Source organism: Ranitomeya imitator, chromosome 3 (genome assembly GCF_032444005.1).
Source record: "Ranitomeya imitator isolate aRanImi1 chromosome 3, aRanImi1.pri, whole genome shotgun sequence".
NCBI lineage: Eukaryota > Metazoa > Chordata > Amphibia > Anura > Dendrobatidae > Ranitomeya > Ranitomeya imitator.
Window position 1 is genome coordinate 129,592,913 of NC_091284.1, and position 72,089 is coordinate 129,665,001.

General features: G+C 48.5%; 1 protein-coding gene across 1 annotated transcript; it reads left to right on the plus strand.

Moving 5' to 3' along the window:
* The first annotated feature begins 16,799 nt into the window (after positions 1 to 16,799).
* ABHD11 (abhydrolase domain containing 11) lies at positions 16,800 to 52,908 on the plus strand. The gene is made up of 6 exons (XM_069761438.1): positions 16,800 to 17,061; positions 43,556 to 43,691; positions 45,491 to 45,664; positions 48,057 to 48,227; positions 51,241 to 51,422; positions 52,429 to 52,908. Exons 1-6 carry the CDS (start codon positions 16,946 to 16,948, stop codon positions 52,565 to 52,567), a joined length of 918 nt encoding a protein of 305 aa, XP_069617539.1. The 5' UTR covers positions 16,800 to 16,945; the 3' UTR covers positions 52,568 to 52,908.
* Positions 52,909 to 72,089: the final 19,181 nt, after the last annotated feature.

Consider the following 72,089-nt stretch of genomic DNA (forward strand, 5'->3'; position numbering starts at 1 on the left):
AACTGTGACAAACATGCAAAATATTAGGAAATCATGAAGGAGGCAAACAGTTTTCCACACAACTGTACATTCCGTATCATTATGTTTTTGGATTGAGGCAGGAAACCACAGAACCTGGAGGAAACCCACACAAACACAGGGAGAATATACAAACTCCTTACAGATGTCCTTGGAACCCAGGACCCAAGCTTTGCAAAGCAACAGTGCTAACCACTGAGCCACCCTACTGCCCTAAAACTTATATTATAATCCCATCTGCTTATTGATAGAAACTCTTACTATCGCCCACCCCTGGTGACCGGCATCTTTGCACTGTATGCATTCCTTGTTGTTTGGAGGAAACTGGAAAGTGAAGGAAAAAGAGCCAAATAGCACATCATGTCCTCCTTATCCTGCCTTGAGTCCAGATGCAAGTGCTTTATCGTTTCATGATGTAGGCGAGGCTGCATGAGTCACATTCTCTAAATGAGGGATTCCAGCTACTGCGTTGTTTCTTCTATCAACAGAATGAAAACCAAAATATGGCTGATGCTACATGTACCACCGTCAGTGTCTATATTACTAAAATACCAGACAATCACATTTTATAGGGGTGCAATTAATACACTTTTCTCATCCTGGTTGTTTTCTCAACATGCTTTAATATGATACTGCCATCCAGGAACTGCTTTATGACTGTCAGCTATGAGATCACATCGCTTTACGCTTAGGTTTTGCCTTCCAGCTGATACTTTCTTTCAGCACTGATGAGGTGATGTGGAATTACCAGGATGGTACATCATACAAGGTTAGATAACAGGTCCCGTAGGATGACACTCTCCATAATGTATACTTACCGATAGATTATGTGCTGTAATTCTCTAAGTGCATGTCAGATAGGCTTTTCCAGAGGTATCACCTTCGGTCTATGATGTTAGTTTGTGTCACAAAAAACCTTTTGGCTGTCTAAAACTCATACGTCTGGCCAGCTTTGATAGGAGCCGCTACTTCAGAGAGATCATAAAATACGAGGTGGTACCCAAAAAAAGAGAATTATTTTCTGTGGTCAAGTGGATTGGAGTGCTGCCCTCTCCTGCTAGGTACACTTACTACACACTCTCCCTGCTCAGTAGGCCAAGTAGCGTTCATGAGAAACCTTCGCAGCGGACAGAGTGACTGTTTCCTCATGTCCCACCCATGATCATGTCCCACTCTTGGCTAGTTTGCAATAACAACTTTAAGGAGCAATGCGCCAAATCAAATTCCGTTTCCTATTAAATGACCAGAGGGAGAACCGTCTGAATTTGTTCCTCAGGGCACCACAGAGAGCCAACATTAGTATCTGCAAGTGCTGAAGCGATTTCCTGAGGCAGTGAGAAAAAGACAATCTGAATTGTGCTGACTCGGGGACTGGCTGCTTCATCGTGACAACGCGCCTGCCCACACACACCATTGAAAATCAAACAGTTTGTGACGAAAAACGGCATGACAACGGTTTCTTACCCCCCTTAGGCTACTTTCACACTAGCGTTGGATTCCGACGCTAGCATTTGATGCGCCGCACAACGGGTGCAGCGGATGCATTTCTCCAGCGCATCCGCTGCCCCATTGTGAGGTGCGGGGAGGTGGGGGTGGAGTTCCGGCCGCGCATGCGCGGTCGGAAAAAGCGGTCCGTCGGCAGCAAAAAACGTTACATTTAACGTTTTTTGCTCCCGGCGGTCCGCTACAACACGGCGCAACCGTCGCACGACGGTTGCGACGTGTATCAATACGTCGCAATGCGTCGGTAATGTTACTCTATGGGGCAAAAACGCATCCTGCAAACAACTTTGCAGGATGCGTTTTTTCCCCTAAACGACGCATTGCGACGTATTAAAAAAAACGCCAGTGTGAAAGTAGCCTACCCGACCTAGCCCCCGGTGCTTGCTTCTTATTCCCAGGAATGAAGAAAAACCTGAAGGAAAAGCGTTTTCAGGACGTAGAAGAGGTTAAGAAAAAACTGCTGGAGACTCTTAACAGCAATAGTTCAGAAGAATATAAAAAATGTTTTGAACAGTGGAAAATATGTTGGGACAAGTGCATATCATTTAATGGACAGTATTTTGACAGGGAGTAATGTTTTCAAGATGTTATCTTGAATAAAAAAGTTGAATTTTTGGGTGCCCCCTCATACATCAGGTACAGCTCTATTACAGAAAAGTACTCAAGGATACAAGGTTGCATCTCCAGAGATAAAAAAAAAAAGTACTTTAGGCTACGTTGGCATGGGTCACTGAATCAGCCATGTCCACAAGCTGTAGCTATGACTGGCCCAAGTACAGCAACGTGTGCCCGGCCACATGGGGGGCTGCCTGATATCTACATGGAATAGCCAGGTCCATGAATCTGACTAAAGTTTGCTGCAATTTATTTTTCACCTGAAGTACCCAAATAACCCAATCAATCATGTGACCCCCAGCGATCAGTATTTCCCTATCCCATGAAAAGGGGACAACATGTTATTTTGGGAGTAGCGCTTTATAAAAAATAGTGCATGCATGGGAGCTCTCAGTGGAGGTTGGGCATATACCAAGTTTGGCTACGGTCCCTTTTTATTTCTGTGTACACCCCAGCCCGTGGCTGCACATTGCGCTGTCTGATAAGAAGGTGACGCTGTGTGGGTGGCTCTTTGCCCAATTCCTCACATTCTTGGCAAAGCAGCATTCACAAATCTCATCTCTACATTGCTCAATTGCTGAGAATAAAGAGATAGGTGAAGACTCTCCCACCTCACCAGTTATGGGAGTGGGTGAAAGCAGGATGCACAGTGTATGTTATTTACTGAGTACATGTACCACCCTTTGTTTTAAAGTGGACCTGTCACTAGTTTGAGCTTGTTAAACTGGGCACATCATGGAATAGTGGCTGCGGAGCTGAATAAAACATCGCTTTTATTTTCTCCTTTCTGTTTCAGAGATAATAGGTTGTAAAGTTTAGTCTATAATGTTAAAGTTCACATGGGCGTAGCCAGAGTTTTGTCTGTGGGGGCGTGTACTTCTTCCCATGCATGAGGTTGACCAATCTTAAGCGGGCAGCCTCATGCAGAGGAGAAAACAACACGCCCCTCTCCTCTTCTCATTGATCTCTGCAGCTGCAGATTCGTGTGCGGATTTTGATGCGCCGCTTTTGAAAAATCGGCAGGTAAAACGCACTGCGAGAAAAACACGCAGTACGGATGCCATACGGATTACATACGGAGGATGCCATGCGCAAAATACGCTGACACACCCTGCCTACGGAGGAGCTACGGACCACTATTTTGGGGAGTTTTCAGCGTATTACGGCCGTAATATACGGACCGTATTGTCTTATGCCGAGTGTGACACCGGCCTTATTCAGATGTTCACAATGTGGATGCATTTTACCATGTGAATTATGGCTGCAAGTCAGCTCCAATGAGAGGTATATAATGTGATCTCTAGTCTGCTGTGAAAATTGGTCATTTGACTCACGACCAGGCTAGGGCTTGACCCCCTGACGAAGGTAATTAACCGAAACACGCATTGGGGTGCGCCATTGCAGGACGAGGAGACCATTAAAGGTATATACCAGGATTTTTCTGAGTCCCTTTCCGCACATGCACTTTTGGAACATACAAACATATGGTTTGTGTGTTCATCTCATTGCACTGGATATGATTTGATTTTTGCTGTGGATATATATATTTTTTAAGCACACTGCACTTTATATATCTAATTGTTTGGTGTGATTTTAGGTATCTTTATGCACAGCACTTTGCACTTTATAGATTTGCTGCTGAGAAGATATGTATTTTTTGTGCACAGCACATTGACTTATATGGATTTTTTTGGTATATTGTTATCACTTTGTTTTGTAAGGGACTTTTTTGCTATCAGGTCTGCCATTAGGATGTTATGAAATGTCCTGTTATGCGCACATATTTATATTTTTTTATATATTTTTTTTTTAATTGGTGCCACAAGGATTATAGAATAAAGGCATTCTCTAATACAAATTCCTGGCTTTGGCTTCTTTCTGGCTGTCCATAGTTAGGTTGTTTGGGCCTTTCCCTCTGTCTGGTGGTGGCAGCCACCAATTCACATAGAGCACCGTGAAAAGTTGAGAAATATTGACTATATATATATATATATAAATATATATATATATATATATATATATACACACATATATATATATATATATATATATATATATATATATATATATATATATATATAAAGATTCTTTCTAGTGATTTGTGGTGTTTCTGTGTTTTAATAATATATAAAATGAATGATAAAATGTGCTTACATTACACTGAGCCATCTGAACGAGGCATGATATTTATATGTAGAATTTCCATTAATAATTTGTTTATTTATATCATATGGCTTTGGAGGTATTAGAAGCTGTGTATATACACACATTCTAAATTTTTAAATCTGCACATTGTAATCAAAACGAGGGTTTTTTTCTGTAAATGTTCCCTATTGTTTATTATAAATAAGAGCTCCCTGGTGGTGAAAAACTGAATTACAAGACAATTACATATATGCTAGCCACCTTAGGGAGAGACCCAAGTTGGGCTAAATGTAGCGGGACGAAAGAGACCGAAAAGCCCTCTACTTAAAGGAAATACATAGTGGATGCTTTCCTGAAACGGAAAGTACTTGCAAGCAGCATAATACAAAGAATAGCAGGTTTACCCAGAATCCTTTGCAGTAGGCGGAGCTATGCAAATCATCTCTTTCCACCCCAGTCTAATCCACAGCGCTTGGAACCGCCAAGCGTGCAATGCTGCGGATTCTGGGTAAACCTGCTATTCTTTGTATTATGCTGCTTGCAAGTACTTTCCGTTTCAGGAAAGCATCCACTATGTATTTCCTTTAAGTAGAGGGCTTTTCGGTCTCTTTCGTCCCGCTACATTTAGCCCAACTTGGGTCTCTCCCTAAGGTGGCTAGCATATATGTATCGCTTGCTCACCGAGCCCCACTCCATACAGCCAACCAATTCCAGCCCTGTGCTGATGAGGGCCTAAAGCCCGAAACACGTGTCCACAGGTAGGAATTGGTTGGCTGTGTAAATTTAGAAACTAATCCGCAGCATTGCACGCTTGGCGGTTCCAAGCGCTGTGGATTAGACACGGGTGGAAAGAGATGATTTGCATAGCTCTGCCTACTGCAAAGGATTCTGGGTAAACCTGCTATTCTTTGTATTATGCTGCTTGCAAGTACTTTCCGCTTCAGGAAAGCATCCACTATGTAAGACAATTACAGTTACATTTTCATACGAATTATCAGAAGTACCAGTGACATCTAGTGGTAAGGCTGTAAACTTGCACATACGTACAGCTTTGGGGAACACTATGGACACGTGACAGCCTACATTTCTAAGCATCTGAAGTGCAATATCGCTATTACACCAGGTTGAGCTACAACCCTTGTGCAACACAGGGGAGATTCGGAAAGGCTGCAACCTAGGGGAACTCATGACAAATATTGTACCAAAAATTACAAAAATGTGTTGGTTTAATATTAAAAAGGAAAGAAAATAAATAAGGAAATACCAATATCACCCTATGTACTTTTTTTCTGAATTCAACAACAAAATCCAATGGTTCTACTGTGCGACTTTAGAAAAAGGCACATTGATGTTTTTTAAAGGGGCTGTCCACTACTCAGACAAGCCCTTCTCAGTCAGCATGTTTGCAGCAGTAAAATAACACCACTTATACTCACCTCTTTTGGATGCAGGGACTGCATGACATAACAATGTTACACAATCCCCGGGAGAGCCAGTGACGACACTGCTGAAACACAAGGAAGGGGAGTATAAAGGTACCGTCACATTAAGCGACGCTGCAGCGATATAGACAACGATGCCGATCGCTGCAGTGTCGCTATTTAGTCGTTGTGTGGTCGCTGGAGAGCTGTCACACAGACAGCTCTCCAGCGACCAACAATGCCGAAGTCCCCGAGTAACCAGGGTAAACATCGGGTTACTAAGCGCAGGGCCGCGCTTAGTAACCCGATGTTTACCCTGGTTACCATTGTAAATGTAAAAAAAAACAAACACTACATACTTACATTCCGGTGTCTGTCCCCCGGCGTTCAGCTTCCCTGCACTGTGTAAGCGCCGGCCGTAAAGCAGAGCACAGCGGTGACGTCACCGCTGTGCTCTGCTTTACGGCCGGCGCTGACGCAGTGCAGGGAAGCTGAACGCCGGGGGACGCAACAGACACCGGAATGTAAGTATGTAGTTTTTTTTTTTTACATTTACAATGGTAACCAGGGTAAACATCGGGTTACTAAGCGCGGCCCTGCGCTTAGTAACCCGATGTTTACCCTGGTTACAAGTGAAGACATCGCTGGATCGGCGTCACACACGCCGATTCAGCGATGTCTGCGGGAGATCCAGCGACCAAATAAAGTTCTGGCCTTCTAGCTCCGACCAGCGATGTCACAGCAGGATCCAGATCGCTGCTGCGTGTCAAACACAACAATATCGCTATCCAGGACGCTGCAACGTCACGGATCGCTATCGTTATCGTTGTTAAGTTGCTCAGTGTGAAGGTACCTTTAGTGTTGTTATTTTACTGGTGGCAAACATGGTGATTGAGAAGGGCTTGTCCGAATAGTGGACAACCCTTTTAGCATTTGTTTGGTGTTGTACCACAATATATTCTTATAGGAGTGAATTTGTTATGAACCTTTGCTGCCCCTTTTAAGGTCAATAAATCCCTCAGGGCTCACGTGACCCAACAGCACCAGAGCGACCTATGGGGCATGTATTAAACTATATAGAGGCCTATGGGGAGTGCATTATACTATATAGAGGCATATGGATAGTGCATTACACTATATAGAGGCCTATGGGGAGTGCATTACAATATATGGAGGTCTATGGGGAATGTATTATACTGTATGGAGGCCTATGGCGAGTGTATTATACTATATGAAGGCCTATGGGAGTGTATTATACTATATGAAGGCCTACGGGAGTGTATTATACTGTATAGTGCCAATGGAGAGTACAATATACTATTTGGAGACCTATGGGGAGTGCAATATACCATATGGAGGTCTATGAGGTTTTACTATATAGAGGCCTATATATGGAGTGCATTATACAATATGGAGGCCTATAGGGAGTGCATTATACTATATGGAGGCCTATGGGTAGTACATTATACTACGGTATATAGAGGCCTATGGATAGTGCATTAAACTATATAGAGGCCTATGGGAAGTGCATTATACTATATGGAGGGCCTATGGGGAGTGCATTATGTTATAAAAAGGCCTATGGGGAGTGCAGAGAGCAGTGGGGGAATGAGAAGAGGTGAGAATTGTATTTTTTATGGGGAAAGCATTATACTGTATGGAGACCTATGGGGAGTGCAATATACTATATGGAAGCATTTGGGGAGTGCATTATACTATATAGAGGCCTATTAAGAGTGCATAATACTATATGCAGGCCTATGGGGAGTGCATTATACTATAGATGCCCCTGGGGAGTGCATTATACTATATATAGGTCTATGGGGAGTGCATTATACTAGAGTATATGGACGCCTATGGGGAGTGCATTATACTATATGGAAACCTATGAGGAGTGCATTACACTATATGGAGGCCTATGGGAGTGCATTACACTATATGGAGGCCTATGGGGAGTGCATTATACTATATGGAGGCATATGGATAGTGTATTATATTATAGAGAAGCCTATGGGGAGTGCATTATGCTATATGCATGCCTATGGGGTGTGCATTATACTGTATATAGGCCTATGGGGAATGCATTATAATGTATGGAGGCCTATGGGGAGTGCATAGTACTATAAGGCTTATGGGGAGTGCTGAGATGAGTGGGTGCTCGGAGCAGTGGAGGAATCATAGAATGGGTCATCTGGTCCATACCCCCTGCTCAAAGCAGGATTCACTAAAGCATCCCAGACAGATGTCCATCCAGCCTATGTTTGAAGACTTCTATTGAAGGAGAACTCACCACCTCTCGTGGCAGCCTGTTCCACTCATTGATCTCCCTCACCGTCAAAAAGTTTTTTTTTTAATATCTAATCTGTGTCTCCTCCCATTTAGTTTCATCCCATTGCTTCTAGTCTTTCTTTGTGCAAATGAGAATAAAGATGATCCTTCTACAATGTGACAGCCCTTGTGATATTTGTAGACAGCTATTAAGTCTCCTCTCAGTCTTCTTTTTTGCAAGCTAAACATTCCCAAATCCTGTAACTGTTCCTCCTAGGACATGGTTTGCAGACCGGTCACCATTCTGATCGCTCTTCTCTGAACTTGCTCCAGTTTGTTGATGTCATTTTTAAAATGTGGTGCCCAAAACTGGACACAGTATTCCAGATGAGGCCTGACCAAAGAGGAGTAGAGGGCAATAATGACTTCACGTGATCTAGACTGATGCAGGGATGTATTAACAGAAGCATACACACTGTTGACTCATGTTCAGTTTATGGTCTATTAGTATACCCAAGTCTTTTTCACATGTGCTGTTGCTTAGCCCTATTCCTCCCATTCTGTATATGCTTTTTCATTTTTATTGCCCAGATGTAGTACTTTGCATTTTTCCGTTAGCTGCTGCCCAGTGCTCCAGTTTATTTAAATCATTTTGAATCCTCTCTTCTCTAGTATTAGCTATCCCTCCCAGCTTTGTGTCATCAGCAAATTTAATCAGTGTATCAGTGAACAAGGAGGAAAGGTGAGAATTGTATTTTTTATGGGAAATGCATCATAATTAGTGATGAGCGAATATACTCGTTACTCGAGATTTCCCAAGCACGCTCGGGTATCCTCCGAGTATTTTTTAGTGCTCGGAGTTTTGTTTTTTAGCGCTGCAGCTGAATGATTTACATCTGTTAGCAAGCATAAGTACATGTAGGGGTTGCCTGGTTGCTAGGGAATCCCCACATCCCTACATGTACTTATGCTGGCTAACAAATGTAAATCATTCAGCTGCGGCGCTAAAAACTAAGACTCCGAGCACTAAAAAAATAATCGGAGGACACCCGAGCGTGCTCGGGAAATCTCGAGTAATGAGTATATTCGCTCATCACTATGGGGAGTGCATTAAACTATATGCAGGAATATGGGGAGTGCATTATACCAGTGTTTTTCAACCAGTGTGCCGCGGCATGGTCGGGTGTGCCGCGGGGAACGGGAGTCAGCTGTTCTCTGTGCCGACTGTCAAGCTGACAGCCGGCACAGAGAAGTTGCAGCGCGCCGGCTCCCGGAGATCAATTGTACTCGCAGACATCTACCAGCTGCGAGTACAAATAAGGCTGCTCTGACCGCTGGGTCAGAGCGACGCCAGCAGCGTGATCAAGTCATGTGATCACGCTGCTGACGTCACTGTCCGGCGCGCAGGAGACAGAAGACACTTGGTGGTAAGTGCTCCTGTGCTGTGGAGCTGAAGACACCGAAGATTCAGCGTGGGGTGGGTTTATGGGGAGTATGTGGGGGGATTTATTAAGTGTGTGGGGGGATTTATTAAGTGTGTGGGGGGATTTATTAAGTGTGTGTGGGGATTTATTCAGTGTGTGGGGGGATTTATTCAGTGTGCGGGGGATTTATTCAGTGTGTGGGGGGGATTTATTCAGTGTGTGGGGGGATTTATTCAGTGTGCGGGGGATTTATTCAGTGTGTGGGGGGGATTTATTCAGTGTGGGGGGGGATTTATTCAGTGTGTGTGGGGGATTTATTCTGTGGGGGGGGATTTATTCAGTGTGTGGGGGGATTTATTCAGTGAGTGGGGGGGATTTATTCAGTGTGTGGGGGGATTTATTCAGTGTGTGGGGGGATTTATTCAGTGTGTGGGGGGATTTATTCAGTGTGTGTGGGGGATTTATTCTGTGGGGGGGGATTTATTCAGTGTGTGGGGGAATTTATTCAGTGAGTGGGGGGGATTTATTCAGTGTGTGGGGGGATTTATTCAGTGTGTGGGGGGATTTATTCAGTGTGTGTGGGGGATTTATTCTGTGGGGGGGGATTTATTCAGTGTGTGGGGGGGATTTATTCAGTGAGTGGGGGGATTTATTCAGTGTGGGGGGGGATTTATTCAGTGTGGGGGGGATTTATTCAGTGTGTGGGGGGATTTATTCAGTGTGGGGGGGGATTTATTCAGTGTGGGGGGGATTTATTCAGTGTGTGGGGGGATTTATTCAGTGTGTGGGGGGGATTTATTCAGTGAGTGGGGGGATTTATTCAGTGAGTGGGGGGGATTTATTCAGTGTGTGGGGGGATTTATTCAGTGTGTGGGGGGATTTATTCAGTGTGTGTGGGGGATTTATTCTGTGGGGGGGGATTTATTCAGTGTGTGGGGGGGATTTATTCAGTGAGTGGGGGGATTTATTCAGTGTGTGGGGGGATTTATTCAGTGTGTGGGGGGGATTTATTCAGTGTGTGGGGGGGATTTATTCAGTGTGTGGGGGGATTTATTCAGTGTGTGTGGGGGATTTATTCAGTGTGTACGTGGGGGGGGGCTGGAATTTATTTAGCATGTGTGGGGCAGGGTGCATTTATTCTGTGTGGAAGGGGATGGATTTATTCTATCGGAAGGGGAGTGGATATATTCTGTGGGGGTGAGTGGGGAGATGGGGGTGGACACAGTAGTGAGGGGAAAAATGTGTGCTGACAGTACTGGGAGCAACGGTGATGGGATGTGTGAGGACAGTATGGGGAGTCGGGGGAATGTGTGAGGGGGGAATGTGTGAGGAGGAAATATGGAGAGAGCAAAGGGATATGTTAGCAGGGGGGGGATGTACAGGAGGAGGCTATTAGAAATGTGTGCAGACAGTATGGGGGGATGAAAGTGTGAGTGGACACATAATAGATACTGAGTAGTGTGAGGGTAACAGCCAGGAGGAGACAGTATGCCAAGTAGGAGGAGTGTAATGAAGGGGCACAGTAGAGAGACTGGGCTCTCTATGAGGGACACCGTATGAGAAGGCAGTGTGAAGTATGGAAAAGAGAGAGAGGGTAGTGTGGATGGCATGTACCATAAGAGGGACAGTGAGGGTCATATTATGTGCTGGGAATAAAGTGAGGGGCAATTATTTACTCAGGGGCTCAGCCTAGGGCAGATATTGTTATTCCGGAGCATTATAATAACACTGCTATCTTTAAGGGTGTTGTGTCGGGATGTGCTGCAGAAGACAGGAGAAGATGGAAGTCTGCAGAAACGAGCTCTGCCGGTGGATGAGAAGAGTCATCATGGCATCTGGACAAGGTGAAGATGAAAAGAAAGAGGCGACTCCACAAACAACGTCATCTATCAGGTACCTGGATGTAAATGTGTTTTTTTGTGATACTAATTCTCATTTTTATTTGTTAGGAACATTAAAGGGGATGTCCAAGGTTGTGATGAGTCTGCAGTCATACTATGTGACTGCAGACTTCTGAATTCTCACAGTGCACACTGCTATCATAATTCTCTGATGTTGGTGATTTACATACATGCGGTCACGTGCTGACTAGACATGTGTGGCCTCATTCAATGAAAATGAATTGACTGAGGCCGGACACGTCTAGTTAGAATGTGGCCAGAAGTATCCAAATCACATACTTGTGCTGTCATGACCGTCCACTCTGGCCACTGGCAAGGGAGAATCCTGAAAGTGTGCAGTGCTTGCGCTGTGAGAATTCAGAAGCCTGCAGTCACATAGAATGACTGCAGACTTTCATCTCAAACCTGGACGCACCATTTTGTGCCATTTTGGTTGGTGGTGTGCCTCGGGATTTTTTAAGTATAAAAAGTGTGCCGCGGCTCAAAAAAGGTTGAAAATCACTGCATTATACTATATGGCGGCCTATGGGGAGTGCATTATACTGTATGAAGGCCTATGGGGAGTGCATTACACTATATGGAGTGTCTATTGGGAGTGCATTATATTATAAAAAGGGCTATGGGGAGTGCTGAGATGAGCAGGTGCTCAAAGCAGTGGGGGAATGAGGAGAGGTGAGAATTTTATTTTTTATGGGAAATGCATTATACTGTGTGGAGACCTATGGGGAGTGCGATATACTATATGGAGGGTTTTGGGGTGTGCATACTTTATAGAGGCCTATGAAGAGTGCATTATACTATATGCAGGCCTATGGGGAGTGCATTATACTATAGATGCCCCTGGGAAGTGCATTACACTATATAAAGGTCTATGGGGAGTGCATTATATATGGATGCCTATGGGGAGTGCATTAAACTATATGGAGGCCTATGGGGAGTGCATTACACTATATGGAGGCCTATGGAAGTGCATTACACTATATAGAAGTATATGGATTGTGCATTATACTATATGGAGGCCTATGGGGAGTGCATTGTACTATATGCAGGCATATGGGGAGTGCAATATACTATATAGACGCCTCTGGGGAGTGTTTTGTACTATATAGAGGTCTATGGGGAGTCATTATACTATGTGGAGGCCTTTGGATAGTGAATTATACTATATGGAGGGCTATGAGGAGTGCATTATACTATATAGAGGCCTATGGGGAGTGCATTATACTATATAGAGGCCTATGGATAGTGCATTATACTACAGTTAGGTCCATATATATTTGGACAGAGACATTTTTCTAATTTTGGTTATAGACATTACCACAATGAATTTTAAACAAAACAATTCAGCTGCAGTTGAAGTTTAGACTTTCAGCTTTCATTTGAGGGTATCCACATTAAAATTGGATGAAGGGTTTAGTAGTTTCAGCTCCTTAACATGTGCCACCCTGTTTTTAAAGGGACCAAAAGTAATTGGACAGATTCAATAATTTTAAATAAAATGTTCATTTTTAGTACTTGGTTGAAAACCCTTTGTTGGCAATGACTGCCTGACGTCTTGAACTCATGGACATCACCAGACGCTGTGTTTCCTCCTTTTTGATGCTCTGCCAGGCCTTCACTGCGGTGGTTTTCAGTTGCTGTTTGTTTGTGGGCCTTTCTGTCTGAAGTTTAGTCTTGAACAAGTGAAATGCATGCTCAATTGGGTTGAGATCAGGTGACTGATTTGGCCATTCAAGAATATTCCACTTCTTTGCTTTAATAAACTCCTGGGTTGCTTTGGCTTTATGTTTTGGGTCATTGTACATCTGTAGTATGAAACGGCGACCAATCAGTTTGGCAGCATTTGGCTGGCTCTGAGCACACAGTATGGCGGCTCTGAATACCTCAGAATTCATTCGGCTGCTTCTGTCCTGTGTCACATCATCAATAAACACTAGTGACCCAGTGCCACTGGCAGCCTTGCATGCCCAAGCCATCACACTGCCTCCGCCGGGTGTTACAGATGATGTGGCATGCTTTGGATCATGAGCTGTACCACGCCTTCACCATACTTTTCTCTTTCCATCATTCTGGTAGAGGTTGAGCTTGGTTTCATCTGTCCAAAGAATGTTCTTCCAGAACTGTGCTGACTTTTTTAGATGTTTTTTTTAGCAAAGTCCAGTCTAGCCTTTTTATTCTTGATGCTTATGAGTGGCTTGCACCGTGCAGTGAACCCTCTGTATTTACTTTCATGCAATCTTCTCTTTATCGTAGATTTGGCTATTGATACGCCGACCTCCTGGAGAGTGTTGTTCACTTGGTTGGCTGTTGTGAAGGGGTTTCTCTTCACACGGAGATTATTCTGCGATCATCCACCACTGTTGTCTTCCGTGGGCACCCAGGTCTTTTTGCATTGATGAGTTCACCAGTGCTTTCTTTCTTTCTCAGGATGTACCAAACTGTAGATTTTGCCACTCCTAATATTGTAGCAATTTCTCGGATGGGTTTTTTCTGTTTTCGCAGCTTAAGGATGGCTTGTTTCACCTGCATGGAGAGCTCCTTTGACCGCATGTTTACTTCACGCCCCACACCTCAAATCAACTTCAGGCCTTTTATCTGCTTAATTGAGAATGACATAAAGAAGGGATTGCCCACACCTGTCCATGAAATAGCCTTGGAGTCAATTGTCCAATTACTTTTGGTCCCTTTAAAAACAGGGTGGCACATGTTAAGGAGCTGAAACTCCTAAACCCTTCATCCAATTTTAATGTAGATACCCTCAAATGAAAGCTGAAAGTCTGAACTTCAACTGCATCTGAATTGTTTTGTTTAAAATTCATTGTGGTAATGTCTATAACCAAAATTAGAAAAATGTTGTCTCTGTCCAAATATTTATGGACCTAACTGTATATGGAGGCCTATGGGTAGTACATTATACTATATAGATGCCTATGGATAGTGCATTAAACTATATACAGGCCTATGGGGAGTGCATTATACTATATGGAGGCCTATGGGGAGTGCATTATACCGTATAGAGGTCAATGGAGAGTGCATTTTACTATATAGAGACCTATGGGGAGTGCAATATACCATATGGAGGCCTATGAGGTTTGCGTTATACTATATGAAGGCCTATATATGGAGTGCATTATACAATATTGAGGCCTATAGGGAGTGCATTATACTATATGGAGGCTTATGGGTAGTACATTATACTATATAGAGGCCTATGGATAGTGCATTAAACTATATAGAGGCCTATGGGGAGTGCATTATACTATATGAAGGACTATAGGATGCATACTATATGGAGGAGTATGGGGAGTGCATTATACTACATGTAAGCCTATGGGGAATTCATTATACTATATGGAGGACTATGGTATGCATTATACTATATTGAGGCCTCTGGGGAGTGCATTATACAGAGGCCTATGATGAGTAGCATGGAGGTCTATGGGTTGCATCATACTATTTGGAGGTAATTTAGGGGGCCATCATACAGTGTAGGCATTACAGTGAGGGAGCAATCACACATAGTGGGAGCTAATGTGGGGTATTTGTATAGCGTGGGGACCATCAATCTTGCCTTGCGCAGGCGTGTACTATGGAGGACAGAGAATGAACTTCAATCCCATATTGCAGCCAGCATGCAGCCAGCGGGTAAGGAAAGGGTGAATCAAACACCCGAAAACCCCGCCCCTATGGCTGAAAATTGTTCCCTCCAAATTCAGGTGACAGAGTCCCTTTAATAAAAGAATCTTCATTTATAAACTGCATTTTGTGTTTACTAGTGTAGTCTTTGTATAATATTTTAAATTGTTTGGTGATCTGAAACATTTACGTTTGAAAAACATGCAAAAGTACAGGAAATCAGGAAGGGGGCAAAAAATAATTTCACACAACTGCAGTTTTCTTTGAAGCAATTGTTCCTGCTGATTCCAGGTCTTTCTGTATGCCTCCACAGGTGGTTCTTGGCTCTTGGACAACTCTTCTAATAATTATTTTCATTCCTCTGCAAGAAATCTTGTGTGGAGCACCTGGCCGTGTCTGTTTTATGGATAAATTATGTTTTTTCCACTTCTGGATAATGACTCCAACAGCGCTAACTGAAACCTTCAGTAGTTTAGACATTCTTCTGTCAATGCCATCATATGTTTTGCAACATTAAGGCTGTGAAGGTCTTGAAACAGCTCACTGATTTTACCCATCATGAGATGTTTGTTGTGTAGAACCTTGGTAATGAGACAGCCTTTTATGGCCATCAGCTGATATTTTTTCCTAATCGGCAGGACTGCTTAATAATATGTGATAGATTTCAGCTGGTGTCATGACTTCCCATGGCTTTTTGCACCTCTCTTGCTTCATGTGTTCAATATTTTTTTCCATGTGTTTTCTCATTATTACACAACTTAATTTATGGACATCAATGGATTGATTTCTTTCCTGTGTGGATTTGATGGGTTGTTGCTAACATCTGGTGAGTTCATGTCAAGAGCACCTTTAGAAATAAATTTACTTAGAAAATTGGTGATGTGCTCAAAACTTATTTCACCCGCTGTATGAGGTATGTGAATTTTAATTTCCACAATCAATGCCAGCCAAAAATTGAACTCCATAAGTCAAGAGGTGCTCCTTCCTTTTGAGCCTTTCCATGCGCCCAAACTGTAATTTTTGACCACATGTGAGCTATCGGTCTACGCAGGAAACTGCTTTACAAATTGTGCAGTTTATTGTCTCTTGTTATCCTTGTGCAAAGGAAATTGTAGCGCTTAAACAACTTTTTTTGGAGAGAAACACAAGTTTTCATTTTCACATTCAAATGCTAGAAACTTATGTGAAGCACCAGCAGGTCCAAAAAGGCCACTACACCCCTGGTTGAATTCCTTGAGGGGTGTAATTTAAAAAAATGGGGTCAATGGTATATCGCTATTTTGGAAAACGGAGCTGTCAGAAAGATGAAACTAGGCTTTGGTGGTAAGGGGTTAGAGCTAAAAGCCGGCTTTTAATTTTTTTTTTTTAAGCTTTTTCTCCAGACAGCTCTGACAAGAATTCTGGACTTCTTCACCGAATCCCCCCTATACCAGGCGTCCTGGAGACAGAATTAGTTTTAGGGGCGACACATCGGTCACAAACCTATCCTTACCTAAGAGCAGGTTATGAAGCACAGCGAACCCTCAGTGCCAGAATAGGAGTGGTGGGAGTCAGCAGGAAGGTGTGCATGTACAGGTTATATGTTATGGGATGCCATGAGAAAGAAAAAAAAGCACAAGACAATCCCTTTAAGATGCGCCCTCACTTTATCACCAATTGCCAGTACACTCGGTCATTCAGGGTCAGGCTAGCTACCGCCTGTCAGTAATACTAGACTATGGTGTGTCATGTACTGCAGCCATAGAGAGAGCTGTGCTCAGCTCCTTTCTTTCCATGACACCATTGCGCTGAGCTATGGATATTACTGCCTTACATCCCTGCGCATGCGCGCAGTCCTAGATTCCCCTCGCACATGCGCTAAGTTGCCTCTGGTTTCGCCAGTAGTAAACATGGCTCGGTACTGGCAAGATCATGTGACACGAGCGAAGCCCCGCCTACTCCGTCTGTTACCGCTGTAGAGATTCCGCCCACCCTTTGGTGCCTGAGCTGTCACCGGCCGCAATAGACGCACAGAATGCCGGCGCTGGTGTGTCACGTGTCCTTCAGGAGCTGCCGGACCTGGGGACTCCTAACAAGAATCGCACTAGGCGCCAGACCTTCTATCCCAACACAACGTAAAAGCCATGGCGGGTGAGTACGTGATGACGTCATTACGTAGAGCAGGCGTGCAGTAATCCCATGTCACTTGCATCTATGACAGAAAATGTTTTATGTGCGGACGTGTGGCGCCCCCTGCTGGCCTCAGGCTTGTGTCCGTGGCGTGTTCTTTAGTTTGGACTGAGCGGTAGCGGTTATAACTTATTAGTACAGGGACAGAGCTGAGAACACGTGTACAGTAGTGACCCCCGGCAAGGGCGCAGACCCTGGCGGCCACCGCTGTGGTTGTGGGGCGTAGTGACCCCGGCAAGGGCGCAGACCCTGGCGGCCACCGCTGTGGTTGTGGGGCGTAGTGACCCCGGCAAGGGCGCAGACCCTGGCGGCCACCGCTGTGGTTGTGGGGCGTAGTGACCCCGGCAAGGGCGCAGACCCTGACGGCCACCGCTGTGGTTGTGGGGCGTAGTGACCCCGGCAAGGGCGCAGACCCTGACGGCCACCGCTGTGGTTGTGGGGCGTAGTGACCCCGGCAAGGGCGCAGACCCTGGCGGCCACCGCTGTGGTTGTGGGGCGTAGTGACCCCGGCAAGGGCGCGGACCCTGGCGGCCACCGCTGTGGTTGTGGGGCGTAGTGACCCCGGCAAGGGCGCAGACCCTGACGGCCACCGCTGTGGTTGTGGGGCGTAGTGACCCCGGCAAGGGCACAGACCCTGGCGGCCACCGCTGTGGTTGTGGGGCGTAGTGACCCCGGCAAGGGCGCAGACCCTGGCGGCCACCGCTGTGGTTGTGGGGCGTAGTGACCCCGGCAAGGGCGCAGACCCTGGTGGCCACCGCTGTGGTTGTGAGGCGTAGTGACCCCGGCAAGGGCGCAGACCCTGACGGCCACCGCTGTGGTTGTGGGGCGTAGTGACCCCGGCAAGGGCGCAGACCCTGGTGGCCACCGCTGTGGTTGTGGGGCGTAGTGACCCCGGCAAGGGCGCAGACCCTGACGGCCACCGCTGTGGTTGTGGGGCGTAGTGACCCCGGCAAGGGCACAGACCCTGGCGGCCACCGCTGTGGTTGTGGGGCGTAGTGACCCCGGCAAGGGCGCAGACCCTGGCGGCCACCGCTGTGGTTGTGGGGCGTAGTGACCCCGGCAAGGGCGCAGACCCTGGTGGCCACCGCTGTGGTTGTGAGGCGTAGTGACCCCGGCAAGGGCGCAGACCCTGACGGCCACCGCTGTGGTTGTGGGGCGTAGTGACCCCGGCAAGGGCGCAGACCCTGGTGGCCACCGCTGTGGTTGTGGGGCGTAGTGACCCCGGCAAGGGCGCAGACCCTGGCGGCCACCGCTGTGGTTGTGGGGCGTAGTGACCCCGGCAAGGGCGCAGACCCTGGCGGCCACCGCTGTGGTTGTGGGGCGTAGTGACCCCGGCAAGGGCGTAGACCCTGGTGGCCACCGCTGTGGTTGTGGGGCGTAGTGACCCCGGCAAGGGCGCAGACCCTGGCGGCCACCGCTGTGGTTGTGGGGCGTAGTGACCCCGGCAAGGGCGCAGACCCTGGCGGCCACCGCTGTGGTTGTGGGGCGTAGTGACCCCGGCAAGGGCGCAGACCCTGGTGGCCACCGCTGTGGTTGTGAGGCGTAGTGACCCCGGCAAGGGCGCAGACCCTGACGGCCACCGCTGTGGTTGTGGGGCGTAGTGACCCCGGCAAGGGCGCAGACCCTGGTGGCCACCGCTGTGGTTGTGAGGCGTAGTGACCCCGGCAAGGGCGCAGACCCTGACGGCCACCGCTGTGGTTGTGGGGCGTAGTGACCCCGGCAAGGGCGCAGACCCTGGTGGCCACCGCTGTGGTTGTGGGGCGTAGTGACCCCGGCAAGGGCGCAGACCCTGACGGCCACCGCTGTGGTTGTGGGGCGTAGTGACCCCGGCAAGGGCGCAGACCCTGGCGGCCACCGCTGTGGTTGTGGGGCGTAGTGACCCCGGCAAGGGCGCAGACCCTGGCGGCCACCGCTGTGGTTGTGGGGCGTAGTGACCCCGGCAAGGGCGCAGACCCTGGTGGCCACCGCTGTGGTTGTGAGGCGTAGTGACCCCGGCAAGGGCGCAGACCCTGACGGCCACCGCTGTGGTTGTGGGGCGTAGTGACCCCGGCAAGGGCGCAGACCCTGGTGGCCACCGCTGTGGTTGTGGGGCGTAGTGACCCCGGCAAGGGCGCAGACCCTGGCGGCCACCGCTGTGGTTGTGGGGCGTAGTGACCCCGGCAAGGGCGCAGACCCTGACGGCCACCGCTGTGGTTGTGGGGCGTAGTGACCCCGGCAAGGGCGCAGACCCTGACGGCCACCGCTGTGGTTGTGGGGCGTAGTGACCCCGGCAAGGGCGCAGACCCTGGTGGCCACCGCTGTGGTTGTGGGGCGTAGTGACCCCGGCAAGGGCGCAGACCCTGGCGGCCACCGCTGTGGTTGTGGGGCGTAGTGACCCCGGCAAGGGCGCAGACCCTGGCGGCCACCGCTGTGGTTGTGGGGCGTAGTGACCCCGGCAAGGGCGCAGACCCTGGCGGCCACCGCTGTGGTTGTGGGGCGTAGTGACCCCGGCAAGGGCGCAGACCCTGACGGCCACCGCTGTGGTTGTGGGGCGTAGTGACCCCGGCAAGGGCGCAGACCCTGGCGGCCACCGCTGTGGTTGTGGGGCGTAGTGACCCCGGCAAGGGCGCAGACCCTGGCGGCCACCGCTGTGGTTGTGGGGCGTAGTGACCCCGGCAAGGGCGCAGACCCTGGCGGCCACCGCTGTGGTTGTGGGGCGTAGTGACCCCGGCAAGGGCGCAGACCCTGGCGGCCACCGCTGTGGTTGTGGGGCGTAGTGACCCCGGCAAGGGCGCAGACCCTGGCGGCCACCGCTGTGGTTGTGGGGCGTAGTGACCCCGGCAAGGGCGCAGACCCTGGTGGCCACCGCTGTGGTTGTGGGGCGTAGTGACCCCGGCAAGGGCGCAGACCCTGGCGGCCACCGTTGTGCTTGTAGGGCGCTGCGCCACCTTCATATTTCTGAGCCTATGATATATTACCATAGAAAACTGGGAGCAAACACAAGTGCAATATGGTCTTAACTGGTGAAACCAATGGGGTTTCTGTCCTGAAGAAGGGGCCCTGTGTGACCTATAAAGGCGTTGACTGTTAACCCTGTGCAGAATAAAGGCCGACATCCTGGATCCTTGAGCAGTGCAGACTGACACTTATTTTCCTCCACTTGTTGAATCTGATCTCATGATGGAAGAAAAGACCTGCATTATGAGCTGACAGAGCCCTGTGCACACTGCGCTGCTACCGCCAGTTATACACATACAAGCGCCCACGGATCCGGATGTCACAGTATGGCAGAGCGCAGCAAGCAGTGCTATCACACAGCCAAAATATCAGCAGCCCCATGTACATGCACAGCGCCCCCTTGTGTCACCTACAGGTGCATCAGCAGCCCCATGTACATGCACAGCGCCCCTTGTGTCACCTACAGGAGCATCAGCAGCTCCATGTACATGCACAGCGCCCCTTGTGTCACCTACAGGTGCATCAGCAGCCCCATGTACATACACAGCGCCTCCTTGTGTCACCTACAGGTGCATCAGCAGCCCCATGTACATGCACAGCGCCCCCTTGTGTCACCTACAGGAGCATCAGCAGCCCCATGTACATACACAGCGCCCCCTTGTGTCACCTACAGGAGCATCAGCAGCCCCATGTACATGCACAACGCCCCCTTGTGTCACCTACAGGAGCATCAGCAGCCCCATGTACATACACAGCGCCTCCTTGTGTCACCTACAGGAGCATCAGCAGCCCCATGTACATACACAGCGCCCCCTTGTGTCACCTACAGGAGCATGAGCAGCCCCATGTACATGCACAGCACCTCCTTGTGTCACCTACAGGAGCATCAGCAGCCCCATGTACATGCACAGCGCCCCGTTGTGTCACCTACAGGAGCATCAGCAGCCCCATGTACATGCACAGCGCCCCCTGTACATGCACAACGCCCCCTGGTGTCACCTACAGGAGCATCAGCAGCCCCATGTACATCCACAGCGCCCCCTGGTGTCACCTACAGGAGCATCAGCAGCCCCATGTACATGCACAACGCCCCCTTGTGTCACCTACAGGAGCATCAGCAGCCCCATGTACATGCACAGCGACCCCTTGTGTCACCTACAGGAGCATCAGCAGCCCCATGTGCATACACAGCGCCCCCTTGTGTCACCTACAGGAGCATCAGCTGCCCCATGTACATACACAGCGCCTCCTTGTGTCACCTACAGGTGCATCAGCAGCCCCATGTACATGCACAACGCCCCCTTGTGTCACCTACAGGAGCATCAGCAGCCTCATGTACATGCACAACGCCCCCTTGTGTCACCTACAGGAGCATCAGCAGCCCCATGTACATGCACAACGCCCCCTTGTGTCACCTACAGGAGCATCAGCAGCCCCATGTACATGCACAACGCCCCCTTGTGTCACCTACAAGAGCATCAGCAGCCCCATGTACATACACAGCGGCTCCTTGTGTCACCTACAGGAGCATCAGCAGCCCCATGTACATACACAGCGCCCCCTTGTGTCACCTACAGGAGCATCAGCAGCCCCATGTACATGCACAGCGCCCCCTTGTGTCACCTACAGGAGCATCAGCAGCCCCATGTACATCCACAGCGCCCCCTTGTGTCACCTACAGGAGCATCAGCAGCCCCATGTACATGCACAGCGCCCCCTTGTGTCACCTACAGGAGCATCAGCAGCCCCATGCACATCCACAGCGCCCCCTTGTGTTACCTACAAGAGCGTCAGCAGCCCCATGCACATCCACAGCGCCCCCTTGTGTCACCTACAGGAGCGTCAGCAGCCCCATGTAGATCCACAGCGCCCCCTTGTGTCACCTACAGGATCAGCAGCCCCATGTACATGCACTGTGCCCCCTTGTTTCACCTACAGGAGCGTCAGCAGCCCCATGTACATGCACAGCGCCCACTTGTATCATCTTCAGGAGCGCCAGCAGCCCCAAGTACACGCACTGCGCCACCTCATGTCACATACAGGAGCATCAGCAGCCCCATGCACATACACAGCGCCCCCTGGAGCATCAGCAGCCCCATGTACATGTACATCGCCCCCTTGTGTCATCTACAGGAGCGCCAACAGCCCCATGTACATGCACATCGCCCCCTTGTGTTACCTACAGGAGCATCAGCAGCCCCATGTACATACACAGCGACCCCTTGTGTCACCTACAGGAGCATCAGCAGCCCCATGTACAGCGCCCCCTTGTGTCACCTACAGGAGCATCAGCAGCCCCATGTACATCCACAGCGACCCCTTGTCACCTACAGGAGCGTCAGCAGCCCCATGTACATACACAGCACCACCTTGTGTCACCTACAGGAGCATCAGCAGCCCCATGTACATGCACAGCGCCCCCTTGTGTCACCTACAGAAGCGTCAGCAGCCCCATGTACATACACAGCGCCCCCTTATGTCACCTACAGGAGCATCAGCAGCCCCATGTGCATGCACAGCGCTCCCTTGTCATCTAGAAGAGGGGCAGCAGCCCCATGTACATGCACAGCGCCCCCTTGTGTCACCTACAGGAGCATCAGCAGCCCCATGTACAGCGCCCCCTTGTGTCACCTACAGGAGCATCAGCAGCCCCATGTACATCCACAGCGACCCCTTGTCACCTACAGGAGCGTCAGCAGCCCCATGTACATACACAGCACCACCTTGTGTCACCTACAGGAGCATCAGCAGCCCCATGTACATGCACAGCGCCCCCTTGTCACCTACAGAAGCGTCAGCAGCCCCATGTACATACACAGCGCCCCCTTATGTCACCTACAGGAGCATCAGCAGCCCCATGTGCATGCACAGCGCTCCCTTGTCATCTAGAAGAGGGGCAGCAGCCCCATGTACATGCACAGCGCCCCCTTGTGTCACCTACAGGAGCGTCAGCAGCCCCATGTACATCCACAGCTCCCCCTTGTGTCACCTACAGGAGCATCAGCAGCCCCATGTACATGCACAGCGCTCCCTTGTCATCTAGAAGAGGGGCAGCAGCCCCATGTACATGCACAGCGCCCCCTTGTGTCACCTACAGGAGCATCAGCAGCCCCATGTACATGCACAGCGCCCCCTTGTGTCACCTACAGGAGCATCAGCAGCCTCATGCACATCCACAGCGCCCCCTTGTGTCACCTACAGGAGCATCAGCAGCCCCATGTACATCCACAGCGACCCCTTGTGTCACCTACAGGAGCATCAGCAGCCCCATGTACATGCATAGCGCTCCCTTGTCACCTAGAAGAGGGGCAGCAGCCCCATGTACATGCACAGCGCCCACTTGTATCATCTTCAGGAGCGCCAGCAGCCCCATGTACACGCACTACGCCACCTCATGTCACATACAGGAGCATCAGCAGCCCCATGTACATGCACTGCACCCCTTTGTTTCACCTACAGGAGCATCAGCAGCCCCATGTACATGTACAGCACCCCCTTGTGTCACCTACAGCAGCATCAGCAGCCCCATGTCATGCACAGCACCCCCTTGACATCTACAGGAGCATCAGGAGCCCCATGTAGATCCACAGCGCCCCCTGGTGTCACCTATAAGAGCATCAGCAGCCCCATGTAGATCCACAGCGCCACCTTGTGTCACCTACAGGAGCATCAGCAGCCCCATGTACATCCACAGCGACCCCTTGTCACCTACAGGAGCGTCAGCAGCCCCATGTACATACACAGCACCACCTTGTGTTACCTACAGGAGCATCAGCAGCCCCATGTACATGCACAGCGCCCCCTTGTGTCACCTACAGGAGCATCAGCAGCCCCATGTACATGCACATCACCACCTTGTTTCACCTACAGGAGCATCAGCAGCCCCATGTACATACACAGCGCCCCCTTGTGTCACCTACAGGAGCGTCAGCAGCCCCATGTACATGCACATCACCACCTTGTTTCACCTACAGGAGAATCAGCAGCCCCATGTCATGCACTGCGTCACCTACAGGAGCATCAGCAGCCCCATGTACATGCACAGCGCCCCCTTGTGTCACCTACAGGAGCCTCAGCAGCCCCATGTACATGCATAGCGCCACCTTGTGTCACCTACAGGAGCGTCAGCAGCCCCATGTACATGCATAGCGCCACCTTGTGTCACCTACAGGAGCATCAGCAGCCCCATGTACATGCACAGCGCCCCCTTGTGTCACCTACATGAGCATCAGCAGCCCCATGTACATCCACAGCGCCCCCTTGTGTCACCTACAGGAGCATCAGCAGCCCCATGTACATGCACAGCGCCTCCTTGTATCAACTACAGGAGCGTCAGCAGCCCCATGTACATCCACAGCGCCCCCTTGTGTCACCTACAGGAGCATCAGCAGCCCCATGTACATGCACAGTGCTCCCTTGTCACCTAGAAGAGCGTCAGCAGCCCCATGTACATGCACAGCGCCCCCTTGTGTCACCTACAGGAGCGTCAGCAGCCCCATGTACATGCACAGCGCCCCCTTGTGTCACCTACAGGTGCATCAGCAGCCCCATGTACATGCACAGTGCCCCCTTGTGTCACCTACAGGAGAGTCAGCAGCCCCATGTACATGCACAGCGCCTCCTTGTGTCACCTACAGGTGCATCAGCAGCCCCATGTACAGCCCCATGTACATGCACAGCGCCCCCTTGTGTCACCTACAGGTGCATCAGCAGCCCCATGTACATGCACAGTGCCCCCTTGTGTCACCCACAGGTTGCATCAGCAGCCCCATGTACATGCACAGCGCCCCCTTGTGTCACCTACAGGTGCATCAGCAGCCCCATGTACAGCCCCATGTACATGCACAGCGCCCCCTTGTGTCACCTACAGGAGCATCAGCAGCCCCATGTACATGCACAGCGCTCCCTTGTCACCTAGAAGAGCATCAGCAGCCCCATGTAGATCCACAGCGCCCCCTTGTGTCACCTACAGGAGCGTCAGCAACCCCATGTACATGCACAACGCCCCCTTGTGTCACCTACAGGAGCATCAGCAGCCCCATGTACATGCACAGCGCCCCCTTGTGTCACCTACAGGAGCATCAGCAGCCCCATGTACATGCACAGCACCCCCTTGTGTCACCTACAGGAGCGTCAGCAGCCCCATGTACATGCACATCACCACCTTGTTTCACCTACAGGAGCATCAGCAGCCCCATGTCATGCACTGCGTCACCTACAGGAGCATCAGCAGCCCCATGTACATGCACAGCGCCCCCTTGTGTCACCTACAGGAGCATCAGCAGCCCCATGTACATGCACAGCGCCCCCTTGTGTCACCTACAGGAGCATCAGCAGCCCCATGTACATGCACATCACCACCTTGTTTCACCTACAGGAGCATCAGCAGCCCCATGTCATGCACTGCGTCACCTACAGGAGCATCAGCAGCCCCATGTACATGCACAGCGCCCCCTTGTGTCACCTACAGGAGCCTCAGCAGCCCCATGTACATGCACAGCACCCCCTTGTGTCACCTACAGGAGCGTCAGCAGCCCCATGTACATGCACAGCGCCCCCTTGTGTCACCTACAGGAGCCTCAGCAGCCCCATGTACATGCACAGCGCCCCCTTGTGTCACCTACAGGAGCCTCAGCAGCCCCATGTACATGCACAGCACCCCCTTGTGTCACCTACAGGAGCATCAGCAGCCCCATGTACATGCACAGCACCCCCTTCTCTCACCTACAGGAGCGTCAGCAGCCCCATGTACATGCACATCACCACCTTGTTTCACCTACAGGAGCATCAGCAGCCCCATGTCATGCACTGCGTCACCTACAGGAGCATCAGCAGCCCCATGTACATGCATAGCGCCACCTTGTGTCACCTACAGGAGCGTCAGCAGCCCCATGTACATACACAGCACCACCTTGTGCCACCTACAGGAGCATCAGCAGCCCCATGTACATGCACAGCGCCCCCTTGTGTCACCTACATGAGCATCAGCAGCCCCATGTACATCCACAGCGCCCCCTTGTGTCACCTACAGGAGCATCAGCAGCCCCATGTACATGCACAGCGCCTCCTTGTGTCAACTACAGGAGCGTCAGCAGCCCCATGTACATCCACAGCGCCCCCTTGTGTCACCTACAGGAGCATCAGCAGCCCCATGTACATGCACAGCGCTCCCTTGTCACCTAGAAGAGCGTCAGCAGCCCCATGTACATGCACAGTGCCCCCTTGTGTCACCTACAGGTGCATCAGCAACCCCATGTACATGCACAGTGCCCCCTTGTGTCACCTACAGGTGCATCAGCAGCCCAATGTACATGCACAGCGCCCCTTTGTGTCACCTACAGGTGCATCAGCAGCCCCATGTACATGCACAGTGCCCCCTTGTGTCACCTACAGGAGCGTCAGCAGCCCCATGTACATGCACAGCGCTCCCTTGTCACCTAGAAGAGCGTCAGCAGCCCCATGTACATGCACAGCGCCCCCTTGTGTCACCTACATGAGCATCAGCAGCCCCATGTACATCCACAGCGCCCCCTTGTGTCACCTACAGGAGCATCAGCAGCCCCATGTACATGCACAGCGCCTCCTTGTGTCAACTACAGGAGCGTCAGCAGCCCCATGTACATCCACAGCGCCCCCTTGTGTCACCTACAGGAGCATCAGCAGCCCCATGTACATGCACAGCGCTCCCTTGTCACCTAGAAGAGCGTCAGCAGCCCCATGTACATGCACAGCGCCCCCTTGTGTCACCTACAGGAGCGTCAGCAACCCCATGTACATGCACAGTGCCCCCTTGTGTCACCTACAGGTGCATCAGCAGCCCCATGTACATGCACAGCGCCCCTTTGTGTCACCTACAGGTGCATCAGCAGCCCCATGTACATGCACAGTGCCCCCTTGTGTCACCTACAGGAGCATCAGCAGCCCCATGTACATGCACAGCGCCCCTTTGTGTCACCTACAGGTGCATCAGCAGCCCCATGTACATGCACAGTGCCCCCTTGTGTCACCTACAGGAGCGTCAGCAGCCCCATGTACATGCACAGCGCCCCTTTGTGTCACCTACAGGTGCATCAGCAGCCCCATGTACATGCACAGCGCCCCCTTGTGTCACCTACCGGAGCATCAGCAGCCCCATGTACATGCACAACGCCCCCTTGTGTCACCTACAGGAGCATCAGCAGCCCCATGTACATACACAGCGGCTCCTTGTGTCACCTACAGGAGCATCAGCAGCCCCATGTACATACACAGCGGCTCCTTGTGTCACCTACAGGAGCATCAGCAGCCCCATGTACATCCACAGCGCCCCCTTGTGTCACCTACAGGAGCATCAGCAGCCCCATGTACATCCACAGCGCCCCCTTGTGTCACCTACAGGAGCATCAGCAGCCCCATGTACATGCACAGCGCTCCCTTGTCACCTAGAAGAGCGTCAGCAGCCCCATGTACATGCACAGCGCCCCCTTGTGTCACCTACAGGAGCGTCAGCAACCCCATGTACATGCACAGTGCCCCCTTGTGTCACCTACAGGTGCATCAGCAGCCCCATGTACATGCACAGCGCCCCTTTGTGTCACCTACAGGTGCATCAGCAGCCCCATGTACATGCACAGTGCCCCCTTGTGTCACCTACAGGAGCATCAGCAGCCCCATGTACATGCACAGCGCCCCTTTGTGTCACCTACAGGTGCATCAGCAGCCCCATGTACATGCACAGTGCCCCCTTGTGTCACCTACAGGTGCATCAGCAGCCCCATGTACATGCACAGCGCCCCTTTGTGTCACCTACAGGTGCATCAGCAGCCCCATGTACATGCACAGTGCCCCCTTGTGTCACCTACAGGAGCATCAGCAGCCCCATGTACATGCACAGCGCCCCTTTGTGTCACCTACAGGAGCGTCAGCAGCCCCATGTACATGCACAGCGCCCCTTTGTGTCACCTACAGGTGCATCAGCAGCCCCATGTACATGCACAGCGCCCCCTTGTGTCACCTACCGGAGCATCAGCAGCCCCATGTACATGCACAGCGCCCCCTTGTGTCACCTACCGGAGCATCAGCAGCCCCATGTACATGCACAACGCCCCCTTGTGTCACCTACAGGAGCATCAGCAGCCCCATGTACATACACAGCGGCTCCTTGTGTCACCTACAGGAGCATCAGCAGCCCCATGTACATACACAGCGGCTCCTTGTGTCACCTACAGGAGCATCAGCAGCCCCATGTACATCCACAGCGCCCCCTTGTGTCACCTACAGGAGCATCAGCAGCCCCATGTACATCCACAGCGCCCCCTTGTTTCACCTACAGGAGCATCAGCAGCCCCATCTACATGCACAGCGCTCCCTTGTCACCTAGAAGAGCGTCAGCAGCCCCATGTACATGCACAGCGCCCACTTGTGTCACCTACAAGAGCATCAGCAGCCCCATGTAGATCCACAGCGTCCCCTTGTGTCACCTACAGGAGCGTCAGCAGCCACATGCACATCCACAGCGACCCCTTGTGTCACCTACAGGAGCATCAGCAGCCCCATGTACATACACAGCGGCTCCTTGTGTCACCTACAGGAGCATCAGCAGCCCCATGTACATCCACAGCGCCCCCTTGTGTCACCTACAGGAGCATCAGCAGCCCCATGTACATCCACAGCGCCCCCTTGTTTCACCTACAGGAGCATCAGCAGCCCCATGTACATGCACAGCGCTCCCTTGTCACCTAGAAGAGCGTCAGCAGCCCCATGATCATGCTCAGCGCCCCCTTGTGTCACCTACATGAGCATCAGCAGCCCCATGTACATGCACAGCGACCCCTTGTGTCACCTACAGGAGCATCAGCAGCCCCATGTACATGCACAGCGCCCCCTTGTGTCACCTACAGGAGCATGAGCAGCCCCATGTACATGCACAGCGCCTCCTTGTGTCACCTACAGGAGCATGAGCAGCCCCATGTACATGCACAGCGCCCCCTTGTGTCACCTACAGGAGCATCAGCAGCCCCATGTACATGCTCAGCGCCCCCTTGTGTCACCTACATGAGCATCAGCAGCCCCATGTACATGCACAGCGACCCCTTGTGTCACCTACAGGAGCATCAGCAGCCCCATGTACATGCACAGCGCCCCCTTGTGTCACCTACAGGAGCATGAGCAGCCCCATGTACATGCACAGCGCCTCCTTGTGTCACCTACAGGAGCATGAGCAGCCCCATGTACATGCACAGCGCCCCCTTGTGTCACCTACAGGAGCATCAGCAGCCCCATGTACATGCACAGCGCCCCCTTGTGTCACCTACCGGAGCATCAGCAGCCCCATGTACATCCACAGCACCCCCTTGTGTCACCTACAGGAGCATCAGCAGCCCCATGTACATGCACTGTACCCCCTTGTTTCACCTACAGGAGCATCAGCAGCCCCATGTACATGCACAGCGCCCCCTTGTGTCACCTACAGGAGCATGAGCAGCCCCATGTACATGCACAGCGCCCCCTTGTGTCACCTACCGGAGCATCAGCAGCCCCATGTACATCCACAGCGCCCCCTTGTTTCACCTACAGGAGCATCAGCAGCCCCATGTACATGCACATCGCTCCCTTGTCACCTAGAAGAGCGTCAGCAGCCCCATGTACATGCACAGCGCCCACTTGTGTTACCTACAAGAGCATCAGCAGCCCCATGTAGATCCACAGCGCCCCCTTGTGTCACCTACAGGAGCGTCAGCAACCCCATGTACATGCACAGCGCCCCCTTGTGTCACCTACAGAAGCATCAGCAGCCCCATGTACATGCACAGCGCCCCCTTGTGTCACCTACAGGAGCATCAGCAGCCCCATGTACATGCACAGCGCCCCCTTGTGTCACCTACAGGAGCGTCAGCAGCCCCCTGTACATGCACATCACCACCTTGTTTCACCTACAGGAGCATCAGCAGCCCCATGTCATGCACTGCGTCACCTACAGGAGCATCAGCAGCCCCATGTACATGCACAGCGCCCCCTTGTGTCACCTACAGGAGCCTCAGCAGCCCCATGTACATGCATAGCGCCACCTTGTGTCACCTACAGGAGCGTCAGCAGCCCCATGTACATACACAGCACCACCTTGTGTCACCTACAGGAGCATCAGCAGCCCCATGTACATGCACAGCGCCCCCTTGTGTCACCTACATGAGCATCAGCAGCCCCATGTACATCCACAGCGCCCCCTTGTGTCACCTACAGGAGCATCAGCAGCCCCATGTACATGCACAGCGCCTCCTTGTGTCAACTACAGGAGCGTCAGCAGCCCCATGTACATCCACAGCGCCCCCTTGTGTCACCTACAGGAGCATCAGCAGCCCCATGTACATGCACAGCGCTCCCTTGTCACCTAGAAGAGCGTCAGCAGCCCCATGTACATGCACAGCGCCCCCTTGTGTCACCTACAGGTGCATCAGCAGCCCCATGTACATGCACAGCGCCCCCTTGTGTCACCTACAGATGCATCAGCAGCCCTATGTACATGCACAGCGCCCCTTTGTGTCACCTACAGGTGCATCAGCAGCCCCATGTACATGCACAGCGCCCCCTTGTGTCACCTACAGGAGCATCAGCAGCCCCATGTACATGCACAGCGCCCCTTTGTGTCACCTACAGGTGCGTCAGCAGCCCCATGTACATGCACAGCGCCCCCTTGTGTCACCTACAGGAGCGTCAGCAGCCCCATGTACATGCACAGCGCCCCCTTGTGTCACCCACAGGTGCATCAGCAGCCCCATGTACATGCACAGTGCCCCCTTGTGTCACCTACAGGTGCATCAGCAGCCCCATGTACATGCACAGCGCCCCTTTGTGTCACCTACAGGTGCATCAGCAGCCCCATGTACATGAACAGTGCCCCCTTGTGTCACCTACAGGAGCGTCAGCAGCCCCATGTACATGCACAGCGCCCCCTTGTGTCACCCACAGGTGCATCAGCAGCCCCATGTACATGCACAGCGCCCCCTTGTGTCACCTACAGGTGCATCAGCAGCCCCATGTACATGCACAGCGCCCCCTTGTGTCACCTACAGGAGCATCAGCAGCCCCATGTACATGCACAGCGCCCCCTTGTGTCACCTACCGGAGCATCAGCAGCCCCATGTACATCCACAGCGCCCCCTTGTTTCACCTACAGGAGCATCAGCAGCCCCATGTACATGCACAGCGCTCTCTTGTCACCTAGAAGAACGTCAGCAGCCCCATGTACATGCACAGCGCCCACTTGTGTCACCTACAGGAGCATCAGCAGCCCCATGTACATGCACAGCGCCCCCTTGTGTCACCTACAGGAGCATCAGCAGCCCCATGTACATGCACAGCGCCCCATTGTGTCACCTACAGGTGCATCAGCAGCCCCATGTACATGCACAGCGCCCCCTTGTGTCACCTACAGGAGCATCAGCAGCCCCATGTACATGCTCAGCCTCCCCTTGTGTCACCTACCGGAGCATCAGCAGCCCCATGTACATCCACAGCGCCCCCTTGTGTCACCTACAGGAGCATCAGCAGCCCCATGTACATGCACTGTACCCCCTTGTTTCACCTACAGGAGCATCAGCAGCCCCATGTACATGCACAGCGCTCTCTTGTCACCTAGAAGAGCGTCAGCAGCCCCATGTACATGCACAGCGCCCCCATGTGTCACCTACAAGAGCATCAGCAGCCCCATGTACATGCACAGCGCCCCCTTGTGTCACCTACAGGAGCATCAGCAGCCCCATGTACATGCTCAGCGCCCCCTTGTGTCACCTACCGGAGCATCAGCAGCCCCATGTACATCCACAGCGCCCCCTTGTGTCACCTACAGGAGCATCAGCAGCCCCATGTACATGCACAGCGCTCTCTTGTCACCTAGAAGAGCGTCAGCAGCCCCATGTAGATCCACAGCGCCCCCTTGTGTCACCTACAGGTGTATCAGCAGCCCCATGTACATGCACAGCGCCCCCTTGTGTCACCTACAGGAGCATCAGCAGCCCCATGTACATGCTCAGCGCCCCCTTGTGTCACCTACCGGAGCATCAGCAGCCCCATGTACATCCACAGCGCCCCCTTGTGTCACCTACAGGAGCATCAGCAGCCCCATGTACATGCACTGTACCCCCTTGTTTCACCTACAGGAGCATCAGCAGCCCCATGTACATGCACAGCGCTCCCTTGTCACCTAGAAGAGGGGCAACAGCCCCATGTACATGCACAGCGCCCACTTGTATCATCTTCAGGACCGCCAGCAGCCCCATGTACACGCACTGTGCCACCTCATGTCACATACAGGAGCATCAGCAGCCCCATGTACATACACAGCTCCCCCTGGAGCATCAGCAGCCCCATGTACATGTACAGCACCTTCTTGTGTCATCTACAGGAGCGCCAGCAGCCCCATGTACATGCACAGCACCACCTTGTGTCAGCTACAGCAGCATCAGCAGCCCCATGTCATGCACAGCGCCCCTTTGTCATCTACAGGAGCATCAGCAGCCCCATGTACATCCACAGCGACCCCTTGTCACCTACAGGAGCGTCAGCAGCCCCATGTACATGCACGTCACCACCTTGTTTCACCTACAGGAGCATCAGCAGCCCCATGTCATGCACTGCGTCACCTACAGGAGCATCAGCAGCCTCATGTACATGCACAGCGCCCCCTTGTGTCACCTACAGGAGCCTCAGCAGCCCCATGTACATGCATAGCGCCACCTTGTGTCACCTACAGGAGCATCAGCAGCCCCATGTACATGCACTGTACCCCCTTGTTTCACCTACAGGAGCATCAGCAGCCCCATGTACATGCACAGCGCTCCCTTGTCACCTAGAAGAGCGTCAGCAGCCCCATGTACATGCACAGCGCCCCCTTGTGTCACCTACAAGAGCATCAGCAGCCCCATGTAGATCCACAGCGCCCCCTTGTGTCACCTACAGGAGCGTCAGCAACCCCATGTACATGCACAGCGACCCCTTGTGTCACCTACAGGAGCATCAGCAGCCCCATGTACATGCACAGAGCCCCCTTGTGTCACCTACAGGAGCATGAGCAGCCCCATGTACATGCACAGCGCCTCCTTGTGTCACCTACAGGAGCATGAGCAGCCCCATGTACATGCACAGCGCCTCCTTGTGTCACCTACAGGAGCATCAGCAGCCCCATGTACATACACAGCGCCTCCTTGTGTCACCTACAGGAGCATGAGCAGCCCCATGTACATGCACAGCGCCTCCTTGTGTCACCTACAGGAGCGCCAGCAACCCCATGTACATGCACATCACCACCTTGTGTCACCTACAACAGCATCAGCAGCCCCATGTACATGCACAGCGCCCCCTTGTGTCACCTACAGGAGCATCAGCAGCCCCATGTACATGCACAGCACCACCTTGTGTCACCTACAACAGCATCAGCAGCCCCATTTCATGCACAGCAGCCCCATGTCATGCACAGCGCCCCCTTGTGTCACCTACAGGAGCATCAGCAGCCCCATGTACATGCATTGTGCCCCCTTGTTTCACCTACAGGAGCATCAGCAGCCCCATGTACATGCACAGCGCCCACTTGTATCATCTTCAGGAGCGCCAGCAGCCCCATGTACACGCACTGCACCCCTTTGTTTCACCTACAGGAGCATCAGCAGCCCCATGTACATACACAGCGCCCCCTGGAGCATCAGCAGCCCCATGTACATGTACATCGCCCCCTTGTGTCATCTACAGGAGCGCCAGCAGCCCCATGTACATGCACAGCGCCCCCTTGTGTCACCTACAGGAGCGTCAGCAGCCCCATGTCATGCACTGCGTCACCTACAGGAGCATCAGCAGCCCCATGTACATGCACAGCGCCCCCTTGTGTCACCTACAGGAGCATCAGCAGCCCATGTACATGCACAGCGCCCCCTTGTGTCACCTACAGGAGCATCAGCAGCCCCATGCACATCCACAGCGCCCCCTTGTGTCACCTACAGGAGCATCAGCAGCCCCATGTACATGCACAGCGCTCCCTTGTCACCTAGAAGAGGGGCAGCAGCCCCATGTACATGCACAGCGCCCACTTGTATCATCTTCAGGAGCACCAGCAGCCCCATGTACACGCACTGTGCCACCTCATGTCACCTACAGGTGCATCAGCAGCCCCATGTACATGCACAGCGCCCCCTTGTGTCACCTACAGGAGCATCAGCAGCCCCATGTACATGCACAGCGCCCCCTTGTGTCACCTACCGGAGCATCAGCAGCCCCATGTACATCCACAGCGCCCCCTTGTTTCACCTACAGGAGCATCAGCAGCCCCATGTACATGCACAGCGCTCTCTTGTCACCTAGAAGAACGTCAGCAGCCCCATGTACATGCACAGCGCCCACTTGTGTCACCTACAAGAGCATCAGCAGCCCCATGTAGATCCACAGCGCCCCCTTGTGTCACCTACCGGAGCGTCAGCAACCCCATGTACATGCACAGCGACCCCTTGTGTCACCTACAGGAGCATCAGCAGCCCCATGTACATGCACAGCGCCCCCTTGTGTCACCTACAGGAGCATCAGCAGCCCCATGTACATGCACAGCGCCCCATTGTGTCACCTACAGGTGCATCAGCAGCCCCATGTACATGCACAGCGCCCCCTTGTGTCACCTACAGGAGCATCAGCAGCCCCATGTACATGCTCAGCGCCCCCTTGTGTCACCTACCGGAGCATCAGCAGCCCCATGTACATCCACAGCGCCCCCTTGTGTCACCTACAGGAGCATCAGCAGCCCCATGTACATGCACTGTACCCCCTTGTTTCACCTACAGGAGCATCAGCAGCCCCATGTACATGCACAGCGCTCCCTTGTCACCTAGAAGAGCATCAGCAGCCCCATGTAGATCCACAGCGCCCCCTTGTGTCACCTACAGGAGCGTCAGCAGCCCCATGTACATGCACAGCGCCCCCTTGTGTCACCTACAGGAGCATCAGCAGCCCCATGTACATGCACTGTACCCCCTTGTTTCACCTACAGGAGCATCAGCAGCCCCATGTACATGCACAGCGCTCCCTTGTCACCTAGAAGAGCATCAGCAGCCCCATGTAGATCCACAGCGCCCCCTTGTGTCACCTACAGGAGCATCAGCAGCCCCATGTACATGCACTGTACCCCCTTGTTTCACCTACAGGAGCATCAGCAGCCCCATGTACATGCACAGCGCCCCCATGTGTCACCTACAAGAGCATCAGCAGCCCCATGTAGATCCACAGCGCCCCCTTGTGTCACCTACAGGAGCGTCAGCAGCCCCATGTACATGCACAGCGACCCCTTGTGTCACCTACAGGAGCATCAGCAGCCCCATGTACATACACAGCGCCCCCTTGTGTCACCTACAGGAGCATCAGCAGCCCCATGTACATGCACAGCGCTCCCTTGTCACCTAGAAGAGGGGCAGCAGCCCCATGTACATGCACAGCGCCCACTTGTATCATCTTCAGGAGCGCCAGCAGCCCCATGTACACGCACTGTGCCACCTCATGTCACATACAGGAGCATCAGCAGCCCCATGTACATACACAGCTCCCCCTGGAGCATCAGCAGCCCCATGTACATGTACAGCACCTTCTTGTGTCATCTACAGGAGCGCCAGCAGCCCCATGTACATGCACAGCACCACCTTGTGTCACCTACAGCAGCATCAGCAGCCCCATGTCATGCACAGCGCCCCTTTGTCATCTACAGGAGCATCAGCAGCCCCATGTACATCCACAGCGACCCCTTGTCACCTACAGGAGCGTCAGCAGCCCCATGTACATGCACGTCACCACCTTGTTTCACCTACAGGAGCATCAGCAGCCCCATGTCATGCACTGCGTCACCTACAGGAGCATCAGCAGCCCCATGTACATGCACAGCGCCCCCTTGTGTCACCTACAGGAGCCTCAGCAGCCCCATGTACATGCATAGCGCCACCTTGTGTCACCTACAGGAGCATCAGCAGCCCCATGTACATGCACTGTACCCCCTTGTTTCACCTACAGGAGCATCAGCAGCCCCATGTACATGCACAGCGCTCCCTTGTCACCTAGAAGAGCGTCAGCAGCCCCATGTACATGCACAGCGCCCCCTTGTGTCACCTACAAGAGCATCAGCAGCCCCATGTAGATCCACAGCGCCCCCTTGTGTCACCTACAGGAGCGTCAGCAACCCCATGTACATGCACAGCGACCCCTTGTGTCACCTACAGGAGCATCAGCAGCCCCATGTACATGCACAGCGCCCCCTTGTGTCACCTACAGGAGCATGAGCAGCCCCATGTACATGCACAGCGCCTCCTTGTGTCACCTACAGGAGCATGAGCAGCCCCATGTACATGCACAGCGCCTCCTTGTGTCACCTACAGGAGCATCAGCAGCCCCATGTACATGCACAGCGCCTCCTTGTGTCACCTACAGGAGCATCAGCAGCCCCATGTACATGCACAGCGACCCCTTGTGTCACCTACAGGAGCATCAGCAGCCCCATGTACATGCACAGCGCCCCCTTGTGTCACCTACAGGAGCATGAGCAGCCCCATGTACATGCACAGCGCCTCCTTGTGTCACCTACAGGAGCATGAGCAGCCCCATGTACATGCACATCACCACCTTGTGTCACCTACAACAGCATCAGCAGCCCCATTTCATGCACAGCAGCCCGATGTCATGCACAGCGCCCCCTTGTGTCACCTACAGTAGCATCAGCAGCCCCATGTACATGCACAGCACCACCTTGTGTCACCTACAACAGCATCAGCAGCCCCATTTCATGCACAGCAGCCCCATGTCATGCACAGCGCCCCCTTGTGTCACCTACAGGAGCATCAGCAGCCCCATGTACATGCATTGTGCCCCCTTGTTTCACCTACAGGAGCATCAGCAGCCCCATGTACATGCACAGCGCCCACTTGTATCATCTTCAGGAGCGCCAGCAGCCCCATGTACACGCACTGCGCCACCTCATGTCACATACAGGAGCATCAGCCGCCCCATGTACATACACAGCGCCCCCTGGAGCATCAGCAGCCCCATGTACATGTACATCGCCCCCTTGTGTCATCTACAGGAGCGTCAGCAGCCCCATGTCATGCACTGCGTCACCTACAGGAGCATCAGCAGCCCCATGTACATGCACAGCGCCCCCTTGTGTCACCTACAGGAGCATCAGCAGCCCCATGTACATGCACAGCGCCCCCTTGTGTCACCTACAGGAGCATCAGCAGCCCCATGCACATCCACAGCGCCCCCTTGTGTCACCTACAGGAGCATCAGCAGCCCCATGTAGATCCACAGCGCCCCCTTGTGTCACCTACAGGAGCATCAGCAGCCCCATGTACATGCATTGTGCCCCCTTGTTTCACCTACAGGAGCATCAGCAGCCCCATGTACATGCACAGCGCTCCCTTGTCACCTAGAAGAGGGGCAGCAGCCCCATGTACATGCACAGCGCCCACTTGTATCATCTTCAGGAGCGCCAGCAACCCCATGTACACGCACTGTGCCACCTCATGTCACATACAGGAGCATCAGCAGCCCCATGTACATACACAGCTCCCCCTGGAGCATCAGCAGCCCCATGTACATGTACAGCACCTTCTTGTGTCATCTACAGGAGCGCCAGCAGCTCCATGTACATGCACAGCACCACCTTGTGTCACCTACAGCAGCATCAGCAGCCCCATGTCATGCACAGCGCCACCTTGTGTCATCTACAGGAGCATCAGCAGCCCCATGTAGATCCACAGCGCCCATGTGTCACCTACAGGAGCATCAGCAGCCCCATGTACATCCACAGCGACCCCTTGTCACCTACAGGAGCGTCAGCAGCCCCATGTACATACACAGCACCACCTTATGTTACCTACAGGAGCATCAGCAGCCCCATGTACATGCACAGCGCCCCCTTGTGTCACCTACAGGAGCATCAGCAGCCCCATGTACATACACAGCGCCCCCTTGTGTCACCTACAGGAGCGTCAGCAGCCCCATGTACATGCACGTCACCACCTTGTTTCACCTACAGGAGCATCAGCAGCCCCATGTCATGCACTGCATCACCTACAGGAGCATCAGCAGCCCCATGTACATGCACAGCGCCCCCTTGTGTCACCTACAGGAGCCTCAGCAGCCCCATGTACATGCATAGCGCCACCTTGTGTCACCTACAGGAGCGTCAGCAGCCCCATGTACATCGACAGCACCCCCTTGTGTCACCTACAGGAGCTTTAGCAGCCCCATGTACATGCACAGCGCCTCCTTGTGTCAACTACAGGAGCATCAGCAGCCCCATGTAGATCCACAGCGCCCCATGTGTCACCTACAGGAGCATCAGCAGCCCCATGTACATCCACAGCGACCGCTTGTCACCTACAGGAGCGTCAGCAGCCCCATGTACATACACAGCACCACCTTATGTTACGTACAGGAGCATCAGCAGCCCCATGTACATGCACAGCGCCCCCTTGTGTCACCTACAGGAGCATCAGCAGCCCCATGTACATACACAGCGCCCCCTTGTGTCACCTACAGGAGCGTCAGCAGCCCCATGTACATGCACGTCACCACCTTGTTTCACCTACAGGAGCATCAGCAGCCCCATGTCATGCACTGCGTCACCTACAGGAGCATCAGCAGCCCCATGTACATGCACAGCGCCCCCTTGTGTCACCTACAGGAGCCTCAGCAGCCCCATGTACATGCATAGCGCCACCTTGTGTCACCTACAGGAGCGTCAGCAGCCCCATGTACATCCACAGCACCCCCTTGTGTCACCTACAGGAGCTTTAGCAGCCCCATGTACATGCACAGCGCCTCCTTGTGTCAACTACAGGAGCATCAGCAGCCTCATGTACATCCACAGCGCCCCCTTGTCACCTGCAGGAGCGTCAGCAGCCCCATGTACATGCACAGCACCCTTTGTGTCACCTACAGGAGCTTTAGCAGCCCCATGTACATGCACAGCGCCCCCTTGTGTCACCTACAGGAGCATCAGCAGCCCCATGTACATGCACTGTGCTCCCTTGTTTCACCTACAGGAGAATCAGCAGCCCCATGTACATGCACAGCGCCCACTTGTATCATCTACAGGAGCGTCAGCAGCCCCATGTACATGCACAGCGCCCACTTGTATCATCTACAGGAGCGCCAGCAGCCCCATGTACACGCACTGCGCCATTTCATGTCACATACAGGAGCATCAGCAGCCCCATGTACATGGACTGCACCCCTTTGTTTCACCTACAGGAGCATCAGCAGCCCCATGTACATACACAGCACCACCTTGTGTCATCTACAGGAGCGCCAGCAGCCCCATGTACATGCACAGCACCACCTTGTCACCTACAGCAGCATCAGCAGCCCCATGTCATGCACAGCACCCCCTTGTCATCTACAGGAGCATCAGCAGCCCCATGTACATTCACAGCACCCCCTTGTGTCATCTACAGGAGTGCCAGCAGCCCCATGTACATGCACAGCACCACCTTGTCACCTACAGCAGCATCAGCAGCCCCATGTCATGCACAGCACCCCCTTGTCATCTACAGGAGCATCAGCAGCCCCATGTACATGCATAGCACCCCCTTGTGTCATCTACAGGAGCGTCAGCAGCCCCATGTACATGCACAATGCCCCCTTATGTCACCTACAGGAGCATCAGCAGCCCCATGTACATGCACAGCGCCCCCTCGTGTCATCTACAGGAGCGCCAGCAGCCCCATGTACATGCACAGCACCACCTTGTCACCTACAGGAGCATCAGCAGCCCCATGTACATGCACAGCGCCTCCTTGTGTCAACTACAGGAGCATCAGCAGCCCCATGTACATGCACAGTGCCCCCTTCTGTCACCTACAGGAGCATCAACAGCCCCATGTACAGTACAGACCTAAAGTTTGGACACACCTTCTTTAAAGATTTTTCTGTATTTTCTTGACTATGAAAATTGTAAAAAGTCTTTGAGAGAAAGCGAGCACTCACCAACCGCTGTTGGTGAGTGCTCGCTTTCTCTCAAAGAATTTTTGCTATATATGTTTGGATTTCAACAGTTGGAGCACCCGACATTCGCATGGGCTCTAATGCGCTATAGGAGGACATTGAGCGAGCGGGTGTAGGTGATTTTACCAGCTGTTGGTGCTGCTTTTTGTTTTCTTTTGATTTTTTGTATGAAAATTGTACATTCACACTGAAGGCATCAAAACTATGAATTACCACATGTGGAATGATATACTTAACAAAAAAGTGTGAAACAACTGAAATTATGTCCTATATTCTAGGTTCTTCAAAGTAGCCACCTTTTGCTTTGATGACTGCTTTGCACATTCTTGGCATTCTCTTGATGAGCTTCAAGAGGTAGTACCCGGAAATGGTTTTCACTTCACAGGTGTGCCCTGTCAGGATTAATAAGTGGGATTTCTTGCCTTATAAATGGGGTTGGGACCTTTAGTTGCGTTGAGCAGAAGTCTGGTGGATACACAGCTGATAGTCCTACTGAATAGACTGTTAGAGTTTCTATTGTGGCAAGAAAAAAAGCAGCTAAGTAAAGAAAAATGAGTGGCCATCATTACTTTAAGAAATGAAGGTCAGTCAGTCCGAAAAACTGGGAAAGCTTTGAGTGTCCCCAAGTGCAGTGACAAAAACCATCAAGCGCTACAAAGAAACTGGCTCACATGAGGACCAGAAAGGAAGACCAAGAGTCACCTCTGCTTCTGAGGATAAGTTTATCCGAGACAGCAGCTCAGATTAGAGACCAGGTCAATGCCACACAGAGTTCTAGCAGCAGACACATCTCTACAACAACTGTTAAGAGGAGACTTTGTGCAGCAGGCCTTCATGGTAAAATAGCTGCTAGGAAACCCCTGCTAAGGACAGGCAACAAGCAGAAGAGACTTGTTTGGGCTAAAGAACACAAGGAATGGACATTAGACAGTGGAAATCTGTGCTTCGGTCTGATGAGTCCAAATTTGAGACCTTTGGTTCCAATCACTGTGTCTTTGTGCAACTCAGAAAAGGTGAACGGATGGACTCTACATGCCTGGTTCCCACCGTGAAGCATGGAGGAGGAGGTCTGATGTTGTGGGGGTGCTTTGGATTTATTCAAAATTGAAAGCATACTGAACCAGCATGGCTACCACAGTATCTTGCAGCGGCATGCTATTCCATCCGGTTTGCTTTTAGTTGGACCATCATTTATTTTTCAACAGGACAATGACCCCAAACACACCTCCAGGCTGTGTAAGGGCTATTTGACTAAGAAGGAGAGTGATGGGGTGCTACGCCAGATGACCTGGCCTCCACAGTCACCAGACCTGAACCCAATCGAGATGGTTTGGGGTGAGCTGGACCGCAGAGTGAAGGCAAAAGGGCCAACAAGTGCTAAGCATCTCTGGGAACTCCTTCAAGATTGTTGGAAGACCATTCCCGGTGACTACCTCTTGGAGCTCATCAAGAGAATGCCAAGAGTGTGCAAAGCAGTCATCAAAGCAAAAGGTGGCTACTTTGATGAACCTAGAATATAAGACATAATTTCAGTTGTTTCATACTTTTTTGGTAAGTATATAATTCCACATCTGTTAATTCATAGTTTTGATGCCTTCAGTGTGAATGTACAATTTTCATAGTCATGGATATACAAAAAAATCTTTAAATGAGAAGGTGTTTCCACACTTTTGGTCTGTACTGTACATGCACAGCGCCCCCTTGTGTCACCTACAGGAGTATCAGCAGCCCCATGTACATGCACAGCGCCCCCTTGTGTCACCTACAGGAGTATCAGCAGCCCCATGTACATGCACAACGCCCCCTTGTGTCACCTACAGGAGTATCAGCAGCCCCATGTACATGCACAGCGCCCCCTTGTGTCACCTACAGGAGTATCAGCAGTCCCATGTACATGCACAGCGCCCCCTTGTCACCTACAAGAGCGTCAGCAGCCCCATGTACATGCACAGCACCCCCTTGTGTCATCTACAGGAGCGTCAGCAACCCCATGTACATGCACAGCGCCCCCTCATGTCACCTACAGCAGCTTTTCTCCCATCCCAGGCGTAAAAACAGAAGTGTCAAGACTCCACAGATATCCATTCTTCTGGGAAGGATTTCTATAAAATTTTGGGGGTGTCTGTGGGAATTGCTTCACATATATCCGTAGTACCGTATTTGTGAGATCAGAAACTGATGTTGGAGGAGAGGACCGGGTTCACGGTCTCCATTCTAGTTCATCCCAGAAGTGGTGGATGTGGTTGAGGTCAGGTTCTCCCACATCAAATTCCTAGAGAGTAGAGCTGGAGTGACCGAGGCTTCAGATCAGTACCGACTCATTTACATATTCATTGAAATTCTGATTTCTCGGTAATGGAGGATCAGACTGGTCATGTAAAGGTATTACTAGACTTGTGTTTAAAAGAGTTATATGCTTATAAATACTTTGGGGGTGAAATCCTCCTTACAGATTATGTGTAAACTGAGCCAAGGGAACTTGGCTGTGAATGGCTGGGGGTCAGGGCTGCCCCCTAGGGATCACAGACTTCTATCATGTGGATAGCTGATATATGTTTATGGGACAACCCATTTAACATGTTATATTAAATACTGTATGTAAAACAAAGTTGGAATTTCATTTTTTTTTCATGCCCCAAAATGGTGCCAATAAAAACTACAACTCTGCCGCTCAAAAATAAGCCCTCCCAAAAAAGCGAAAATACTTACTCAATCTTGTAGGGTCTGAAGGCCCAAGGTCAGTTGATCGTTTGGCTGGAAAAACCTCTCCTCGCTCCTCCATAAGCAGGAACCCTCTGCCGAGTTCTCATTTGTTCTTTATGGTTGTGCCTTATCTCAGGGGAGAGCAGAAGTATCAGCCATTGCAAATCCAACGTTGAGTCCTTCTTTCCCCTGACATTATCTATCGGGGGTGAGTCTGGAGGCCTAGGTGCTCGTTAGACTGTTGGCCAATGTAGGTTTGGTCAAGTATAGTCTAATGTGTATGGGGCCTTATGAGGTAACATTATGTCTGATCAGCCTTTAACCTTTTTGATGTTTCACAGGGACTGTTTAATCTACAGCTGAGCTAGTTCTGCTCCCATTGTGCCTCCAAGTGCCTACACTGTAAATTGATAAGGTTTCTGACTATGTTCATGCTGCATGAACCTTGATGGAGGACATCTATCTAGAGCAGTGTTCCCCAACTCCAGTCCTCAAGACCCACCAACAGGTCATGTTTTCAGGATTTCCTTACTACTGCATAGGTGATGGAATTAAAGCATGAGCAGGTGATGAAATTATCACCTGTGCAATACTAAGGAAATCCTGAAAACATGACCTGTTGGTGGGTCTTGAGGACTGGAGTTGAGAAACACTGATCTAGAGGATCACAGTGTAGGTTGTTGTATAAATTTGTGGTTTATGAGTTAACATTCAACCCTCTTTTCCAAAAGTTGAGTGCATTTTAGTGGCTTATACTTTGAAATATCTTCTCATGGAGCCACATTTAACAGTTTATTTTTTTTGTGCCTTACAGCATTGTCACTTTGTCCTATGACGTGTATGAGGGAAAGGCACCCGGACCACCCCTTGTCTTGCTTCATGGATTGTTTGGTAGCAAATCAAACTTTCAGTCTATTGCTCGAGCTTTGGTCAGCCGGACAGGTAGAAAGGTAAGTGCTTGTCACGTTACCATCAAAGTCTCCAGAAAGCCGTTCACATGTTTCAGGTCTGAAATATGATATAGATCTCAAACCAGCAGCTCTTGTCAGATTAAGCTCGCTATCAAGTTGACCCATCATACTACTATGTTCAGAAACATAGGCAACATTGACACTTGACAAGGTCAAGCATCCAAAGTTATATGTTTTGGACTCTGTATAATTGAAGTCTATGGGAACATGTATGAAATATAAACAAATAGAGAGTACCGCGCTACAAGTGGCTAGGGCTAGGTGCCGTCCGTGATCCTGGAGTAACGACCCAGAACTCCCTGTGATCGCAGGTGGCAACTACTAATATCTGTCCAATTTGCCAATTTTCATATACTTAGAAGAGGTAACCCTGATGAAGGAGTGCGTGTCACTTTGAAATGCGTAGGTTAGATTTGACCCCACTGAGGCTCCATAGGCCAGTGATGTCACTCACTGCTTCGCAGTGTCGGCCATTTTTTCACGTGTATCCAGGGACGCCTCCGGCCGGGACGTCTCTGGCGCTACACGTAGCTACCACAGTCTTCACCTGCAGTACCCAAAGCCGCCGATATCGACCAAGGCTGGCACCCGCATACTTACCTTCCAAGCGGACGGGAACAGCTCCCTGACAGAGCGGATCTCTAGATGTGCAGGCCAGCCAGCTGAACCCGACGCAAGCAGCCCAGCAGCTCCGGGATCTCCATACGGCTGCATTCAGTAGGTAACGGAATACTACTAGTTACCATCTACGATTGCGGTATAGCAGTATAATATTACAAGCTCAGCAGGAGAGCCACAATTAGTTGCACTACGCACACAGAAGGTCAATGCATCTCTCCTCTTCTAAGTATATGAAAATTGGCAAATTGGACAGATATTAGTAGTTGCCACCTGCGATCACAGGGAGTTCTGGGTCGTTACTCCAGGATCACGGACGGCACCTAGCCCTAGCCACTTGTAGCGCGGTACTCTCTATTTGTTTATATTGGTCTTTTATTCTTGTTTGTTGGATTGGGCACATCATCTGACAGAGGTACCAGCGGCACTTGTGTAGCTCACATCTATAGTTATAGCGCCAGTGTATTTTTTCATTAACCATGTATGAAATATGTTTTTCTTTGCTTCAGACGTAAGCCACCAATAGCCCAACGTGGTCTGAACTGAGACTTAAAGAAAGCTTTGGTTGGGTTTGGGTCGTTTTTTTTTTTTTGGAGTCAAGGTTAATTGGCATAAATCAATTCCCATCTGTCACCTTCTTATAGTCAAAGCCAGACTCAAGATGTTTGTGTACCAATAGCTGACAATTTTAAGTGTTTTGGAATTATTGTTTCTCAAAATGTAGCTTTAAACATTGATCCTCTAATAGCAGAGACGGGGAGGCAACACAAGTCCAAAAAACATCTCTCTGACCCTTACTGGGCACATAAATCTCTTTACAATTATAGATTTGCCCCAATTGGACATGATTTCACACAAAAACCCCAAAATGGGCCAGACAAAATTGTCACCTTTCCAAAATTGTGGGTAAACAACTTTGTTTCAAGCATATGATGCTTGTTCAAACTCACCTGTGGGAAGTGACAGGTGTAGACAATATGAAAATCACTCCTGAAACCAGATAAAAAGGGGAGACGTTGACTCAGTCTTTGCATTTTGTGTCTGCCACACTAAGTATGGAGAACAGAAAGAGGAGAAGAGAACTATTAGTGTGTATGTGTTTATTGCATAGGTACTTTTACAAAATAATACAAGTGTATCATTTGTTGTATTTTCTGCAGGTGCTGACGTTAGATGCCCGCAACCATGGCAGCAGTCCACATTGTGATCTCATCACGTACCCTGCGATGAGTGGCGATGTGCGTCACCTCTTGCAGCAGTTAGACATTTCCAGTTGTGTCTTAATTGGTCACAGCATGGGAGGCAAGACGGCCATGACCTTGGCACTGCAAGAAGTAAGGAGTAGAAATGCAAAGTTTGTCAATATATTTTAACATAGTTATATGCTGAGGTTGTAAACAGATGTGCATAAAAACTTCCCACTGCTGGGTGATAACTAGCTTTGATCCTAAATGAGTGCTTTGCCCTGTGCCTAGTATTGCCTCATCCACATTGACATGAATATGGCTCAGCTGTGCTCCATCATGTCTCCTTCAGGGTGATGTGCATTTTGTTCTTGTGGTGCTGCATAATTTGCAGTTTTACAAGACAAGGCAACACTCTGAGACTCTGTGTCAATATGGGACCCATCTTCCGGACAAGCTGTTTCTGATATATTCTCATTTCTGTCTACACATTATTTGTATTTAAACAAATTCAAAGGGAACCTATCAGGTCCAACAACCCTATTACACAGCCAGTATAGGGTTAATTTGCAAGTTAATAATGTCATGAGGGTGCCCGGACTCCGGAACGTGGGAGAAAATGAACTTTATTTCTCCCGGGAGCCGCCAGCTTTGTTATGCCGGCATGCCCGGAGCAATTTTAGTGACTACTCACAGCACTTTAAGTGGCGGTTCCTAGGAGACTTAAAGTTAATTTTCTCCCACGTGCTGCACTTTCAGTACAGTGGCCATTCACCTTCATAACACTATTAACCTGTAGATCAACCCCACATCTGGAGGGGAATAGCGTTACCCAACCTGACGGGTTCACTTTAAGATGTAACTAACAAAATCTAGTTAATGCTTTACTTCTTTTGCGTTCTAAATTAGGAGCTCCACGCCTATGCAAGAATTTTTTTTCGTTATCCATTGATTGCCTGCACTTGTCCAGACTAACGTCATTTATACTTAAAGAGGTTATCCACTACTTTTTCATTGATGATCTATCCTTGGGACATGTTATCAATATCTGATCGGTCAGGATCCAACACCCGACATCCGGCTGATCAGCTGTTGTCTGTGTCGGTGGCCGCCAGCGTAACTGATGAATTGCGGAGAATAGTGGCTGGCAGGATACTACACATCCGCCTTCTATTCAGATCAATAGGAGGCTGATGTGTAGTGGACAACCTCTTTAACCCTTTTCTGCCATCGGACGGAATAGTATGTCCGATTGCAGAACCCCCGCTTTGATGCGGGTTCCGGCAGTGAGCCCGCATCAAAGCCAGGACATGTCAGCTGTTTTGAACACCTAACATATGCCCACAATAGGCGCGAGCAGAATCGCGATCCTCTCGCACCTGTTAACTAGTTAAATGCCACTGTCAATCTCTGACAGCAGCATTTAACAAGCGCTTTCGGCCATCCGGCCGGAAATCTGCGCATCGGTGACCCCCGTCACGTGATCGGGGATCATCGGTGCGTTGGCATAACAACCAGAGGTCTCCTGCAGACATCTATGGTTGTTGATGCCAGATTGCTGTGAGTGCCACCCTGTGGTCGGCGCTCATAGCAATGCTGTAATTCTGCTACATAGGGGCGATCTGAGCATCGCTCCTATGTAGCAGAGCCGATCAGGCTATGCTGGCTTCTAGCCTCCCATGGAGGCTATTGAAGCATGACAAAAGTAAAAAAAAATGTTTTTAAAAATATGAAAAAAAATAGAAAAAATATAAAAGTTCAAATCACCACCCTTTCACCCCATTCAAGATAAAACATAAAAAAAAATAAAACCTACACATATTTGATATCGCTGCTTTCAGAAGCACCCGATCTATAAAAAAAAAAAAGAATTAACCTGATTGCTAAATGGTGTAGCGAGAAAAAAATTTGAAACGCCAGAATTACATTTTTTTGGTCACCGCGATATTGCATTAAAATGCAATAACGGGCAATCAAAAGAGCGTATCTGCACCAATGTTGTATCATTAAAAACATCAGCTCGGCTGGCAAAAAATAAGTCCTCCCCCAACCCGAGATCACGAAAAATGGAGACGATACAGGTCTCAAAAAATTGCGGAATTTTTTTTTTTTTTTTTTAGCAAAGTTTGGAATTTGTTTCACCACTTAGATTAAAAAGAACCTAGATGTGTTTGGTGTCTATGAACTCATAATGACCTGGAGAATCATAATGTCAGGTCAGTTGTAGCATTTAGTGAACCTAGCAAAAAAGCCAAACAAAAAATTAGTGTGGGATTGCACTTTTTTTTTCAATTTCACCACACTTGGATTTTTTTCCTGTTTTCTTGTGTTCTAGTACACAACATGGTAAAACCAATGGTGTTGTTAAAAAGTACAACTCGTCCCACAAACAATAAGCCCTCACATGGCCATATTGACAGAAAAATAAAAAAGTTATGGCTCTGGGAAGGAGAGGGGCAAAAATGAAAACGGAAAACCGAAAAAAGCTCCGGGGGTTAAGGGGTTAATGTATTGAAACAAAGTTGACTCTTCTTGTTCTCAGCCCCAAATGGTGGAGCAATTGGTTTCCGTGGACACGAGTCCTTCTCCAACAGTGCAGCAGACTGGTTTCCCTCAGTATATTAAAGTTATGCAGAATATACGTTTAGAAGGGAAGATGCCAAGATCTACAGCCAGAAGACTTGCAGAGGAGCAGCTGAGTACAATTGTTAAGGTATGGACGGTTTAACTTTTATTTTCGATTAAATCCTTTGAGATGAAGATGACACAGAAGGTGGTAATAAAGCATCCAGATAGAGGAGAGCATTTTCTCTTCATTCCGTTAAACATATTTCCCCACCAAATACTCTGCCGCAAGAGCAGCCGTACATCAGATACAGTTGTATGCCTGCGCCTACACAATACAAAGTACCGTAAGTGGCATCTGTGTTAGGGTATGTGTCCACTTTCAGGATGGCCAGCGGTATCGCCGGAACGGCTTAGCCGCTCTGGGGTAAGCCCCGCCCCCTTTCTGGGACGCGATGATGCCGGATGTGTTCACAGCACACATCCGGCATCATCGCTCCCCACCATAGGGCCCTGTGCTATATCTTGCGGCGACGCAGCATCGCCGCAAGATATACGGACATGCTGCGATCTGAAAAGACGTGCAGCATGTCCGGAGTCGCAGGGCCGCCGCGTGCGTGTTACCACGCATAGTGGAGACGGGATTTCATTAAATCCCCTCCACTATGCTGTAACATCTGGACGCTGCGTGTCTGACGCTGCGTCCCTATGCAGCGTCAAACACGCAGCGTTTACTGCACGTGGACACATACCCTTATACAGCCAGCGTCTTCCTGAAACAGCTAACTCCGATCTCTGCTCTTCAAAGGGGTTCTCTGAGAATGTGTTAAAAATGTCTGCCATTACATATTTCAAGCTGCCACCCATCCTAGTCACGTGTCAGGATGGATTGCAACCTGGAGCAACACTACTCAAGATATATGTCTCAACTGCCGGATGAGTAGCATCGTGAACAAACAATCCATACTCCGCTCCACAGCTGTAACGGGAGAAAAGAAAAATATATATATCCTTGACTGACTAAGCACAAAGGTTTTGTTTTTTTTCCAACTTCAGTACTGTTAGGTACTGATTTGTAAACCTGTTCTGCTGTCAGTCTGACTGGTTTTCAGCAGGACATGGAGACTAACTGACCATACAGCAAAACTGAAGCTGAAGATAAAAAGTCTAATGCGCTCAGTTTTCCTTTAGTCTTGCTTCACAGCTGAGCGAGCAGATCGGTTATGTTCATTCCGAAATTCTGCTCCCCTCACAGTTGACACACACATGTCCCAAGCAGAGTTTCTTCAGACTGCAAACCATCATGATGACTAAGATGGTTTGCAGGTTGAAATATGTGCCGGAGGCAATATTTATCACAAAGTCACAGACCACATTTTTTTTTTTCTTTTTTCATTTCTGTATTTATTTCCATCGCTTACGTAAAAGAAAAAACTTTACCAGTTTAATATCACCATAGTTGTACTAACCTGGAATTGTTTGTAAACATAAAAACCAAGTAATGGCAGAATTGCGGATTTTGTCACACTTGGTTTTTTTTCTCCCTTTTTTCAATTCGTTGTATCAAAAATTAATGTTTCAATCAAAGCTACCACTTGTCCTCCAAAAAAATAGAAATGTAAAAAAAGCTATAACTCTTTGGAGAAAGGGAAAAAACAAAGAAACTGAAATGAAAAATTGCCTGTGGCACTGAGGGGTTAATAAGTATGCACAGTGCTTCTTCTTTTAAACTTTTTAGAAGTGACAGAAACAGCCCATGAATAGGTGACAAATGTACTTTTGTGATGAGTCTCTTACTGCTCCATAATACACAAAAATCCATCTCACATTGCCTAGTTATATTAACATTCACCAAGAAGTAAACAAAGCAGTGAGAACGCAGCATACATCCCCAATTTGTTTCCTTGCTGCACATTCTTAGTTCCCCCCTCACAGTGATACATCTATCACAGGTGTATCAGAGGCTGCAGACCGTCGCTCTGCATATACAATATTGCACAAGGGTAATCCTTCAAGTAGTAAATCATATAATGCCCCGTAAAACTATTTTATTAGGAAATATTTAAAATACCACCAACCTGTGGTAGTCCCAAAAAAATACACAAAACACACCGTGAACAAACTGGTGTTTTTGCCGCTGAAAATCCAAGGACATTAGCCTGGAAAAAGAGAAAAAAAAATGCACCAAAAAAACGCACCTAAATTGGCATAAAAAATACTCAGCAAAAAAGTCCTGTGTGAACGTACCCTTAATGCAGAATAATTACAACTGTTACTAATCTGTCAATCAATGGCTGCTCACTTTCCCCAGTCCCACACGCCTGGTGCCTCGGGGTGATCCTCGACTCTGCCCTCTCTTTCAAGCCACATATCCAAGCCTTTGCCTCCTCCTGCCGTCTCAAACTCAAAAAAAATTCCGTGCTTTCCTTGACCGCAACACCGCAAAAACGCTAGTGCATGCCCTTATCTCCCGCCTCGACTACTGCAACCTCCTACTCTCTGGCCTCCCCTCTGGCACCACTCCAATCCATCCTACACTCTGCTGCCCGACTAATCTACCTGTCTCCCTGCTATTCCCCAGCCTCTCCCCTATGTCAAGCCCTTCATTGGTTTCCTATCGCCCAGAGACTCCAGTTCAAAACCCTCACAATGACATACAAAGCCATCCACAACCTGTCTCCTCCATACATCTGTGACATGGTCTCCCGGTACCTACCTACACGCAACCTCCGATCCTCTCAAGATCTCCTTCTCTACTCCCCTCTCATCTCTTCTTCCCACAACCGCATCCAAGACTTCTCCCGTGCTTCCCCAATACTCTGGAACTCCATCAGACTCTCGCCTACCATAGAAACCTTCAAAAAGAACCTGTAGACTCACCTCTTCCGACAAGCCTACAGCCTGCAGTGATCCTGAACTTACTGAACCACCACACAACCAGCTCTACCCTCTCCTAGTGTTTCATCACCCATCCCCTGCAGACTGTGAGCCCTCGCGGGCAGGGTCCTCCCTCCTTATGTACCTGTGTGCCTTGTTATCTGCTCATGTTTAATGTATTTGTCTATATTTGCCCCGTATTCACATGTAAAGCGCCATGGAATAAATGGCGCTTTAAAAATGTATAATAATAATAATCTGTCTTTTGATGTTTTTTTTTACAGAAAGCATCTGTTCGCCAGTTTTTGCTCTCTAACCTTGTGCAAGAAAATGGCCATTTTAAATGGAGAGTAAATCTTGATGCCATCTCAAACCATCTCCAAGATTTACTAGATTTTCCAGAGTTCCATTGCTCTTACCCTGGACCTACGCTCTTCTTGGGAGGAGCTAATTCTCCTTACATCAGGTGAACTATCAGGCATTGTGTTAAATGACAGACATTCATTTTAAAGGCATATTCCAGGATAACAATATTGAAGGCCTATTTTTAGGCTAGGCCATCAATATTAGGGCCTGCAAATCAGCAGTTATTTTCCTCGTTCCATCGACCTGTTTGCCAGTTAGAAGCAGCTGGGCTTGGTATTGCTGTATGGTTCTAATAAAGTACGATTTCCAGCAAATCCATTGCTAAGTAGCCATCATACAGGTGTACAAATCTGTGTAAGCTATCGTGAAGCTTCAGCGCTGAAGCCCCCTTAAAGAGAACCTGTCAGCAGGATTGTGCACATTAACCTACACACAGTGTCAGGTCGGCGCCGTTATACTGATTACAATGATACCTTGGTTGATGACATCCGTCTTGTGGTTTTTGTTTAATCTTTATTTTCAGTTTTGAGTTAATGATATGCCCATGCTCCGGGGCGGCTTGTGGGGGTTCTTTATGTGGTGCTGTGATTAGGTATTCATAATGCAGACTGCTGATAGGTCACTGATCCCTCACTGACCTGCCCCCTAATTTACATAATGAATATTATGTATACATACTGTAAAAAAAAAAAAAAAACTTCTGCAGGCAGGTGCCAGCCGTGACTCCTGCACTGCAGCATAATCGCATGTGTAATGTGCATATAATTTTTATGGTTGAGGTTATCCTCATATTTAAAAAAAAAAAAAAAAAAAATTGAAAATGGCGCCCGCCACAGTAGCAGCTATCGGTGTATATAGAGGTGATCCGATAGCTGATACTGCGCAAGTGACGGCGGCGCCATCTTGCTACAGAAGAAAAAACTTCCTCCTCCAAGCTGGCACCGCCAAGCCTGTGCAGTAGCAGCTATTAGCGATCGCTGATAGCTGTTATTGCGCAGGTGCCAACTACAACATCTTGCTATAGAAGAAAAAAAATTCAGTTTAATGGTTTAACATGTTTTCTGTATAATATTTTTTTACGTAATTTTATTTATTTTATTTTTCAGTTCCGAGAATTACCCTGAAATAGAACGCCTCTTCCCATGTGCAAATGTGGAGTACATTCAGGGTGCAGGACACTGGGTACACGCAGAGCAGACACAGGATTTCCTCGATGCCATCTGCCACTTTGTAGAGCCCACGTAACACAAGACAGACATTTCTGTAGATCCAAACTGTGGAAAATGCTTCTACTTGTTCAGTGATTTGTCATAAAGACTGTGGAAAAACTGTATTTCATCATTATTAGGTTTACAAATGAATGAAAAGAAAAACAAAACGTGGATACATCTGTAAATCAGAAAGTAGAGCAGTAGTCAATGTATGACTTTTCTAATTTCAAAGATATTGTCATGTTTCTGTTTTGGTTGGAAAGTAAGAACTGCAGCCATATTGGCTGACAATATTAATATACATTGCCATCAACATAACATACTTAAAGGGAGTATGGCAGCTCTAAAATACATATTAAACTATCCACAGAGTTATGTAGGAGACTTGGCGTTTTTACAACTCACACCCTTAATTTAGAAACCTGGTGTGAATAAGTTGTTAAGGCTGGCCTATAGAATAGCTGACAACCCACTTCTCATTCTGCCTTCAGTAATCATTTCCAACTCCTCCATACAGATGAAAGTTTGGATCAGCCAAACGTTCTTGTGTTCTCAAATGAGAGAATGAGGCGGCTCATCTCTTGAAAAATAAGTGTCAAGCGTTAAGATTCAAAGTAGGGGGCGTGTCCTGGATGGCTATGTGAAGCTGAGGAAAGAGGTCCCGGAGCCACAAGCATAATTATCCTGAACAGACATCGCTGGCTGCCATAAATCTAGCCGTACCTGGAAGCTGAGTCACCCGAGCGTGAAGGTGAGCTGTGGGGACACCCGGAGAGGTTTGCCCGGGTGGTCGGTGGGGAAGAGGCACAAGAGACTATGGAGGAGAGAGCTGAAGGAGAGGAGGAGGAGAAAGCTGATGAAGGATTGAAGGGGCACAGAAGGGGGAGGAAGAAAGTAGCATGGCTGCAGCAGGAGAGGCTGAGAAGGAAGTGGAATTGAGAGGGAACCAACCCTAAAGGACGTCTATATCCTCTTGTAACCAGTCCCTGAATGATTTAACCCTTCAGATGAAGGAGGTGAAAGGGGAGATTATACAAATAAAGGCTGCCATACAGAAAATGGATAAACGCATGGGGGAGGTGGAGGAGAGGATGAGTACTGCGGAGGATCATGTGGTTCAACTACAAAAGGCAAAGAGAAAGTTTGCCCTACAGATATCGGAATTGGCAGCAAAAAATGAGGACCTAGAAAACAGATCCAGAAGAAATAACATCAGGATAGTGGGCCTGCCGGAAAAAAGAGGGGAGAAATCCTACTGAGTTTATTGAAAACTGGTTGAAGGAGAAGGTTGGAGCCGAAGTTCTGACAAGGGTCTTTGCTGTGGATAGAGCGCACAGAGTTCCGCCGCAGCCCCCTCCCCCTGGAGCCAATCCTCGTACCATACTGGCTAAGATATTAAACTACAAAGACAGAGATATTGCTCTTAGGAAGGCCAGAGAAATGGAGGATCTCACTGTTGACGGACAGAGGATTGCCATCTACCCGGATTACTCTGCTGCGGTCCAGAAACAGAGAATGCAATTTACTGGCGTCAAGAGGCCACTGAGAGAACTGGGGGTGCAATACTCCATGTTTTTTACTGCGAGGTTGAGAGTGGTTGCCTTTAATAAAGCTCATTTCTTCACAACACCAGAGGACGCTACCCAATGGATCGACATCTTTCTTTTCAATGTTCTTTTTATTGATTTTCATTAAAGAACAGGTGTACAAACATGTATAAAATACAGAGAAAAAGCAGTTAATAGAACTGTCTTAGATAAACTTCGAATAAGAGCTCTTAGGACAAACATATAGCTTTGACATTACACAGGTTATATGTAGGTAAGACAATTGTAATATATGAATGATGGGTAGTTGTCAACAGGAGGAAACATAAATCTTGTTTTATACTAATAGGTAGGAAGGTATTCCTGCAATCGAACATTGATCATGAACAGTCTAATAATACTGGTCGTCAAAAGATAAAAACGACACAATTAATAGAGAAAGAATTTAGAGAAGAAAGGGGGGTAGAGAAGAAGAAATCAGAATTCAGGGGGAAAGGTGGGGGGGGATGGGTAGCACCTTGTTCTGTAGTCTTAATTGTTTAAGATAAGTCTTCGGATATCAGATGTTTGTTAGACCTATAAAGGACCCAAGGGTGCCATGTTTCTTTGAATGTTAGGGTCGTATGGTTCACGGAGGCTGCTAAATCTGCTAATCTGTAAAGTTGGTCAATTTTGGAAAATAATTGTGGGAGTGTGGGTGTTTTTGTTGATTTCCAGTGTGTCGGCACCAGTAGCTTAGCAGCCGCTATGATGTGGAAGGCTAAGGAAGAGGAGCGATGAGGTAGATTGGGCCAAATGGGTAGGTTTAAAAGAACAGACTCTGGTGTCAGCTTCAATTTTTTACCTACAATATCCAGAATAGTCGCCTCCACAAGAGACCAAAATTGTTGTAGGGTGGGGCAGGACCACCATAAGTGAAAATAGTCACCTGTTCCTTTTTTGCATCTCCAGCATGTGGTGGAGGTGTCAGGTTTCCAGATTCGTATTTGGGTTTGTGAAGTGTACCACCTGGATACTATTTTAAAGGAATTTTCCTGTGTTTTCACACAGCACGTGGGGCCATGCGAATTTTTGTAGATATGTTGGACCTGGTATTTATTAAAGGTATATCCCAAATTTTTTTCCCAGCTTGTTATATACGCTCTTTTTAAGCAATGGTCTTCAGTCAGGAGAGTTTGGTAAAGGGTGGATAACGTTTTCGGTGGTTTGGATACTCTGGCACATTGAGTTTCGAAGGTTGTAAGGTTTCGGGTGGTGTCGGAGTTGTATTTCAATATCCTCAGAGATTCTTTGAGAGCGGAGTATTGAATGAAATTAAAATTCGGTAGGCCCGTTAGTTTTTTAATTTCAGAGAGGGGCAGGAGCACTCCCTCCTCAAATAGCTGGTCTATGGGTGTGTTTGGGCCTTTCTGGCCGCTATGTACTTTATTGTCAGTTTTGATTGTGTGGGGTAGGATGTCTGAAAGTTTGAGTAGTGGTGATGAAGGGGGTATTAATATGTTATGTACCTTCATCCAAATCCTGATAAGAGTTTGTGTGAGTGGGTTAGTTTGTGAGGGGGGAGGTCGCTTCTTGACATAAGTCATCAGGAGCGATCTGATAGGCTGAGGTGAGAGCTCATTCTCTATCGTAAGCCACTGTTTACTTTGTGTGCCGCGTATTAGATCTACTGAGCGCGTCAATATTGCAGCGTGGTAGTATTTCCTGGCATGTGGTGCGCCCATTCCGCCATTAGATTTAGCCAATACTAGCGTGTGGTAGGTTATTCGTGGTTTAATATTTTTCCAAATATACTTGAGAAACAATGAGTTTACCTTTGCCAGGTAAGAGTCTGGGACGTGGATAGGTAGCATTTGAAACAGGTAAACAAACTTGGGGAGTATTAAACTTTTTAATATATTTTTCCTCCCTGACCATGATAGGAATTGGTCTCTCCAGGATTGCATGGTAGACTTAGCTTTGTCAATTAGCGGGTCATAATTAAGTTTAAATAGGTCTTTGTGGTTTCTGGGTATCTTAATTCCAAGGTATGTGATGTATTGTTTAGGCCAGGTGTAGGGATATAGTTTTTTCAGTTTAGCAAGGGTATGGGTAGGTATGTTGAGATCTAGGGCTTCTGATTTAGAAAGATTACCTTTAAAGTTTGCTAGGGCACTATATTCCTCCAATAAAGACATCAAAGCTGGGAAGCTTTTGAGTGGTCTAGTCATCAGAACGAGAAGGTCGTCCGCAAAGGCCGCCGTTTTGTAGTGTGCTTTCCCTATCGTGATGCCCTCAATTTCAGGACTCTGCTGAATAGCATTTAGTAGGGGTTCCATCGCTAACACAAAGAGTATCGGCGATAGTGGGCAACCCTGGCGGGTGCCATTTGAGATAGTAAACGTGTCTGTCAGGGAGCTATTTATTCTCATGCGTGCCTTGGGTTCTCGATACATACTCATTATTGAGGAGGTTAGTTGGTGAGGGAATCCAAAGTAGGCCAAGGTCTCTCTCAGATAAGTCCAGTCCACCCTGTCGAAGGCCTTCTCCGCATCAGTCCCCAAGAGAACTAAAGGTAGTTTTCTTTCTCTAGCATGATGCATGAGATGCAATATTTTATAAGCATTATCTTTCCCTTCTCTTCCCATGACAAAGCCTGTTTGGTTTAAAGAAATCAATGAAGGCAAAAAAACTGCTATTCTGTGTGCTATCATGCTTGCAAATAGCTTCAGGTCCACGTTTAATAACGAGATTGGCCTATAACTACTGCATTGTTCTGGGTCTTTGCCTTCTTTGTATATTAGTGAAATCTTGGCTTCCAAGGCCTGCGTAGGGAAGTGTTTGTCGTTCAATACTGAGTTACACATGTTTAGTAGGCGTGGGAGTAATACTTGGGGAAAGGACTTATAGTATATTATGGGTAAACCGTCGGGACCAGGGGCTTTCCCAGAAGGGCTCCCCGACAGGGCGGACCGAAGTTCGTCTAATTGGAATGGTTTGGTTAGGAAGTGTTGCTGGGAGGTTGTCAGCTGAGGGAGATTTAGACGTGTCAGAAAGGTTTTAATAGTTAGTAACCTTTTGGATTTGTCATTATCGTTCTTTTGGGCGTAGGTTGTAAAGTTTTTTATAATAATTTAGGAATTCAGATTCAATTTGTTTATAGTTTTGGGTACACTGACCATTTGAAGATTTGATAGTATGGATGTATGTGCGTGTTTGGCGTCGTTTTAGTCTACTTATAATTAACTTAGAAGCTCTGTCGCCATGAACGAACATTTTGTTTCACCATGAGGCGTACCATTTAGCAGAGTGTAAGTTCAAGATTTCTTTCAGTCTTTGTCTTTTTTTTGTAAGTTCATCTAGGGTATGTTGCTCCTGTTGTTTTTTGTGTTGTGTTTCTAGTTCAAATATCTCGGCATATAAGTCTCTTAACTCTTGTTGTCTTTGTTTGTTAAGGTACGAAGAGATAGAAATGAATTCTCCTCTAATTACCGACTTATGTGCTTCCCAAAGAGTTGGGATCGAGACCTCATCAGTATCGTTTTGTTCAAAATATTGGTTAAGTTTTTTTGTAACACGTCTAACTTCTGGGGAGTTTAAGATGGACTCGTTCAGTTGCCAAGATCTATTAATTGACAGGGGTCTGAGAAGTTTCGTTTGAAGTATTACTATAGAGTGATCTGAGTGAACATTAGGGAGGATTGTTGAGCTTATTACAGTTGGCAGTAATTGTCTGGGTACGAAGATATAATCGAGTCTGTGGTAAGATCTGTGGGGATGGGAGTAATAGGTAAAGTCAAGCTCGGTGGGATGTAATTGCCTCCATATGTCTAATATTTGCATTGACCCGAGTTTTGTTTTAATCCTTATTAGATCTCTTGAAGAGATAGTACTTTTTTTGGTGGATGTGTCTATCAAGGGTTCTAAGGCAATATTTAGATCCCCCCCTAGTATGAGGGAACCTTCTCTGAATTCTTCTATTTTCCTGAGCAACGATAGTAGCCATTTTAAGTGTTTTTTATTAGGGGCATGTGCGCTGCATAGGGTAACCAGGTTTCCTGCTAATAGGCCCTTGATCATTATGAATCTTCCGTTAGGGTCCGTAAGAATAGTGTGGGGTTGGAAAGGAATTCCTTTTGCTATTGCGATAGATGCCCCTCTAGATCCTACTTGTGGAGTGGTGACCAATGGATCGACATCAATGCCAAGAAACTACAAGCGGTGGGAGAATGACTTTCAGCGGAGGCGTGAGCGGTTGTTGTTGCCAAGATGTTTGGGATAAGAGAACTGGGTTGCTACTTGTACCCATTTAATACTTGTGTCTCTTTAACTTTTGGAGGAGTGGAATATGGCTGGGTTTAACTATATGCCAGTTAGAGTTGTGCTGGAAAATGGGGGGTGGGGATTGTTAATAGGGTGCACTGCAAACGATGTGGGTTTTTTTTTTTTTTTTACTCTTTACTTCACTGTTTGTTCTGTACTGTTAATAATTAATGTAAAGAGATGTGGTTCTGAGGGTCACGGGAGCCAGTTAGAGGAGGTTACCTAGATGAGAGTGCTTCAAACATGCCAAGGAGCCCCACTCTCGATGAGAGGAAATGCTTTATCTTGGTCTGCTGGAGACACACTTGGTTCGTGAGAGGGTGGATGTTTTACGTAGGCGGTGGCTGCAAAAACGTATCATTCCACCTTCTCTACTTACTCAAGGGGGTATCAGTATTGGTCCCAGCAGGGGTGCGCTATGAAGAGCTGAAGGTGTATGCTGTTGTGGATGGACAGCATGTGGTAGTGAAATGCAGAATGCTTGGTATTTTGATGTGTGTGGTAGCTATGTACATTCCTTCCCCTTATTCGAGTAAAAATCTTAGAGAAGTGTTGGAATTGATTGGACGGGGAGATCCGATGCCGCTTTTAATTATTGGAGACCTCAACAATATATGTGATGATTTCTGGGATAAAAACAAAAATACACAAAACAGGCTGGAAAGCCAAGCCATATTACACCATTCGGAAAATATATTTGAGCGATCGGTATGACTGATTTGTGGAGAGTGCGACACATGGGGCAGAGGGGATACTCTTGCTATTCACCGGCTTCTGATACTATATCCAGAATAGATATGGCGCTCGGAAAAAATATGTTTGATTCTATGGTGGGAGAAGTGAGATACTTGCCACGGACGATCTCCGATCATAATCCGATAGAGGTGGAGTTATGGCCAATGGGGACACAAGCACGGCATAGGGGAGAGTGGAAATTTCACCCTAACTGGCTGAATAGTGTGAGTTTGGAGAGAATACAGCGGGAGGTGGAGGAGTTTTTTGAGATTAACGAGGGCAGCTCGGACATACCCACTATATAGGAGACGAGAAAGGCATATTTGAGAGGTTTGCTGTTCAGTGACATCAGTAGATCTAAGCGGCAATCAAAACAGGTGGAGAATGCCGCAAGGGAAATGCTGAGAATTGCTGAAGATGAGATGGCCACAATGGGTACCCCTGAGGCTGGGAAATGGTTAAGAGAAACCCAGAATAATATGGATAAAATTCTTTTGGAAAGGGCAGAGAGGAAGAGAGTTCCAACGACTAGCCTTTTAGCAAAAGGGGGAGGTAGCGGGGCATATGCTCTCGCGAGTGGCGTCGGCCCAGAGGGGTACACCATTCGTACATTCACTAGAGCCTGTTAACGGTATAAAAGTGTCGGAGACCTCTGAGATCTTAAGGGTCTTTACAGACTTCTACACGGATCTGTACTCCTCTGGTGTGGACCCATCGGGGACTGACAACGCGGCATTTCTAGCAGGTATTGTCTTACCTAGACTGAGTGAGGAGGATAGGGAAAGTTTGGAAGGACCTATCATGGACGAAGAACTAAGTCGTGCTTTAGGAGCCATGGCAAGAGGTAAGGCCCCAGGAGCAGATGGATTGTCAGCTGAATTTTATAAGGAGATGGAGGAGGTGTTGCTACCCAGATTACAAGTAGTTTTGGAGGAGGCTAGGAATGGGGGGATTCTTCCAGCCTACATGAGGGAGGCCATAATAGTTGTAATCCCAAAGGAAGATAAAGATCTACAACTACCTGAATCATATCGCCCGATTTCTTTGCTCACAACTGATGTTAAACTTCTGGCTGGGGTGTTGGCGGCTCGAATGTCAGGTGTTATTTCTAAGTTGATTCATCCAGATCAGTCTGGCTTTATGCCCGACAGGTCCACGGCAGTCAATCTTAGAAGGCTTTTTTTGAATTTACAATTGGGGGCATAGTTATTGCTTCTTTAGATGCCTATAAGGCATTCGACAGTATGGAATGGGGATACTTGTGGCAGGTATTGCAATGCTTTGTCTTCGGCCCACAATTTGTGTCCTGGGTTCAGCTATTGTACGCGCAACCATCAGCTAATGTGAGAGTGAATGGGGAGCTTTCTCATACGATAAGGCTACATAGAGGGACGAGACGGGGGTGTCCGCTCTCCCCTCTTTTGTTTGCTTTAGCCGTGGAGCCACTGGCCGCCAGGATCTGACAGTCCCCTGAGGTCTCTGGGTTTAAATATGGATCGATAGAGGAAAAGATAGCGCGGATGATATACTGCCGTTCTTGAGTGATCCACATGATTCATTGAGTAATGCAATTCGGCTCATCGAGGGATTTGGTGCTTTGTCGGGGCTTAAAATAAATTGGAATTAGTCAACTCTGTTTATGGTGGATGATGCAGGGGGTGAGTTGGGAGATTCTATGGAAGGGAGTAGACTTAAAGTAGCAGATCAATTCAAATATTTTGGGATACTTATCTCTTTGTCAATCACGAATTACTTGCATACAAATCTTACACCGGTGCTGGGAACTCTTAAGGCAATGGTAGGGGCTTGGTCTAAGTTGCATTTATCTGTTGTAGGCCAAATTAATCTCATTAAGATGATTCTGATGCCTAAGATACTGCATGTTCTCCATAAGTCACCTATCTGGATACCACGTGTAAAATTCAAACAGATAAACTCTTTATTTAGAGGCCTGTGTGGGGGAGGCAACACCCACGAATTAGATTGGAGACGCTTCAACGGCCTAAGGACGCGGGAGGCTTGGCTTTACCTAACCCTGAAATATATTTCTTGGCGGCCCAATGTCAGCATTTAATGGGCTGGGAGCATGAGTTGTCTTCCAATGTAGCACTACTTTTGATAGAAAGGGTGAAGAGAAGTCTGGTGGTACAGTGTCTGGAAGATGGATCCTAGGGATACTGGAGAAGAAATACCCAACATTATTTCTGATATATAAAGTATGGGGGAGAGTTAAACAAATTTGCGGGGTTGCTTGTCTGACCAGGTTTTCTCCGCTGTGGTTTAATAATAATCTACCGGAGTTTTTGGCGATGGGACATATACCAGAATGACAAGCTAGGGGGATCTGGTATGCCTGTCAGATTTTAGAGCGACGGGAGTTGAAATCCTTTTCCCAGCCACAGTCGGAATATGGTCTTAGGACATCTGGGGGGTTCCAATATGGACAAGTACGGCATGCGTTTGTGGCCCAGAATGAGGGGGATTGTTTCCAAATTCAAAACGACTTAGTATTAGACTACATCTGTGGAGTGGGGACAACGAGGGGTGCTATTTTATCTTTATATAAGGATCTACTTCACACTCGCCTATTGGGATATCTGATTGGCGCGAGGGCTAAATGAGAAAGAGCTGGGTCATTTAGAGGATGAAACGTGGGAGTCTGTATTAGAATGGATACCGAAACTATCACTGAATGAGCCATATAGGCTTTCCCAGCTTTATATTGTACACAGAGTGTATAGATCCCCGGATGTCCTGTATAGAGCTGGGCTAAGATCTGACTCGGAATGCCCTAGATGTAGGAATGATAGTGCTGGAATGTTTCATATGTTATGGTTGAGTCCGAGATTGACTGCTTTTTGGTTGGTGGTTGTAAGCCGGATAGAAGGGGCATACAGATGTGTAATTCCAAGAGAACCTTTGGTGTGCATGCTAATGTACGTGGAAGAGATAGCTGTGGATAACAAGCTGAAAATAGCAATCGCCAGACTACTATACATGGCTCGGAAGGTCATAGCCAGAAATTGGATCAAAGAGGAACTTCCCTCGAGGGGCGAATATCTTAAATATGTGAAGCAGGTCATTACTCTGGAAAAAGGTGTATATCAGAAAAGAGGGAAGATGGGCCTGTTCGAAAAATTGTGGACGCCTTGGTTGGAACTAGGCTAGGGGAGGCTAAGAGAAGTTAGGCCTGAGGAGGGTTCGCCTATATATTTACGGTGTATTCGTTTACAAATAAAGTTATTGTATATGGTTAACGTATATAATACTACAAGATATGTTAAGTGGAAGGCGTGAGCTGTCTAAAAGGGAAGGAGGGGGTGGGTTGGGTAAGGGGGGTTAAGAGTGGAGAAAATGGAAATTTATGTCTTAATGTGAAATGTTTTATTGGACTCGTATTTAATAAAAAAACATTTGAGTAAAAAAAAAAAGATTCAGAGTACCCAACCCTTATTTCCATTGACATCATCTGTCAGGGAAGAGTCAGGAGGTCCCATTCAGATTTGACTGTTGCCTGATCCTGCCGATATTGGTGGGTTTGGCCGACGTTAGTCTAGTGTGTACGATGGCTTTAAAGGGGTTCTACCACAAAGTATAGTTTAATCAAAGATCTTGGAATAATAAATTCCACAATTGGATGTGTTGAAAAAGTGTTCTTGTGCTGAGATAATCTTATAAATGTGTCCCTACTGTGTAATGGTTATGTCTGATCGTGCACTAACATGGTCTGAACATGCTGCATCTCTTGGCCAGAGAAGGAAGCAAAAGTGTATACAAACAGGACAGCATGGGATTGTAGCTGTTTTTTTCTGTGGGCTACATTTCTCTACTTACTTTATTACAAGAGTGAGCATTTCTACCACATCGTCAGCATTCTAAGCTCATTGTAAATCAAGTGTGAGACATATAAGCTCAGTGGCAGAGGGGCTCCTACCCCCATGAATTGATTTATGATGGGCTCAGAGTGCTGGAGACTTGTCAGAAACACTCCTGTTATACCTCAGCCAGACAATTGTTTTACCTCACAGAAAGCAGCAGCTGCAAGCCCTGATAGATCTTCTGTATAATCACTTATTTTATCTCCCCTGGCCAGGACTTGTGATATCTACAGATCATGTTTTTGCACTGTCAGACACAGCCATTACACAGTATATAGAACATTTTCCAACCTACAAAGAATGGAGAAAATTTATCGTACACGTAAGTTACACTTCAACTGTGAGAGACATAGTTACATTCAATGTTATTGCATGAAATAAGTATTTGATCACCTACCAACCAGCAAGAATTCTGATTCTCACAGACCTGCTAGTTTTTCTTTAAGAAGCCCTACTACTCGGCATTCATTACCAGTATTAATTGCAACTATTCACACAATCATTCACATTCCAACCTCTCCACCGCGGCCTAGATCAGAGAGCTGTCCAAGGAAGCCAGAGACAAAATTGTAGACCTGGATGGGCTACAGGACAATAGGCAAGCAGTTTGGTGAGAAGGCAGCAACTGTTGGCACTATTATTAGAAAATGGACGAAACACAAGATGTCTGTCAACCTTCCTTGGTCTGGGTCTCCATGCAAGATATCGCCTCGTAGGGTAAGGATGATCCTGAGAAAGATCAGGAATCAGCCCAGAACTACATGGGAGGACCTGGTCAATGACTTGAAGAGCGATGGGACCACAGTCTCAAATATTACCGTTAGTAACGCATTATGCCATCATGGTTAAAATCCTGCAGGGCACACAAGGTCCCCCTTCTCATGCCAGCTCATGCCCAGGCCCATTTGAAGTTTGCCAATGACCATCTGGATGATCCAGAGGAGACATGGGAGGAAGGTCATGTGGTCAGATGAGACCAAAATAAAACCTTTGGTATCAACTCCACTTACCGTATTTGTAAGAAGAAGAAGGATGAGTTCCACAAGTACACCATCTCAACCGTGAAGCATGGTGAGGGAAACATCATACTTTGGGGGTGTTTTTCTGCAAAGGTGACAGGAACACTGCACTGTATTAAAGAGTGGATGGATGGGGTCATGTATTGCGAGATTTTGGCCAACAACTTCCTTTCCTTAGTAAGAGCATTGAAGGTGGGTCGTGGATGGGTCTTCCCACATGACAACACACAGCCAGGACAACTAGGGAGAGGCTCCATAAGCATTTAAAGGTCCTGAAATAGCCTAACCAGTCTCCAGACCTGAACCCAATAGAAAATCTTTGGAGGGAACTGAAACTCAATGTTGCCCAGCGACCGCCCTAAAACCTGAAAGATCTGGAGAAGATGGATTAGTGGGCCAAAATCCCTGCTGCAGTGTGTGCAAACTTGGTCAAGGACTACAGGAAATGTCTGACCTCTGTAGTTGAAAAAAAGGTATCTGTACCAAATATTAAGTATTGTTTGTCTATTGTATCAAATACTTTCATGCAATAAAATGCAAATTAATTATGTAAAAGTTATACAATGTGATTTTCTGGATTTTTTTTCTTAAGATTCTGTCTCACAGTTGAAGTGTACCTACGATAAAAATGACAGACTTCTTCATTCTTTGTAGGTGTGAAAAATCGGCAGTGTATCAAATACTTATTTTCCCCACTGTATCAGGTTATCTCAGTTCGGGGACATTTTTTCTTAACACATCCGCTTGTGGACCTTATTTTTTTCAAAGTTTTATTAATTAAAATGTTAATTTGTTCATGAGACAACCCCTTTAAGTGCACTGCTCCTCCCACAACCTTTGCAAGCTTTGCCCTCTCCCTCTGCTCTGCTTTCAGTTGAGATTTCACTGCAGAAAGCTCTAGCTCCTTTTTGAAGTGAGCAATATCAATCAAGGAGTATGAAGGCAGCAAGGCCTGCAAATGCGGTGGGAGGAATGGTGCAGTTAATGCCAAAGGTGCACTGAGAAATTAGCCCATTGAATTACAGAGAGTTTTCAGCACAATGGAGGAACAGATTACTAAACTAATGGCCTAATTTTTTAGAAGCCAAGTGCCTTACGTAGTTGTATGGTTAATTAAACAGCTGACCGACTCCCTATAGATGTATCTCTCCCTGATCTGCATTGGTTATAATGTACATTGTATACGCTTCTCTTATCTCATATTTATGTTACTTTTCTGAAATTCACATACAATAAAAATGCAACAGTGATTTCATGTACAGTAGCTTATCCATCAATATGACTGAAAATTACCAGATGCTTTGATCTAATGTATATGGGTAATGTTTGTGTCTTGAAGAACTATCTGGCATTGTATTGTTATTTTTATCATATTTCAAAGAGTACTTCGTTTTCAGCAAATGAGTTTATTCGTTGTATGACGAAAACTTTTACAATTTTCTAATATACTCCGTATATTAATTTTTCTGACCGGTCAAGTGATGGACGTGGCTCTGATGACAGAATTGTACCTTTGAGTCCATCTCATGGATAACACAGATTTTCAGTCTCTAGAACTAGATATTTACAGCTCCCATTGAATTATAGCAAGATACAAAATGTTAAAACTATGAGATATTGTTACAGAATGTATACTAGAAAATTATGTAACAACGTAAAAGATTTTTTTTTCTTGCAGAAATCATAACATCCTTACATCCTTATAGAGTTGTCCCAAAATGGACTTTTCATCATTTTTTTTATTCAAAAGACAGATGATCAGTGTCTGATTGCGGGATCCCAAAAAACTAGCCCTCCTACCAAATACTAAGATAAGGGTTCTAAGCCTTTTTACTGCAAAACCAAAGAAAGGAGGATATTGCTGTAGTTAATGAGCATGCACGATGCCGCTCTATCCAAACTCTGACACTGACAGAGACAGCATTGTCAAAGGTCAAACACTAGGCAAATTTTATAATGGAAGCAATTGACCAATTGGGTTGTGAAACATAACAGGACCAAAGGGTTATTTGCATCCTGTTTAGATGTAATGAATGGCATATCACGCAGAATCCCACTGCTGCCACCACTTGTGATGAACCCGCACCTCATGTTAGGACTGGCGGAACGCACCAAGTTTAAGATGGAATAGTATTAGGTGCATTCGCAGTCTGAGGTCCACCGTGCAGGTGAAAACCCTGCTGCTAGTAGAGACGGATGATATGGCGGTACAATGTGAATGCACACATGGGTTAACTTCACCCTGTGTGAAGGAAGCGAACCCTGTTGCGTCACAGGGCCGCGGTACCGCACCAAGAGCGCAAGCAAGGAGTCTCAGAACTCAATCCCAAGACTCAGGATTTGAGTTCATAAAGACCTCATGTGCTCGACACTGCTACTGGGGTGTCAGAGACAGGGCCGCCATCAGGGCATTACAGCCGTGACTGGCGTATGGGGCCTGGTGAGCAGAGGGGGCCCGCATCGGGCCACGTCTCATCTGCTCACCGGGCCACCCCTGCAGTCTGAGGCTGGCAGCTGAGTAGGGCCGCAGTGCGCACTCGCCGGCGACTGACGTCATTCTCAGCCGCCGGGCCCGGCGAGTGCGTCTGCGTGGAGCCTGGAGGGAGCTTCGCCCGGTGCAGGAGCATGGCCAGGTAAGAACTCGTGTTTTTTTTTTTTCTTTGAGAGCGGCGATCCAGGGGGGCAGAATGCAGGACACAGTGACAGGGGCACAATGCTGCTCACAATGACAGGCAGAATGCTGGGCACAGTGACAGGGGCAGAATGCTGGACACAGTGACAGGGGCAGAATGCTGGACACAGTGACAGGGGCAGAATGCTGGACACAGTGACAGGGGCAGAATGCTGGACACAGTGACAGGGGCAGTATGCTGGACACTGACAGGCAGAATGCTGGACACAGTGACGGGCAGAATGCTGGACACAGTGACGGGCAGAATGCTGGACACAGTGACAGGGGCAGAATGCTGGACACAGTGACAGGGGCAGAATGCTGGACACAGTGACAGGGGCAGAATGCTGGGCACAGTGACAGGGGCAGTATGCTGGACACAGTGACAGGGGCATTGGGGCAGAATGCGAGACATGGGGCAGAATGGAGATACGGGGCATGATTGGAGACACGGGGCAGGATGAAAGACATGGGGGCATGACTGGAGACAGATGGGGGAGGATTGGACACAGGGGGCATGATTGGAGACAAGTGGCAGGATTGCAGACATGGGGGCATGGTTGGAGACATAGGGGGCAGAATGGAGACACTGGGGGCAGAATTGGAGACAGATCATGCAGGATTATGGGGCAGGATGGATATGATGGAGACAGATGGGGTAGGATGGAGAGATCACATGGGGCGATCATATGGGGCAGGATGGGGAGATCATACGGGGCAGAATGGATACTCATGAGGGCAGGATGGGAGAACATATGGCTGACGCCAGGAATGAGACACACGGTGGCCAGGATGGGGAATATTATTACCATAGGGGCTAATTTAGGGATATTATTACTGCAGTGATGTATTTATTTTATTTTTTGAGTATACTGTTTTAAATGAGGGGGCGATCCTGTTACTGTGTAGAATGATACTATGTCGCCTCTTTTTCATGTGGTGTAATGTAGAAGTTGGGAAAAATTAAGTAATGTATTCTACAAGCGGAGCTCAAGATAATTGTGTTATTTGTTGTGAATTCTGCTTTTGGGCTCCCTCCGGTGGTTGTGGATGGTAATGCAGTTGTCTCTGGGCTGCAGTCGTGGACAGGTGTATCCGCTAATTGCAATTCTGACTGGGCTATTTAGCTTTGCAGGACTCTTTAGTCCTGGCCAGTTGTCAAGGTTTCTTTGGAAGTGTTGGATCTATGCCAGTCAACAACACTAGGAATTGGGAATGATTTAGGAGCTTTCATCCATCGACATACATCCATCTACACACACACATTATCAAGTCAATATTAGCGCATGGCCGTGCGGCCATACGAGCCTTAAATAGTTGCAGCACATTTAGGACCTTCAAAGAAGGACCAATGGAGTTGCTGCAGTACCTGAGCATGTGACCCCAGATCTCCACTGAGAGATCTTGCCCTGGGCATGCTCAGAGTGCAAAGCAGGACTTAGTCCTAGCACCTACAAGGACCTTCCAAGAAGGACCAATGACCTATCTGCAGTATCTGATCATGTGGCCCTCGATCTCCACTGAGAGATTTTACTCTGGGCATGCTCAGAACGTGAAAAGCAGGACTTAGTCCCAGAAGCGTCTGCTCGTCGCTGCCCAGCACTGACTTCAATGGCAGAAGCAGGAAATGCAGCAGTAACTCTTAGCACAGAGTCAGACTGAGCGAGACGCTGGGATCGACGTCTCCCCTGAGCAGGCTCCACTGCGGCAGGAGAAGAATGGGAGACCGCAGCGGAGATGGCCCGAGATTCCCCCTGTGCAGAGGCAGGAACTCGACCCCTAACACCTCACCATCCCACCTGATGTCACTATTACATCCAAGAGATAACGTGGTACACTCACCTCACTTGCACAAATGTGACGTTCTGCACCCACTGGGGACACGTAAGGTCAGCTTGGTACAGTTTTCACAGACACCCCTTGTCCACCCCGGCACAGGAAGGCACGGGGATTGAGAGGAGGTGGCCCACGCAGTCACTGATGTGGCACCACACTCGCTCACAACCCTGAGAGGCCCCTTTGACTAGCACCAGTGAAACAGAGCCCGGTAGGACTGCCACCAGTTCCTTGTTAGATATAAAGTGAAGGGCAAAAGGGTAACAATGTTTGGAATTTTTGAATTTCAGGCTCCATAACTCGCCATCCACTTCAGCTTTGAACTTGAGACTGCCATCATTTTATAGACAATCATCTTGCATATCTCATTCTTAAATTTGACTTGCAATTATTTAGCATATGATTAGTTATACACATTCTTCTTGTGTCACTGCATTGTTACTGTTTTGCTCCTAAAGATGTAAATTTACATTTTTATTGTCAGTATTTTGTAAATCCAACTTTGGCTTTCAACACTGCCTGAATCCTTCTGGGCATGATCTCGATCAGGTTAAAACATGTGTCGACCAAACTTTTATCTCCGGTCTCTTCTACACGTTCCTAAAGTTGGTGCATGCTGGTCGACTCACTTGGGTATGTATCCAGTTTTTTCTGCAATTCTAGTCACAAGTGTTTGACTGGATTGAGGTCTGGGGAATGTGGGAGCCATTCCAGCACCTCTACTTCATTGTCATTGAACCATTTATTCACCAATCTCGATGTACAGTACAGACCAAAAGTTTGGACACACCTCATTTAAAGATTTTTCTGTATTTTCATGACTATAAAAATTGTACATTCACACTGAAGGCATCAAAACTATGAATTAACATGTGGAATTATATCCTTAACAAAAAAGTGTGAAACAACTGAAATTATGTCTTATATTCTAGGTTCTTCAAAGTAGCCACCTTTTGCTTAGATGACTGCTTTGCACACTCTTGGCATTCTCTTGATGAACTTCAAGAGTTAGTCACCGGAAATGGTTTTCACTTCACAGGTGTGCCCTGTCGGGTTTAATAAGTGGGATTTCTTGCCTTATAAATGGGGTTGGGACCATCAGTTGTGTTGTGCAGAAGTCTCGTGGATACACAGTTGATAGTCCTACTAAATAGACTGTTAGAATTTGTATTATGGCAAGAAAAAAGCAGGTAAGTAAAGAAAAACGAGTGGCCATCATCACTTTAAGAAATGAAGGTCAGTCAGTCCGAAAAATTGGGAAAACTTTGAAAGTGTCAACAAGTGCAGTTGCAAAAACCATCAAGCGCTACAAAGAAACTGGCTCACATGAGGACCGCCCCAGGAAAGGAAGATCAAGAGTCACCTCTGCTTCTGAGGATAAGTTTATCTCTACAACAACTGTTAAGAGGAGAGTTTGTGCAGCAGGCCTTCATGCTAAAATAGCTGCTAGAAACCACTGCTAAGGACAGGCAACAAGCAGAAGAGACTTGTTTGGGCTAAAGAACACAAGGAATGGACATTAGACCAGTGGAAATCTGTGCTTTGGTCTGATGAGTCCAAATTTGAGATCTTTGGTTCCAGCCACCGTGTCTTTGTGCGACGCCGAAAAGGTGAACAGATGGACTCTACATGCCTGGTTCCCACCGTGAAGCATGGAGGAGGAGTGATGGTGTGTGGGTGCTTTGCTGGTGACAATGTTGGGGATTTATTAAAAATTGAAGGCATACTGGACCAGGATGGCTACCACAGCATCTTGCAGCGGCATGCTATTCCATCCAGTTTGCGTTTAGTTGGACCATCATTTTTTTTTCAACAGGACAATGACCCCAAACACACCTCCAGGCTGTGTAAGGGCTAATTGACCAAGAAGGAGAGTGATGGGGTGCTACGCCAGATGACCTGGCCTCCACAGTCACCAGACCTGAACCCAATCGAGATGGTTTGAGGTGAGCTGGACTGCAGAGTGAAAGCAAAAGGGCTAACAAGTGATAAGCATCTCTGGGAACTCCTTCAAGATTGTTGGAAGACCATTCCCGGTGACTACCTCTTAAAGTTCATCAAGAGAATGCCAAGAGTGTGCAAAGCAGTCATCAATGCAAAAGGTGGCTACTTTGAAGAACCTAGAATATAAGACATAATTTCAATTGTTTCACACTTTTTTGTTAAGTATATAATTCCACATGTGTTAATTCATAGTTTTGATGCCTTCAGTGTGAATGTACAATTTTCATAGTCATGAAAATACAGAAAAATATTTAAATGAGAAGGTGTGTATCCTTAATCAAATTGTTATTGTTAAACCAGGGTAACCATTAGTACGCTAAATCATATTATACCCCATAAAACCAATTTTATTATTAATTAGTTAAAATACCACCAGCCTGTGGTCATACCATACACATAAAACACCGTGAAAATTTGGTATAGGGATGAGTGTTCCTACAATGATTCCTAAACTGGTGCCTGCTTATCTGCAGGGGTTGGCGCCCTAGGGGAAGCGTTGTGGCGCCCCCGTTCCACTATGGCTGGCCCTGGGGTCCCTAGATAAACCCTAATGATCCAAATGGGTCCCTCTACCCAGATGTTTAGCTGAAGGTACCCCTGACCACTATACACAGATCACTCCTATATATAAGGAATCCTAATCCCCACACCATGCTATAAAAACAATAGAGAACATGTGAAAAGGCGTAGGACGGCAAATAGATGCAGCACAATGGCTATCAATGCTATACACCGTATGCTGTCATAGATCCCTATATCTCGCATGTTTTAGCATTTCAATTTGCACAGATAATCTTATACATACTAGATATGCTCCATCATGTAGTTAGTATCCTTCTATAACATGCTGCATAGGTGCTATCATGAGTAAACTGATAAGTTCAAATCCAGATTCAAATCAAATAAAGTACTCATCTCAAGCATAGCATGCCGTCCACCTCTCATAAGTACCGCCTCAACGCGTTTCGCCCCTCTGGCTCATCAGGAGGCCTGATTTCATAACATGTATCCCGATGGTATATGATAGCTCTGAAATTTTACTTGGTCTACCAGACCTTATCTTGACCTCCACTGTTCTTGTTAACTACATTTTCTTAATTACGTTTCAAACTGAGGAAAGGACAACTTGAAAATGCTTTGCTATCTTCTTATAACCTTCACCTGCTTTGTGGGCCTCGACCATTTTAATTTTTAGAGTGCTAGGCAGCTGTTTAGAAAAACCCACGGCTGCAGTTTTTCGCCACAAGGTTAAAGGAGGCTGTATTTTATAAAGGTGGGAAATGTGCATCACCTAGCCTTTCCTAAGAATGATAGTGAGCAAGCCATAACCCTGATAGGCTTATTAAGGGCTGAAACCTTGGTCAACTTTATCTGAGCACACAAATCTCCAAGGGTGCCCAAACCTTTGCATCAGCTCATTTTCCTTTTTGTAATTTTTAAAATTCCAAAAGACATATATTCCAAAGACATACTGATAGGGAATTTAGATAGTGAGCCCCATTTGGGACAGAGATGATAATGTGTGCAAACTGTAAAGAGCTGCAGAATATGTTAGCGTTATATA

Excerpts from the sequence above, each read along its gene's own strand:
- ABHD11 (XM_069761438.1), top strand. The coding sequence starts at position 16,946 with ATGCCGGCGCTGGTGTGTCACGTGTCCTTCAGGAGCTGCCGGACCTGG. Across the intron at positions 45,665-48,056 it reads TGACCTTGGCACTGCAAGAA|CCCCAAATGGTGGAGCAATT; the intron begins GTAAGGAGTAGA and ends TCTTGTTCTCAG. Across the intron at positions 48,228-51,240 it reads AGCTGAGTACAATTGTTAAG|AAAGCATCTGTTCGCCAGTT; the intron begins GTATGGACGGTT and ends TTTTTTTTACAG.